The following is a 71,425-nucleotide window of genomic DNA, read 5'->3' as shown; positions in this document are numbered from 1 at the left end:
GATGGGAGCTGTCCTCAGAACGGCTCTTCTTCGCAGTGGGATTTTGGGAAGTAAGGATGGGGGCTTAGGCAAACTCTAGACACTTGACAGCCCATGCCCTGCTGTGCAGGCTCATCGAGTTATGCATCCAGTGCTCACAGTCATTTATAACCCAGACCCAGGCCCAGCAAGCAACATGGGAGGGCTCCTGGCATGGCAAGCACTGGGTCTCATTCTGAAGCTGGTCTCTGCGCCCAGTTTGCGGGCTCTGGAAACCATCGAGCTACTCACTAGGAGTCTCAACTGGAGCCTCTCAACGCATTTCAAAATGTATAAACGAATCGGGGTGTTGACACTCTAAACAGCAAGAGAGAGCTTCAGCGAACGCACTCCTCCTAAAGGACCCTCCCGGTCTGCTGGGAATAGGGCACACTCCAGGTCAAAGGTCATTGGATCAGGCTAACCATCATCCTTCATACAGCCTCCGGTATCCACTCTGACTGATGTAAGAAACAGTTAATGAAACATGGTTAGCAGTTTACAGCATTCCTGAGGGAGATGTGGGTGAAGGTCTGAGTGTCCCAAGTAGGGATCATAAAGATAAAGACAGCTAGTGGAGATGCCCGCCTCACCACGCCAAGGAGAGCCCTGAAGGTTGGGTCCTGACTTCCTGGGAGCATCCCTACTGCTGCTGGTACCTGGACTCAAGAGCTCAGCCAAGAAAGGAACTGGAGGTCCCATTCAGGGCTGCCAGGCAGAACATCCCCATGCATAAAACTTCCACAGTTTTGCCTCATATCTTTCACCAATCTTGGGGGAAGCCAGGTCACACTCTGAGGTCATCTAGGAGATGGGGTCTTAGGATACACAGGTGGCAGTAGTTTGGCAGAGCTGCTCAGAAGAGACTAGAAGGTAAAGAACATGGCTGTGGCACTCTCAAGTTCTCTGTCAGTGAATGAGATGGGAGAGAGGGAAGGGGAAAGGGAGGGAGAGAGGGAGGGAGAGAGGGAGGGGGAGAGGGAGAGAAAGGGAGGGGGAGGAGAGGGGAGAGGAAAGGAGGGGGAGGAGATGGGAGAGAGGGAAGGGGAAAGGAAGGGAGAGGGGGGGGAGAGGGAGCTGCTGCTGCTGCTGCTGCTGCTGCTGCTGGCTTCCCTCTTCTCCTTTCTCCATCCAGGCCCCAGCCTATGGAGTGGTGTTCCCCACATCCAAGCCGGGTCTCCCCACTTAGTACATCTGCTCTGGAAACATTTCAGACACACCCTGATCTGCCCTCTACTAATCTCCTAGACACTGCTCAGTCCAACCACCTTGACAATCCAAATAAACCTTGGGAGACAGCATGTCACGCCAAATAAGAAGCCACGCAATAGAAAAACACTTTTTACATTTTTAGGTAAAATATATGTTGTGTATATTTTTAAACCGTGTCTACTCGGTATAACTGTCAGAGCTCTAATTTGACTATGAATAACTTTCCCCAACAAGGTTTCCAGTGCCAGCATTGCTTGGTGCCAGCTTCCTAGATACATGGAGCGTCTTGGAATAACAGGGCTCAACTCTCTTTGGTTCTCAGCTGACCAGGCTCTGCTTGGATTCACAAGAACATAATGTCTCTTCTGGCTTTTCTGGGCACACTTTCTGAGTGGCCTGAGGCAAGCCTTTCTCTCTCCTCCTTTGTTTGATGGTGGCAACATATGACATGACATCACTCTCTCAGCTGTCTTAAATTAATCCCCCCTCTGCCTCAGCAGAGGAAAAGATGAAGCGTGACTCAGTGAGAAGAAACCCTGTGTGAAGCTCGATTTTTAAAAACACCATTCTGTTATTTTTGAAATGTGTTAGAAACGCACATGAGAGAGAAAGGGCAGAGCCCTTTTAAGAAGCCAAGCTTGAGAGAAGAGGGTGGGGAACAGTGAGGTGTGGGGAGGAAGACCGCAGGGGAAGACCACTGTCAATGGAGCAGAGCTTGGTCACCCGTGGATCGCCGCCACTGGGACTCAGAGGAAACTTCATAAGCAGGGAAAAAGAAACACAGAGTAGTTTTTCCTATGTCCCCAGTCTGACCCAAGAACACAAATAGCTTGCTGTAGAGTAGCCTCCTGGGTAGTAGAGCTTGCACCCTTGTGCCATAGTGATCTCCTGCTGTGCCAACTTTCAGCGGCTGTGGCCCCATGCTGGGATAGCCTGGCAGCTTGCACATCCTTCAGAGGAGCTGGTGTTTTTTATGAGATTGTGGGTACTCCCATAATCCCTTTGTACAGCCAGGGAAGTCAATCAAACAAAATAAAGGAATTAGTCAATTATTTTTAAATCCCCTTTCGTAGATACTGGGGGAAATTTATGAGTTTTTAACACTTGAAGTTGTTTAGCCTTAACACGTGTGACACCTTTCTGAGAATGAGAAAATGGAGGCTGGTGAAATGGCTCAATAGGTAAAACAAAACAAAACAAAACAAAACAAAACAAAACAAAACAAAACAAAACAAACCTTGCCTCAAAGCCTGACAATCTGAGCTCAATCCTCGGAGTCCATATGGCAGAAAGAGAGAAACGACTCCCAAAACTTGTTCTCTAAAGCATACAATAAATTAATAAGTAAAGAATTAAGTAAGTCAATAAATAAATTAATAAAATGTGAGAAGTCTTTTAAAAAAAGAAATGCGGGGCTGGGGAGATTGCTCAGTGGTTAAGAACACCGACTGCTGTTCCAGAGGTCCTGAGTTCAATTTCTCTGATGTGTCTAAAGAGAGTGACAGTGTACTCACTACATGAAATAAATATTTTTTAAAAAGTTGCTTCTCTTCCCTCCCTTCCCCTCCCCCATACATTCCTTCACTTTAAAAGAAAGGAGGAGGAGGAGGAGGGAGAGGAGGAGGAGGAGGAGAAATAGGAGGAAGAGGGGGAGGAGGAGGAGGAGGAATGAAAGAAAATGGAATTTGGTCAAATAGTGGACTGTTGCCCTGTAGGAGGAATGAGTCAGCAAACCCTGACCAGTGGCTCACAGTGGCCCACCCATGGGCAACAGTTGCTTCTGCACATGCTAACTCCTAAAGCCTGCCTGACACTCAGAGACAAATTATGACAGAGCTCATGACCAGAACACCAATCAGATGGTGTCAACTACATGGAGAGTGGTCATGGGGCAATGGATCCTGGGTGGAGATTATAAAGACTTGCCCAGTACCTTTATTAAACAAGTCTGTTTTTGCCACTTGCCTGACTCCTTGAGTCTTTGTTGTTGACTCTGCGCCTTCTTGCCCCTGCCCCTAAGGGTCTTGGTCAGGGTCACAAGCAACATTGCCCCATGGTGTGTGTTGGGGCAACATATAGAACCATGCTATATCTGATTGCAAAATCTATACTGCACATGCAGGGAAGACTGGATAGCATCATACTGTCATTTTATTTAAATCTTGCATCTATTTCTCTCCCTCAAATTGTTGTACAAATGGGTTGCTTTGTTGATGTTTCAATAAAATGCATAAAGTATGAAATGCTCCCCGACCACAGGTTTTGAATAATTACACCCAAGTGGTGGTGCTACTTAGTGAGGCTGTGGAAGATTTAGGTGATACCTACCTAGTAGAAGTAGTTCTTAGTGGTAGGCCTTTAATGAATTAGAACCCCTGATTCCTGTTTCACTTTCTGCTTTCTGATCTGCCAGCATGTGAACTGCCATGCCATATGTTCATTCCTGCTGGCATTGGCTGGAGATGTCTACCAAGGATTCCTCCTCACAGTGGACTGAAATATTATGAAAGCATGATCCAAGATAAATCTTTCCTCCCAGTAATTGCTTCTGACAGATATTCTATTATAAAAATACCTAATGTAAAAGTTAATACCAGGAGTGGGGTTGTTGATGTTACTAAATTAGATTGTGCTATTTTTTAATCTTTTAAGTTTATTTGCTGTAAGAATTTGGAACACTCTGAAGTCATGGGCTAGAGAAATCTTACAATGTTATATGCACAGTTGAATGGCCTGCTCTCTTGAGCATTCAAAAGACCAGAATCCTGAAAGAAATGCAGAAAGTGAAGATCAGATTCACGATGTCTCAGAGTGGGATAGGACTATATTTAGAATTGGATGAGAGTCCTTTCAAGTTACCTTCTGGCAAAGAATTTACTCATAACTGTTTTCTCATATTCTGAAAATACTAGAAAGACTGAATTTGAAATGATGGGACAGTTATTTTGGATGATACATTTTCAGAACAGCTTAAATTCAGGATGTGACATGATTATTAATGTTTGCTTTTAGTAAAATATATAGTGAGAATTGGGCACAAAAGTAAAGCAGAGCAGTGTGAGAATCTGTGCAGTTTGACCAAGAAAAGGAAATGTTAATACTGCAGATAAAACGATTGTGAGTAAAGTGGTTGGGATTGTTAAAAAGATTAAAACTTTTTAAAAAAGAACCCATGCAGTGTGGTGATAGGAAGGTGCTTGAAAGTGAAATCTCATCCATCAAAGGCTCCAGGATATTTTGAAGCTCATTCCCTTAGAAAGAAAGAAGGAAGAGGGAAAGAGAGAGGGAGAGGGAGGGGGAGGGGAGATGGAGGTGGGGAGAGAACAACAGACTACTTTTATAGACTACTTTCTCAGTTCGGGCATACAGAGACTCAAGGGCCACTGACTCCAGGTCAAAGGTCTTTGCTACTTCTCAGGCAAGCAAGTTTTTCACATGGTGCTCATTTGGCAGGCATACAGAACACACAAATAATGGTGTCATGGAGACTTGCACCAAGATTTTAGGAGAAAGCCTGAAAGTCCAGGCAATGAATAAGATTCCCTTCAGAAAGCCTCTGACAGGCTAAAAAAACTGTAAGGACTCATCCTAAGCTGCAAAGGAAACTCCAGAGTGTTGGAGATGCCAGGAATGGAATCTACCAAGAAAAGTTGTAGGCCCCAAATAGAGTCAGCCCAAGAAAGAGGCCATATCTACTTCAGAAGGCAACACCATAAACATGAGGCTACTCAAACCACTTAGAATTCTGAGAATGCCACCATGTGTTCTGGATTTAATGATTGTCAAACTGGGTTTTGGTCTTGCTTTGGTTCATTCTTTCCTTTTATCCTCGCAATGCAGAGTAGCTCCACTATGAGATGGTAGTAAGCCTTTAGGGGCCATGAGAGGAATGCTGTGGTTTGAATCTGTCCCATAGACCCTGAATGCTTCTTCCCCAGGGGTTGGTGATAGTTCAGGTTCTGGAGCCTTTAGGAAGTGAGTCCTTGCTGGTGAAAGTTGATCCACCTTTGAAGGTTCTATCCTGGCCCTACCTTTTCTCTGCTTTCTGGACTGCTGTCATCACAGCTTTCCTCTGTTGTGAACTGAGATGCTCTGTCATGCCTTGACCGTGGTAGACTGAAATCTCCTCCTGAAACCATGATCCAGACTAAGACTTTCCTCACATAAGTTGTTTCTGTCAGGCATTTTGCTACAGAAATGGAGAAGTAAGTTCTATGGAAAATAACCCAACAGGGCATGGTGGCACACACCTTATATCCCAGCGCTTAGGTGGATCTTTGTGAGTTTGAGGCCACCCTGGTCCACATAATGAATTCGAGGACATATAGTGCCACAGAGAATGGAGAGAGAGAGAGAGAGAGAGAGAGAGAGAGAGAGAGAGAGAGAGAGAGAGAGGAGGAAGAGGAGGAGGTGGGGGAGAAGAAGGAGATGGAGATGGAAATGGAGATTGAGAAGGAAAAGGAACCTCCTGTTAAACTTCCTTCGGAATTGATCCCATCTGGAAAGCTATGGTCCAAGGGACCCCTTGCACCACTTTAGGCATTGGTGGGGGCGAGTATGCAAATTAAGATCACAAGGGATCGTAGGTTGTCTTCCAAAGCTTTGTCAGTGTAGCAATGTGGGTTCTGGATCACCTCTATGGGAAGACCTAACAACAGGTAACAAGTCTGGCTCAGGGTAGAGTTAGTTGCCCTGCATCTCCTGTTGTGCCTCACCCAGGGCCTGCACCACCTCATCTTACTTCTAAGAAACACAACCTATGGCTCTCAGTACTTTCTCTCTCTCTCTCTCTCTCTCTCTCTCTCTCTCTCTCTCTCTCTCTCTCTCTGACCTCCTGCTTGTATTATGAGAAAATCAGTGTGAACCTCGGGCCACTGGCAGAATCTGGAATCATCTTTCCTATCAAGACACCCAGCTTAATCCCATCTGTAAGGCTCTTTCTCCGTGTGAGTCTCTGGTAGACTGAGCCTTGTCCGGGATGGCAGACTTGGGGAAATATCTGCTTTGTGGTTGATGCAAGATGAGTGGATGGGTCCAGCTGCCTCTGAGTGGCAATAAAATTTTAGCTACGGAGTTTCTCCAGTCCTAGGACATAGAGATGGCCAGCATATGAGCCTATTTCTCAGGAGCCTGACTTGAATGAAAAGCTCAATAGTGGAGAAGAAGGAGGTAGGATAAGGCCCCAAGAGTAAGCAGCATTCCTCCATGGCTCTGCTTCAGTTCCTGCCTCCACATTCCTGCCCTGACTTCCTGCCCTGACTGACTACGATTAGGACATGAAAGCTAAATAAACCCTTTCCTCCTGAAGTCACTTTTGGTCACGGTGCTTTGTCACAGCAATAGGAAGCAGACCAAGATGCCAGAGGAGGCCAGCATGGGCAGAAAGGAGGTGATGTAAGACCGGAAAGTCAAGCGCAGATTCCCAGTCACCTTTAAGATTCTGGTGCATGAACAGGCATGCGGTCACTATCCATAGTGCAATCCCTCTCTTCGCCTCTCTGCACCTGCTGCTCATGAGAAGTTCAAGGCCAGGGCAGAAGGTGTGAGAACCCAGGCTTCCGCACAGTGCTGTGCAAACAAACCTGCTGGACACATGAACAGGTGGATCCTGACTTCAGAAGCCCGTGGCCAGCCTGGCATTGGCTATCACCCCTCTGACTCAGCCTTGGATCTATCCACTGCCACTACCCAGGCCCAAGTGAGCCTCCGTCTTCAGAGGTTCCTACAACAATCTGCAAGTAGGCTTCATGGATCCAGCTCACCTTTCTGTTGTGCCTGTGATGGAGCCACCCACCTTATTCCACAAAACCAGCAGCCTCCCCCCCCCCCCCCCGTCCACAGGCCTTCAAACCCACCAGCCTAGAGTCTTCAGTCTGTGCACTGATCTTGGCAGATGTCCCAAGATGTCCTCTGTGGCCAAACCTCCTGGCGAGTCCCCCCACCCCAGCCATGTCACCAAGCCCCCGCAGCAACCCTGCAACCTCTGTTTCATACCTCTCTCTCAGAGCCCAGAGTCCCTGTCTAGATGTGGACCTGGCACGGCCTGCCTAGGAACTCTTCCGCACACTTTTGAAGACCTCTCCCTCTTCTGCAGCCAGGTCTGCACTGTGCAGAGTCACACCTTCCCTTCTGTGCACTGTTCACTGTGCATCGTACCCAGGCCTTGGATGCAAGATTCCACCTGCCCCTCCTCCCCCCCAGGGGAGGTCCCTGTTTCTACAAGTTTTGAGATAGTCCTGAACACCCACAGGCCAGAGGGAATGGCTCAGTGTGATGGGCCCACTAAACCTGGCCTGTTCCTAGCTAGATACCTGGCCAATCACTACAGTGAGTCACCTTCCTACGGGAAGCTGCTAGATGACTGCGCTTGCTTGTTTGCTAGCTTGCTTGCCTGCTTGAGCTGATAGCCCTGCTGTGTATTATGAACCAAGCAAGCCTGGATCTGGCTGTCTGTGTCTCATAATAATCTTGGGACAGGGTGCTATTATCCCTGGGCAATCCCATCATCACCATGACATTAAACACTATCCGCACACAGAACCCCTGTCCTTCTTCCCCTGGGTCTCCCCCAGACTCGCCAGCTGATTTCATCCAACCCTTCCTCTAACTGCTGTCTCCAGTCTTCACGGTCTCCAGCTCTGCTCAGTGGGCAGTGCCATACTACTCTGAACTGAACCCGGAGTGTCTTCAGTCCGGGTCTGCTTACATGTCTACGCAGTTTCAGCAACCCTGGGTCTTCCCTAAAAGTATACCCAGGCCCTTCTGCCTGTCTGCCTCATCTCTACCTCTGTTCCCCTCATCCATTCAGCAACACTGACCCTGGTTCAAATCCATCATCCCCTCCACAGAGAGCCTCTCCGAATGTATTCAAAGTAGGCCCCAAAGCCTCACCATGGCCCATGGAACCCAGCATGAACAGGGACACAAGAACCTTCCTGTCTTTACAAGATTCCTGCCTCTGGAACGGACATCTAACCAAGCATCCTTCGTGCAAGCCCTTCCCACATCGAGTTTTAGAGGAGGCAGTATCTACAGATACGCAGGGTACCTTCCACATTGTGTACCTTCTTAGTCCTGCTGAGAGCTCCTCTGGGTAGCAGGCAGGCATCCCTGGGAATTTGTCTTCTACAACAAGCACAAAAGACCTCTGAAAGCCAGGATCTGTGGCACTCACTGCAGTGGCCAATACCTACCTCATCGCAGTTCATAGAGTTGAAGGAAAAGCAAGAATCAATTTCTGTTTGTCAGATGAAGAGAGGAATACAAAAAGACCAATTATTCAAAGTCACACAGCAGATGAGTGGGAGACTCCAGCCCAGCCTGAACCTTGCCTACCTCTGTTAGTAACTTGTCCATTACAGACCACATGGAGTGACCCTCCTGCATGAGTCTATGAAAGCTTTGTCCTTAGGCAGCATGAGATGGATCCAAAAGCCAAGATGTCACTGTGGCTGTGATGTGGACTGTGGGCAAAGAAAGCAGGAAGGCTGTGACAAAGAGGCCTACTAGCTGTGAGGTGTGCACAGGGAGGGGTTCAGCAGGAACACGGGGACAAGCGAACCGTGCAAAGGTATAGATAGGTCAGGAGGACCATAGTTCAGGGGTGAACATGTTCACCTTCGTGTGTATGCATGAGTATGTGTATCTTGCTTGTCTTACGTGTGTATATGCATATTTGTATGTGTATATTGTATATTTCTGTGCACTTACCTAGTTTGTATACATTTCTATATGTTTGCAGATATATGTGTATTATATACATATATTGCTTGTGTGTGGGGGAAGTATGGGCACGTGGTATGTATCTATGTTTGTGTATATCTATGTGACTATAAGTATATAAAGTGCGCATAAATTTGCACATGTATACGCACACAAACATTGGCTGTGCGTATATGTGTCTGATATGTGCATGAGTTTGTGTGAATGCGTATGCATCTATGTATACGTGTTATATGTGCGTGAGTTGTGTGAAAGTGTATATGTTCTTAGGTATGTGTCTGTGCATATGTAGGAAGTGTACGTCTTTCTGCAGCCCGTGGAGGTTAAGGGTGAAGTAAGGTATGTTCAGCCTGCAGAAGCCTACAGTTTTACATGGTCCATGGAACCTGCAGCATACATGACCTCTGGAGAAAGGCCTCTTTAACTAGTGTCTGAGATCCTCCGTGGTCTTGTGTGGATGATGCTGTTAGAGTTTCTAGGATCTGGAAGTGGGGATGCTTTCAAATGTCACAGAAAGGTCAGAGCAGGTAGCAAGAATCAGATCCGAAGATCCATGGCCATCTTGAGTCTGAGGTGAAAATGACAATAATTGCCTGTGAAGAGCACAACTGGGCCCTGGGGGCCCAGTCACAACCTCAGCCTCGCCATCACCCTTCTCAGATTCCTGAGAGCCTGAAGCTCTCAGGCACAGGAGGCAGTTGGCTTTCAGTGACACAGGAGTGATTCATGGAGTCCAAGGGGGTCAGCTTATGCTGAGGGAGCACCACAGATCTCTGCCTCCTCTTCCTCCTCATGATCAGGAAGCGCAGGGAAGTGGGAACAACTTCCTGGGGGCCAGAGGGCAGAGGAGAGATCACCTCAGCTGACATCTGCACCTGAAAGGCAAACTCAGTAGGGACATGCTCTCCTGGACTTCAGGAGCTCAATTAACACAGACACAAAGCAATGCTTATACGTGCTTGGGTGTGTATGCACACATGTACACACATGCACACACACACATACATGCACATATACCAGCAATGCTTTGTCACACTTGTGTCCTTCATGTATTCACACTGTACTCACTCTCACTCTCTCACATACTCACATTTGTATAAACACCTGAGGTCCCTGGCTGATTTCCAGTGAGTCTTCCCAGCCACCCTGCAGAACCACGTCAGAACCCAGGGCATAAATATTACCAACCTCCTTTCTCTACCTCAGAGGGGAAAAGAAGTAAGAAGGTGCCCTTCTGACTGGCCCTGAGGCTGGGAAATCTATTCCTCACAGGGGTAGCGGGGAGACGGGGTCAGTGTTAGCGGAGCTAGGGTGATCAGGATTTCTGCAGACTCAGCTCTGACTGGATTGCCCAGTTAAACCCATAGGTTGTCTTTGTCTCTGTACCTGACATGCACCAGGGAATGCTGAGAATTTAGCTCTCTTCACAAGGCTCTGGGCAGCCTTAAGGCAAACTCAGTAAACCCAGAAATCCCTACTTCCCCTGGAGCAAACAATATGAGGACATGTTAAGGCCCCAGTCAGGCCCAGACATCAGTGTTCCACACAGGCCTGGTTGGGAAATCAAATTCAACATGTTGCCAACCATACAGAGACCCCAAAACTCTTGGGAGGAGACTCAGACTAGAACCAGGAGGCAAATTTCAAATACCTCCAAAGAGAGCGCTAGTGAGGGGTCAAAGCCAGCGTTCTCGAAGACTTGATCTTTTGAAGAGGACGGAGCCAGGTCCCAGGTCGGTGAGCCATGTAGCTGTTACGCTTTGTTCTTAAAGGTGTGATCAATCGCCTGTGGTCACAACAGGTGGATCCTGAGAGGGTGAACTGCAGGAAATGACTGGGGGATGGAGACCTCAGGTGACTTACAGTGCAGTGAGCACTCTAAAAACAGTCTGGGAGACAGGCTTCAAAGAGACAGCTCATTTAATGAGGGGGGGGGGAATAAAGGCTATTTAAACCAATGTGGGGTAAATGCACATCATTGACCGGTGCTAGGAAGCTGGAAATGCCTCATTTGCATAAAGATGAATTCCAGGTGCTGCTGGACATGACCTTATAAGGGGAGAAGAAATTTAACCTGGTTACTGGCTACAGTGACCTCCTCTGGCAGGCAGAGGTGGGGGCACAGAGCTAAAGCCCTGGGATGCACAGGCCAGGGGTAGGAAGAGAGAAGCAATCCTATTCCTGCCAATGTTAGGATGAGAATTCTCAGGTTTGGACACGTCTTGGCCCCACTGTTGCTCCAGGTCATCTCCCCATGGCTCTCTGACTGCTTAGCCTAACATAATCCATGACACAGGGGTGGAGATGTATGCCACATTATATAGTCACCGCAGTGAGAGGGTACCCTATGTAAACTTCCATAGGGAATTCTAGTGAGATGTACCCAGGGTGGGACAGGTAATTCCACAGAGGCAAACATCCAAGCTGTATGGGGTCTTGAGCCTGAGAGTGGTAAGGTATGCCACACAAACCCCCAACCCCATGCTGGCTTGAAGATTTGCTTAGCACAATCTTAAAGGATGAGGTCTCTTCCTGTGTGGCTTGCAAGCTGACTGCACACAATTGGATGGCAAAGAGGATTGGGGCTACAGACTTGCCAGAGATCACCAGGGTACAGGTCTCAGTTCTGTGGCCTGATAAACTACATTTCAGAGAGCGTCAGATGTAGGGTCACCCAGGGCAAAGGAAAGAGGCAAATGTTCCTAATGTTCCCCTAGCCCCTTGCCACTGGTTCTCAGTCAGCCTAGAACACTGCCTGGGGTCTGTCCCAGACTGAAGGCTGTATGTTCCTGCCATAGCACAGACCAGAGAGATGGCATTTGAGGTGCCACCAAGGCCCCCAAAAGAGGCCTGCATGGAGCTGGGAAGGAGGCTTCTCTGCCTTCCAAACAGCACGGTCACATTTTCCCAGGAAGTTTTATAAAGAGTTTGGGAAGATGTGGTTATTTCTTCCTAAAATTGCCCAGAGTCCTAATTATAAGACACAGAGTTCGTCTCAGTTCCCTGAAACGTTATGAAAGAGCTAAATGAATGTCAGGCTTCCTTTTATAAAAAGAAACGAGAAAAGAGTACGCAGATTAAAGAGAAAAAACCCAAGCAGAGGAAATGAGCTAAAGACACTGGCAGGCGCTGGGGGTGCAGACACACCAGGGCGCACAGCTGGCGGAGCGGGTAAGGCGAGAAAATGCAGTCCTGGAAAGAGAGCCCTTCCATGTTGCTTTTCTTGTAACAAAATACCTGACAAAAGCAACTTTAGGAAGAAGTGGTTTGCTTTGGCTCACAGTCGGAGGAGATACGTGCAACAGTGGTCAGAGAGACAGCTGGTCACATTGTAACCAGTCGGGAAGTCAAGAGCAAGGGAGGCCAATGGTGGCCTTCTCTGATTCATGCAGTGCAGGACTCCAGTCTGTGGGTTGGTGCCACCCATATTTATGCTTGATGATCTCCCACCTTAATTAACCTGATCTGGAAAGTCTCTCATAGACATACCCACAAGCTTGTTGCCTATGATTCCTGATCCTAACAAGGTGACAGTTATTGTTGACCACCATACTCCAGTGGTCTGAGATCTGCTAGGTGGTCATTTGCTTTAGAATGTGACCCCTTCCTGTTACTGGGAATATACACGTGCCCAGTCCCACTTTGCCTGAGACATCCTGTGGTTGAACCTGTAGTAGACATGTTCCTGCCTCCTCCTTCACCTATACCCACTTAAACCGACCCTACTTGACATTTTGGACAGATTCCTTGTTCGGTTGACCCTGATTCTGCCTTTGGCTTTTGCTTTCCCCTCCACTCTGCTCTGGGCCAAGTCATCCCTTCTTGGAGTTTAGACAACAGAACTATGCACCAATGTCTAGCACATCTTCCAAGTGCATTGGTGACCTCCCATACCTAGTGTACAGCTACCCATCGATGCTCTACTGAACACACTCCAGACACCTCTCACACCTGCCATCTTGCTTGGGTGTTGTCACAACTATCTGAGGCCAACCTTTGACGGCTCTGACCTACTAGGAACATCGAGACCATAGGTTCACACTCATCACCAGTAGATATGGAGGTTCACGTAAGTCCCTCGGTGGACTCCCCTCTACGTGGCTTTTTTCTCGAGTGCCTTTCTATCTTTCCATCCACTCCATGTTTATGGATAGCATGCTGGCTGTTCCCTGCTGTCTCCCACTGGGCTGAGGCAGAAACTGAGACATTTCTGAACTTCACGGACAGTGTTATTTCTCAAGTACGTTGATGCCTCCACGAAGGTAGACAAGGGCCTTAAGATTCACTCCCTTATTGACAGGATAGGGAGATGGGTAGGTGGAGAACGCTGGCGCTTTCAGAGAGCTGGGGATTCTTGTATTCTACCAAAACATGGCAGAACACAGGTCCAGTCTGGCCACACTACCACCAAGATGTCACAGAAGGACATCCAGACTGACATTGACTTGAGTCATCCAAAAGGACAGGGACAAAACAAGATCTAATCCTTTCCTTCACTGGGGCTGGGAGGTTCTGGCTACTGGGACGGTACTGAAAAGGCTACATACACATGTCCTTCTGGTGTCTGGTATCATGGAGGCACTGAGCTATTAAGAGAACAAAACTACTTCCTGGGGCCACAAGCTTCCAGGTAAGGGAAGAGACTACCCATCGGACATGTCTGTCCCAAGGGGACGGGAGCAGGCATTGCTTCCATAGTGTAGGAGGCTCATTTCAAGGAAGTCAAACTCAAAAGTTTAGGAAGTCCTGAGGCCATCGCCTTTAGTTGAAGGAACTTTGATTTCCTTGGGGTTTTGATTTGTTCTGCTGGACATGTGAAACTCCCCCACCCTCAAAGAGACAAACAAATGCATTTACTTTACAAATGCATTCTTACCTATGTGAGGGTATTTAATTATGTCATTGATAAGATTAAAACTTTAATGTATCCAACCTAAATTAGTACAACAGGTGACATGTCTAGCAGGGCTTCATTTTGTGTCACATTTGTCTACAAGACCGTTTTCGGAAGACAGATTCCTGGATGAATAACTTCATTCTCCAAATCATCCCCTTCCTGGACCCTCTGGGTGCTGAGGATTCTCCCCTCTTTCTACAGCTTTGATTTGTGGTTCTTACCCCCTGCCACTGTGAGTTCTGAAAAGCCTGGGTGTAGAGTGGCACAAAGCAAAAGGACCTGGTTTGGAGAATTCGGGGTATGTAACTGAGGTACTGTGGCCTTGACTCCGTCTAGCCTTCAGTTCTACAGGAAGGCTTATCTGAGCCAAACATGCCTCCATCCCACACACACCCCCATAGGTCCTCACACTCATAGCTCCCCACCCCACACACTCTCACACCAACACCGCCCCCTACAGGCACACTTCAGATATGTTCATACTCAGTCACACATACCCTCCTCAGACAAGCTCATACACGCAAGAGTATGACAGTCACCGTCCCCGGAGCAGCATGCCCAGCGGCCGCATTGGGGAAACTGCTTTAGTGACACATCCACGTGGTTCCGTCATAGATATTGGTAGTTTCATAGCCCTCACATTGCTGGCTCCTGCTCTCCTGTGTTTCCTTAGTACTGATGTCTGGACACTTAAGACTGTTTCTGGGGCACCAGTCCCAGTTGATTGTGGGGGTCTGGTGCTCTCTGATAATGTTTCTCCTGGCTGCCCAGGGGTCTCCATCCCCTCTGCTCTGAGCTACTCAGAGAGATTTCAGAAGGATCAGTCCAGCTCTGCCACTTAACAGACATCTACCACCCTCACACACTCTCTTTGTACCATACTCCTCCCGTTACAGTTCTCTGTTTTCCTAGTCTTAAAATCACTCCCAATGGACCCTTCACAAAACTCAGGGAAGCCTGCAGAAGCTGAAATGTGAAGTTTGTCATACTGCGAGCCTAGTACCATTCACTCTGTCCTAGGAAGTGACATAGGCTGCCAAGGTAAAAGCCTATAGCTATAAAGCCAGTAGCTGACATGTTAGGGTGGGTCTACGGGGATGCTCCAGGGCATTGCCATAGTTAGGTTGATTCACTTGGAATGATCCAGAGCAGAGAAAACCCAACTGCGAAGCCACTAACCAAAATTGTCATTAAAAATTTTTTTGGGGCTGGGGATTTAGCTCAGTGGTAGAGCGCTTACCTAGGAAGCGCAAGGCCCTGGGTTCGGTCCCCAGCTCCAAAAAAAAAGAACCAAAAAAAAATTTTTTTTTTTAAAAAATACTAGGTCCTCGGTGTCCAAGAAGGTGGAAGGGGCCCCGTGGAAGAGCAGTAGAGCCACCAGTCCCCATTCCAGGAGGCAACTCAAAAGGAATGGTTCTGATCCTTGAGTGTGACTGTGCTATCCCACCTCAAGAAGGATTCCACTCTGCAAACCAAACCACACTCCCAGAGATGTGAACAGCAGGAATCGTAACAGAGAGGAGATAAAAATACTGTGGCAAACCCTTCATTTGGAGGATTGTCAAATAAGTGAAGCAGCTGGTGCAGGAACTCAAAAACCCATTTTAAGCAATATTAAAGGGAACGTTTCACCATATGTAGGGGAAGCTGTTGTAGGCACACAGTGCTGTGGCCTGTTTGTCCCTTGCTGGGGAAGAACCTAGGGCTTCACATAAGCTAAGCAAGCACTTTGTCAACAGTGCTGTCTCCCCAGCCCAAGAACAGACTTAGGAATCTAAAAGGTACAAGGAGTGGGGATAGCAACTGAAGGCAGAATGCAGTCAGAACAGGTAGGCAGTCCCAGCTATGGCAAGGTTGTAGGAGAAGGTAAACAGCTCAGACACAGAGGAGCTCTGAGCCTGGGACCCAGCAGGGCTGCTCCCACAGAAGACACCAGGGGACAGTGAGTCTGTGGTCCTACTCTGAGTCCCTAAGGTAAACCAGATCACTGCCTTCCCATCTGCCTGGATCCCACTGAGATTCCTCAAGATCACTCTGGGAGTGCAGCATCAGAGCCTAGCTGATGTGCAGGGCAGTTTTATTAATGCTTCAGGACCTGTCCCTGTCCCTGTCCCTAGGAGACTGACATCATACCTCACTGCAGTCATCCCACTGGCTGCTGCCCATTGTCACAGTGCACAGTAAAGTTCATGGAGGCCTTGTGGCAGTTAAGGAAGGGTGCTGGAATCAAAAGATAGTGATTCTCAGCCGTAACCCAGGGCTGGCCTTGGAGGTCTGGAACAGCACCCTTTATGCAAGAGATCCCAGACTTGATCAATAGGCATTGCCAATGCCACAGGGCCCAAACAAGTTCAGCTGTGGCTGAAGCTTCAATTCTCAGACCGCCACATCAGCCTTAGAGCCCTCAACTTACCACATCCCCTCTTAGAGGATAGTTGCTCTTCTGACTGTGTTCCATCTACAAAAGTCCAGCCAACTGCCCACTTAAGACACATGTACTTTTTTTCTCCATTAAATTACTTCAGTAAAAGGTTTTTTAAAGGCTACATTTCAAGACAATTTTCTCAAGGAAGGCCTTTTAAGCAGCTGCTTTGAGCACTCTTTCCCCGAAGCATCAGGCGTAACAGCCTTGGTCCTCATTAAGATCAGAAAGACATATATAAAGAATAATGTTCCTTTATGGCAATTCATTGGATGGTATTAAAGTGCACATGGAGGTTCTCTAGAACAGATGTAAATACGTTTCCAAGACACCTTGGGAAGGTGCAACCTTAGTGACATAGCAGGGCATTGTGTTGTCCAGGAAAGGAGACACGGGCAGAGAGCCTGTGATAAACATCACAACCAAAACCAACTTGGTAAAGAAAGGGTTTATTTCAGTTCAGAGTTTATAATTCACTATGAAGGGAAGTCAAGAACCTGGAGGCATGAACTGAAGGAGAGACCATGGAGGGGTCACTAAGCTTACCCGCTTAGTCCCCTGGCTAACTCATTTGGTTTTATATAAATCGAGACCACCTTGCCCAGGTGTGGCAGCGCTGACAGTGAGCTGGGCTCTCCTACATCCATCATTAATCAAGAAATGCCTGGCCCAGACCTACCTACAGGCCAATCTGATGGAGACGTCTTCTCTTTTAAGGCTTCCTCTTTGCAAGTGCCTCTGGTTTGCTTTAAGGTGACCAGCACACACCATCAGATGTTGTTAGCTGAACAGCAGGAAAATCCAATTGCCCAGTGTCAGCTGGGAACTAGGGGAAAACCAGGGTCTAGCCTATGCCACCTCTTCTTGCCTTGCTGTATACTCTCCTGCGAGTATCTAACTTTAGAAAGACTCCTAGACCATGAACATCAAAGCCTCTCAGATATGAGGCATTTTCTCATAGACAGATCTGGGTCCCAAGGTGGAGGTGGCCAGTGGCCACTCCCTGACCCAAGCACCCACAGGTGTGGAACAGGGCTATGGTGGTGTCGGGCAGCTCCTTAATACTCTTCTATCTGCAAGCCCTCCCCATGATGCTCTCGGACCTTGTTTAATAGGCTTTCAAGTAACAGCAACTATAAGGCAGGTGGCGAGGGTTTCACACTGCGGTCCCAGCTTTAACACGCTTACACCCAACATGGGGCTTCAACTTAAAAATTTAAAAAGCCAAAGAAATTAAAGTGAAGGAAAATTCCGGCATGAAATTTTCTAATAAACCGCTCACAGCTTGAAACACAGCCGCTGTTAACTTTGGCGGAGGTCCCTGCCAACCCTTCCCAGGCCATCAGTGCATAAACACAGTGTAATATAGTGATTCAATTTTCTAAAGAATTGGTTAGCAATTAAACAGGATAGTTGAGAACAGATATTAAATTCCAGAGAGAATTGCCATCTCAACTTCAACTTTTTCGGAGTAACAAAGGGGGAATAAGAGAACAGCAAGGAAGTTTCTCTTGCATTTCAGTGAGAAAATTATAAAAATTGAGGTCAAGTGCCCTTTGGGATTCTTTAGATGAATCGGTGACCTTGATTTGGTGCTAGACAGCATCAAGGGTATGAGAACCGTCTTGCGTGGAGTTCAGCTCTTTTTGCTTCCCTTTACTCCGGTTACCAGTTCTGAGATAGCCAAGGAATTCTTGGTCCATTGCTTATAGGTCATTGGGAGGATCGATTGCTCTAAACAGATGGCTCTAGTAATTCAGTTCATCGACTGTGGGGCAAATGCACTACTCAGGAGAATCATCCCATTCCCGCTCTATGGCTTGCTTCACCTAACAACAGTCAGTGAGTGCCTTTGCTTTCAATGGCCACATGCAGAGTGGACATGAGACGCTGAAGGGAGAGGGGACCTTGGCAGGGCTCTGGCTTCTGGTAATTCACCTTCCAAGTCTAGAAGCCAGAAAATTTTAGGGGAGCTCTGGGGAACCACAGGTGGGAGCCCTAGAACTATTGGTAGGGCCTAAGTAAACCCTAGATAAGACCTCAGAGGTGGTAGGAGGGACCCCAAGAACTGCAGGTAGATCTTGGGATCTACGGGTGTGACTCCTAAAAGCTCCAGGTGCGATGTCAGGAAGCCATAGCTGGGACCTGAGGGATCCCTGTGGGAACTCAGGAACCACCATGTATGGGGAACATCTGTGAGGAGTTACAGAGAGTTGTTAGCCCTGGGCATTCCTGTAAGGAGGAGTTATTTATTAACAGGCTGGGTTCATTGGCACGACAAAACCTACCTTAACTGTAGCAGCAGCTTTCTATGATCTGGAGTTATGAATGGAATACAAAGGAAAGAGCAAGCTAAGTACAAGCATCTGCCACTCTGCTTCTTCCCTGCAGGTGCAGTGTGATCAGGTGTCTCCTTCTCTGCAGGTGCAGTGTGATCAGGTGATTCCTTTCCTGCAGGTGCAGTGTGATCAGGTGTCTCCTTTTCTGCAGGTGCACCGTGATCAGGTGTCTCTTTCCCTGCAGCTGCAGTGTGATCAGGTGTCTCCTTTCCTGCAGCTGCAGTGTGATTAGGTGTCTCCTTTCCTGCAGCTGCAGTGTGATCAGGTGTCTCCTTTCCTGCAGCTGCAGTGTGATCAGGTGTCTCCTTCTCTGCAGGTGCAGTGTGATCAGGTGTCTCATTCCCTGCAGGTGCAGTGTGATCAGGTGTCTCCTTCTCTGCAGGTGCAGTGTGATCAGGTGATTCCTTTCCTGCAGGTGCAGTGTGATCAGGTGTCTCCTTTTCTGCAGGTGCACCGTGATCAGGTGTCTCCTTTCCTGCAGCTGCAGTGTGATCAGGTGTCTCCTTTCCTGCAGCTGCAGTGTGATCAGGTGTCTCCTTTCCTGCAGCTGCAGTGTGATCAGGTGTCTCCTTCTCTGCAGGTGCAGTGTGATCAGGTGTCTCATTCCCTGCAGCTGCAGTGTGATCAGGTGTCTCCTTCTCTGCAGGTGCAGTGTGATCAGGTGTCTCCTTTCCTGCAGCTGCAGTGTGATCAGGTGTCTCCTTCTCTGCAGGTGCAGTGTGATCAGGTGTCTCATTCCCTGCAGCTGCAGTGTGATCAGGTGTCTCCTTCTCTGCAGGTGCACCGTGATCAGGTGTCTCTTTCCCTGCAGGTGCAGTGTGATCAGGTGTCTCCTTCTCTGCAGGTGCAGTGTGATCAGGTGTCTCTTTCCCTGCAGGTGCAGTATGATCAGGTGTCTCCTTTCCTGCAGCTGCAGTGTGATCAGGTGTCTCCTTCTCTGCAGGTGCACCGTGATCAGGTGTCTCTTTCCCTGCAGGTGCAGTGTGATCAGGTGTCTCCTTCTCTGCAGGTGCACCGTGATCAGGTGTCTCTTTCCCTGCAGGTGCAGTGTGATCAGGTGTCTCTTTCCCTGCAGGTGCAGTGTGATCAGGTGTCTCCTTTCCTGCAGCTGCAGTGTGATCAGGTGTCTCCTTCCCTGCAGGTGCAGTGTGATCAGGTATTTCCAGTTTCTGCCACCAAGTCTTGCCTGCTTGCCAGACTGTACCCTTAAACTGAGAATCAAAATAAACCTCTGAAGTTGCTTTTTATGTACTTATTTATTTATTTTTGTTTTTTGTTTGTGACAGGGACTCACCATGTAGTCTTGGATGACCTGGAACTTGCCATGTAGACCAGGTTGACCTCAAACTCTCAGATCCACATGCCAATGCTTCCTGCATGTTGGGATTAAAAGCAAGTGCCATCAAATTTGGATTTAAGTTGCTTTGAAATATTTATTGCTGTTTATTTGTATTAATTTACATCTGTGTGTGTGTGTGTGTGTGTGTGTGTGTGTGTGTACATGCACACGCCTGTGTGTCTTTGCTTGAAAACCCCAGAAGAGAACACCCTGGAGCTAGAGTTCTAGGTGGTTATGAACTTGCTGGTATGGGAGCTGGGAATTGAACTTGGATCCTCTAAGGAAGAGTGGCAAATACACTTAACCACTGAGCCATTTCCCTAGGCCCCTAAAATTGCTTTGTGTCTGGGTATTTTATTATCAAAACAGGAGACATAACTCACTCCTCCAGAGACTAGATAAGTGTCCCGGGGAAACCCATCTTCTGGGCAGCGAACAGGACAGGCTTTGCTTTTCCTACTGTGGAGGTCACAGAAGTAAAATGAGCAGGGACACTGCTATTCAACTCCCCACCCCCTTAGGCTGGGCAGTTCCTATGCTCCAAAAGTAACAGTACCAAGAGACAGGGAGCAGAGATGCCTTTGCCTCCATTGTTACCCAGGCCCATCTTTACATCACCACCAACACTAGAGGAGAGGTGCAGAGCAGCAGGTCCCTCTGGGACCAGGAAGGACAGGAAGGCTGTGTTACAGGATGCAGGCTCTTAGCAAGCAAGCCCCAGGGCCTTCATAGCCCAATGGCCCCTAGTGCATGCAGCAATTCTTTCTTCTTCCAACCCAAGGCCCTGCCTGGAGATGGAGTGATGCGGGGAGAAGGATAGCATGTTCCTGTCACCATCACATTACCTGCTCAGCCCCATTCTCTGCCCTTACTGGCTCTAGCACCAGCATCTGCACACCATTCACCAACAAGCACAGGTTAAAGAGCACGTGCTGAAGTCAAACTAATTAACTACAAGAGAGTGCATGGCATCGGAAGCAGCTCGGCAAAGCCCACCATGTCATAGAGTCTGTACAGCTCAGCCCACCACAGCTGGGAGTCTGGGAGTCACCGATATCGTATATGAGGAAGGACAGACTTGCCTGCTAAGACACCCTGATTCTCACCAGTTCCCAGAATGTGGAGGATGCAGGAATCACGACGCCTTCATGGACAACTATGATGCTTTAAAAGAAAAGTATTTTAGAGGCTAATGGAGCTGCAACTTTAAAGACGAATCAGTGGACTGCAGGTCAGCCTTAGACATAGTATGCATCTAGAATCTGCCAGATGCTTTAAGGAAAGGGTCTCCTACAAGCAGCGTGAGCACTGCTGAAGAAGCATTTATGTCACTGCTGCAAAAACCAACAGATGGTAATGCTGGAGTGAAAAGCATTGAAGAGCTGGCGGCCACGGCCAATGGAGAGAGAGTGCAGAGCTGAGACTTCCAGGCAGGATGTGCCATTGGCGGATGTCCTGGTGTCTTAGTGTTTTACTGCTGTGAACAGACACCATGACCAAGGTAACTCTAAGGACAACATTTAATCAGGGCTGGCTTACAGGTTCAGGTTCAGTCCATCATCATCAAGGCAGGAGCATGGCAGCATCCAGACAGGCATGGTGCAGGAGGAGCTGAGAGTTCTACATCTTCATCTGAAGGCTGCTAAGCAGAATGCTGGCTTCCAGGCAGTTAAGAGGAGGGCCTTAAAGCCCACGCCCACAGTGACACACCTACTCCAAGAAGGCCACACCTACTCTAACAGGGCCACACCTAAGAGTGCCACTCCCTGGGTCAAGCGGATACAAACCATCACACCTGGGGTCTGGATCCTCTCTTCTAGGGACAGGCACCATTTGAATTTCTACTCAGTTCACGCTCACTTCAGCGATACTGCGATCGCTCAGAAACGCCAACTTGTTCTTGGGAACCTATCCCATCGTGCTCTGGCTGCAGTCTCTCTTTAGCCTCATTTATAACGTTTTTGAAAATACATTTTCCTTAGCAGGCGTGTTTGCTAGTCAGTTTCCTACTGCTGGGACAAAATACCAGAGAAAATCCACTTAAAAGGAGTAAATGACTATATTGACGGCTGATTTCAGAAGCCTCGGCCCAACACTACCTGACCTCATTACATTTGACCTGGGGTAGTCACCATATTAACCTGCTGTTCACACACCGTTAAGCAGAGCCATTGAGAGGGCTCCATCCAGCCTGTCCTAGGCCGAGCTGTGCCCGCTAAAATCTCTGTGTTGAGACTCGAAGAGTCAGGGTGTCAGAATGTGTCTATGTTTGTAGACAGGGCTCTTGAAGAAGTGAATAACATTAAATAAGGTTATTGCTGAGAACTATAGTCCAACACAACTGGCAGATTTTTACAAAAACGAGACTATAGACCATGTCGTACACAACACATGGTGCCGCGCAAGTAAGCCCTGAGCCAAGCATTCAGCGCGTACAGGGGCAAAGCTCTCCACAAACAGTGCACGATGTTACAAAGAGGTTTGACTTAACTTGGAGAAAAAAACAAACCCTGGAAACACATGTAGTGAGAGGCAGGAATTGTCTAAATATAGAAAAATCATGAAAGTCTCTCAGGCAATACACGGAGACGGGGTCAGTTTAAACAGAGACACATTTTGTTTGTGGGTGCGAGAGTTGAATAGGTAAAGAGACATGAAATCCCCACCAGGCTGTACGCTACATTCAGTCAGCTCAAAGAGAGTAAGAGGGTTCCACTTGGAAAGCTGGCTCCAGTGCTGGCAGAATCATAAATAGAGAGATGTTGCCAAGAAAATGCAGAAAATCATGGGGAATTCGCTACTGTGCATAAATCAAAGTGTACAGCGATATTCATCAAAACAATTAGACACTGGCTGAGAGCGCAGAGTACAGTGATAAGATAGGGCAGTCGATTGCGTGCAGTGCAGAACATCTAGCTATGAATGGGGGCTTCAAGTAGATATGGAGGACTCTCAAGAACACGCCAGGAAACGAGTAAAGCTTAGATTTGCATCCAAAGCAGGCTCAAAAACAAACCCCCTATATGGAAAATATCCACCTTTTAAATTATAAGACTAGCAGAAGAAAATAAAAGAAGTCGGTTTTTAGCTGCTTGACTAGGACAGGCCTCCTAACCAGCAGATGAAATCCAAAACTCATGTAAGAGAAATAATGGCTGACTTAAACCGAGCACCGTCTAAACTTCAAAGGAACTGATAAAATTAAGAGAAGATGACAGACTAAGAAAAACTTGTGTCGGGATTACAGCCGGGTGTCCCAAAGAAGGTTTGTAACTTAAGAACTCCATTTTAAATTTTCAATGCAAGCATACATACAAAAAGTCATAAAAGTATTACACAGCAATTTTTATTAGAATTTTTTTTTAGTGCAAAAAACAGAGAACTATATGAGACACTGCAACTGTTTGGCTCCAGCCGGCATTTACCCCGGTGTAGAAGTGTGTTAAGTCTAAAAATAAAAATGGCTTCGAATTATGAGACGAACATCCCCAGATGCAAAGAAAGGTCTTAATTTACCACGTCCTGCTCCTGTGTCCCACAATCCTTTAAAATGGCGGATCAATCCCAAGGCTGTATGACTCCTCTGTAAGACCTCCCTCTGGCTCTAACTTATGGATTCTCCAAAATATTATCAGAAGAAGAAGCGTCATGTCTGTCCATCCTGGGTTTCTTCCTGGACTCATGGATGGCACCAGCCAGCACCCCTGGCAAGCACGCTCAGCACAAGTGTTAGGCAACCCTTGGTTGAACCAGAGACCAGACTCCGTCATCTCAGCCTTCCATCCCAACCCTTCCCACACCGGCCTCCTACAGAGGCACTGACAGTTGCAGTCTGGACTCTGGAATTTCCAGCCTCAGAATCTGGAGCTACCTTAAAATGTGGCTTTTGTGTTCTGGTGACATGTTAGAGAAACCAGGGGAACTGGGGGACACAGAGATGTCATACAGAGAAGGCATACAACTCTAGGAATGATTTCTTAGAGGATATGGGACACAGGAGCCGGAGGTGGTCAGATGTTGACCCTCCCTTCTTTGGGTCATAATTTGAAGCCTTACAGCTGCAGGCCTGACTGAGGAATGAAGAAAAGTACACCACCTCCCCTCCTCAGTACTCTTCTCCTGACAGTACACCACCTCCCCTCCTCAGTACTCTTCTCCTGACAGTACACCACCTCCCCTCCTCAGTATTCTCCTGACAGTACACCACCTCCCCTCCTCAGTATTCTCCTGACAGTACACCACTTCCCCTCCTCAGTACTCTTCTCCTGACAGTACACCACCTCCCCTCCTCAGTATTCTCCTGACAGTACACCACCTCCCTTCCTCAGTACTCTCCTGACAGTCACAGGACAAGCAACGCTTCCCCACAGCATCAAAGCAAATCCTCATAGTATACACACATACACACAATCACCACAGTGTACACACATACGGTTCCCATGATGCACATACATACACTGTTCACAGTTCACAAAAACAGAATTTGTACAGCACACACACACACACACACACACAGGTACACACACGTATAATCCCCACAGTGTGCATGCAGACACCACCCCCACCACACACATGCGCAGCACACATGTACATAGCACACACACATGCAGCACACACACTCATAATCCCCACAGTGCACATGCACACACACACTTCCACCCTGGACACACACACACATCCCACAGTGCACTCACACGCACGCGCACGCATACACACACACACACACACACACACACACACACATTCTGCACAAGTCTGTTGCATGTCATCTCATGAATGTTCTGTGAGGTGGATTTAGTACAGAAATCCTCAATATAGCAAAACTATGGGCCTGAACATTATATCCTCTCATCTAAGACCACACAGTGCATGAATGACTTGAAAATATTCCATAGCACATGCAGTTTACTCCTCTAGGGACACCATCAAGGTCTCTGGCCTCAGAGACTTATGGGGCATGGGGCAGAGACACGGTTCAAAGGAATTCAGAGGCAGCACAACAGACGGTGTTGATATCCTCAGAATCAGGACACAACTGGGGTGTCCTTGGCCTCCCTGAGTCCAGAGTAGTGGCTCTGAACAATTACACTTCCAGGGTCCAAATGGGGTGTCTATGTGTGACTCAAGACAACTTTTTTCATCCCAGGACACACAGTGCTGCCCCCTGTCAAGAGGCAGAACATGAGGTTGTGTGTACAACAAGAGTATGTTCATGTCTCTGCTCCATGCTCAGCCCAAGGACAGCAGAACTGCTCAAGTCCCCAGAGATGTCACTCCCCCTGAAGTGCAGCGTCTCCTGGAGACGCTCTGGAGTGGATTTCCATGTTTATAAAAGCATGAATTATTGAAGACCACTCAAGAATCCCTGCTTCCATTTATACAAATCAATGAGCAGCGAGGGCTACCGTCAACTTTCCTGCTTTATGGCTCATAAAGACAGGGCAGCCATACGAAGCACACGATCGGAACAATCCTATCCACAGTGGCGGCGAGCAGAGACAGGCCTTTCGCGGCGACTCAGGGTCCACGGGGAAAGGCGAGGGCAGCTGTAGACCGAGTCTTTTAAGTTCCACGTGGGAGATTTTCAAAGGCAGAGCTGAGTGAGCGGACAGAGTGATGAGCCCCAGGAGCCCCTCTCTGGAGTCGATACGGACCGGCATCTGCTTGCCTTGTTTTGTCTAACTGCTCTACTTCTTCAAAAACCACATGTTAAGATAAATGAACTGAAGACCACAGTAAAGGCAAAACACGCACGGACGGTAAATGCGAACGGTATGAAACTGACAGCAACGCTTAAATAAAATTTACTGCGGTGCTAATAGAGATTCCAGGAGGATTTTTTACACTGTCAAAATAAGTCATTTATTTAGGCAGAAAAGTGAACACATTAAAACTGTACGAAACCCTTTGAAAAAGAGGGCAGGCTTTATGAACTTGCATATTATATTATAAAGCCATAAAAGGCTCCATTAGGAAAAGAGAGACTTCTTTTTAAATAATCTCGGTGTAAGGAAGGGCTTTTTAAGCCCATTATGAAAGCCAGAAACCATTAAGAGAAATATGAACCCATGTGGTCTGCGGAAAATTAAAAACGTACATACTTATAAACCTAAAATAATTTCAAGATAACTGTTGTAACAGGTGAGTTTGGTAAATTTACTGAGGATAAGGTTGATGTGCCAAAAATCAACTCCAGGTCTATTAAATCCCTATTCATCTCCAAGTGTCATTCAAGAACAGTCTGCCTGCGTCACCAAATGACAACAGCCCTTGTCCTGGCTGAGGAGGCCAGAGAGAGGTTCCATCTCCTTCTTTAGGCTCCACCCAGCCTCTCCCTTCACGGACGCCTGTTCCCACCTGTTGCTCATATTGTATAAGATGGATACTCCATTTCTCAGGTGGATTCATCATATCTGTTTTTAATAATGCCATCTATCAAAAGTTTATTTCTTTACCTGGTGCATCTTGGGGGAGCCACCCCCAGCTTTTCTGCAGTCTTCTGACACTGAACTCAGTCAGTGTTGGTGGCGGATGCTCCCCTGAGGCCCATCTGAGCTGAAGGACCCTGGCAGGGAGCCACTTGCCTTCAGTTCTTGGCAGGAACCACTCCAATCGCTTCCTCAGGGCCTCGAATGCTTCCTAATTCGTCTGATGACCGGTGTGGTGGAGGGACTTGAATCTGGGCCCTGCTCAAATCTAGGACACTCGTGAGGAGCTTTGCTCAGTTCCCGTGTGTATTCTCCTCTCGCAAAGTGGGCTCCAGCCACTCTCCGCCCCCGCGCTCTAGCCCATTACCCCACCAGAGGCTGCTTCTCCAGAGCCCACCCGCCGGGGACGCTGTCTGTGAAGACCTTCATGTTGTCAGCTCTACAGCTCTTCCTTTTTGTGGTTGTTGCATCAGTTAAATTCTCACAAGTTTCTCTGTGCTCTCGTGATTATGTGGACATTAAATATTTATAGCTGGAGCATTAACCCATCAGGTATGAGATGTAAACCACGACTCTAACTTCATTTTTCTTTCCAAAGCCTGAGGTAAACGTCACAGAGACGCTTATTGAACAATCCATCTTTGGGCTGCTGATTTGAAATATCACCTTAATAATGGACTAAATTATTAAGGTTACTGGATTTCTTATGGACCACCCTATCTATTAATCTCACCTGTTGGTCTAGTAATGGGCTGGTCCACAGTATTTTAATTCTGAAATCTGCCGCCCCACTCTCTGAAGGGGTGGGCCCCCACCCCCCCCCCATTGCTCACTTTTTTAATAAGAGGGCTCATTGTGCTGTTTGCAGCCTCCGAAAGGGCATTAACTCTTGCTATTTTAACTCTGATATTTTTATAGTCCTTGCTGAGCTTGTGCATCTGGGTCTGAGCAAACAGAAGCTATGGACAACTGCTACGAAGAGCAGGGCTGTGCATCTTGGGATGCTAGCACCACACCAGCGGCCGAGAGCTAACACCTGCTTCCAAGCAGGTGCATCCACTGCTGACTTCTTGAAAGTCAACCTATTGCCCTGACTCCCAACATGACTCTCTGTCTCCATCTTCTCTCTCTCCCACTCCCAGGTCTTCTAGAATCCATGTCGTACCAGGGAATGGTTCCTGCTCCTCTGCCACCACAGCCCCTGTGATCTCTCTCACAGATTCAAGCACGAATCTTAGAACGTTCCGAATGTGTCAGCCCTTTGCACAGTGTCCTGGTGCAGTACCCAATAGACCCTCCTGTTCCCAGAGCTTTCTTCAATCCTTGGCTTGCAGCAAAGGAACACAGGGGTGCACTTCTTGCAGAAAGGAGGCTCCAGGAGGAGGGCAGTGGGGACACCTGTCCAATCACAGATGCATGGACCCCACCTTTCTGTTCAGCTCCCAGCCTGGTCATCTGCCTTGAGGATTACAGGAGTCACAGTCTACCTGTTACTAAGTTGTTTCCATGTCTCTTCCCAACCGTCTGCTCCTAATGCAGGGGAACAGCAAGAAGATGGGAAATAATCCTGCACCTCAGAATCCAGACAGGACTGGATTCACCACAGCATGCCTGTGAAGCAGCTGTAGGAAGTGGCAGGCCGCTCCAGCCTCACTGCCTTGTCAAGGTCAACGGCCGTGTTATCTGTTTCCCTAAGTTAGAATGCCAGTGTCACACATGTCTATTTCTTGTCTTCGACCCCCAGCCCTCTGGGTAAGGTGAAGAGGGAGGACAACAACGGCACCTGTCTTCTTCCAGTGTGCACCTACCAGAACCTACTAGATTTAGCTAAGAGCATGGAGACAGCCAGCAACAGCCAGAGCTTAGTTGCTGTGGTCTATTTCATGACAGGTACCACCAAAGGCAGGAGAGGACAGAGATCTGTCCACAGGAAAGGCCAAATAGCAGCGGGAGCTCGGGCCCCATGCCTTGCGGTGGAGGCAGGACAAGGGAATAGCAAGAAAACCTCACATCTCTGAGTCTGGGGACTCGAAGGCTTTAGTTCTCGACCTTCCTATCACAGCGAGCCCTTAATGTTCCTTAGGTGGTGGTGAACCCAACCATAAAATTACTTTTGTTGCTACTTCTTAAGTGTAATTTTTGCTACTGTTATGAATCATAATGTAAATGTCTGATAAGCAGATGGTCTTAGGTGACCCCTGGGAAAGGGTCATTTGACATCCAACCCCAAAGGAGTCACGACCACTGATCTAGATGGCGCTCCATTCACCCTGCTCCAAATTTTGTCTATATGGTCAGCAAATGCCATGCGCACCCAATAAATCCCCTGGCATATCGTAGCCTGCCTCCTGAAGCCACCTGGCAGGCCCAAGCGTCACCCTCATTACTTAATCGTGTACCATGAGAGACTGACCTCACGATTTGTAGAGGCACATAAGTGAAAGCAGGTGGGAGGCTTATCCCACGCATAGACTGATACCAGCTCCCTCCTGCTCACCTGTCTGTCTGTCCCTCGGGCACCTCTGTCCATCCTGCACCAATTCATATCCAAATGTGTGTGTGTGTGTGTGTGTGTGTGTGTGCGCGCGCGCATGTGTGTGAGGGGGGCGGGGGCATTTAACATACAAATACTGAGGAAAACAAAACACAGAGGCCATAGCAATAGGAACTAGAAGTAGGGCAAATCCTACAGCATGAAGATGAAGTCTCACACTTAGCCTGACACCCCTTCCTTGCAATGCGCTCCGAGGCCTGGGTGCTTCTTGCTCTGTGTTCATGACTCTCCATCCCTAATCATGGCTTCTGGCTCCTTCGTTGGCCATGTATGTGGTTAAGAGTAACTGAGGAAGATTGTGAGATCTTCCAGCCTGGGACAGGTGCACAGGAGCCACTGGGGATCCTGGAGATGTTGGTGACTACAAAACTTCCCTAGAGGTGACTCAGTCCTGCGTTTCTGACCATGGATAGCATCATCTTGCAGATCCAATGTAACGGAGGAAGATAACAATCATATAGATGCGTAGCTTTCCACCCCTTCCCCTGGCTCTTAGAGATGCAGGAGACTGGGAGCAGAAGCTCACAATGGCTATCAAGACAGCAGAGGGGAGAGTGGGGCTGAGTTGATGCCAGCATCCACTTCACAGGGACTTGGCCTATTGCATGGTGAGGCAAGACTATGTAGGGTCTTCTCCCTTGGGTTGTCCTTTTTGCTTCTGGCAAGGTTTGCTAACATTTTGTGTCTGGGGACGCGTTTGGGAAGTCCCAGGGAAGCAGGAATGTTGTATTCTAAAGAGTGAGAAGGGAGGAGGCAGAAAGGAGTCTCTTCACGAGCAGACAAACACAAGTGCTGGAAGCCCAGTAGCCAGGACTCCCCCCCCCCAGCACCTCCCAGGACATTGGATATCAGCAAGGATAAGCTTCAACTTACTGCTATGGGTTGGATTTGAAGAGTCACCCAAAATCCTTGTGGATGAAAGGTGTGATTCCCTAGCTCATGGCACTACTGAGAAATGATAGGTTCACAAGGACTCTGATCGACAATTAGCCTATCACAGGTGAGCACGCTATTAGGAAGTGGGGCCAGACAGAGGAAGCAGATCACTAGAAGTGTACCTTTGGTGAGTCACTACATAATGTCCCAGGCACTTCCTCTCTGCTCTCTCTGCTTCCTGGCCACTACAACATGAGTGTCTTTCCTTCACTATCCCTTGTCTCTGGATGACTCTGGAGCCAGCTGACTGAGACGCTGAGCCAGAATCAGTGTGTTTTGCTGAGTATAAGTTGAGAACTGAAATTGTGAAGGAAAAGAAGCCCTCCCTGGTCTCATAGATTTCACCCTGATGGGGAGGGGTGGAAGTGGGTAGAGGGACCTGGAAGCTATGTAACTCAAATTACCCAAGACTGAGCCGGAGACAGCATAAAACACCAAAGGGATGTAGAACACAAGATGGTTCTCTGCCACTGGACTAAAGTAGACACCCTAGTCATCACAGATTGGATCTGTAACCTTTACCTCCTTGTCCCTTGTCGCTCATCCTGACCCTGGCACAGTGGACTTCCTGAAGACCTCTCCCTGCGTGAAGCATTTGGTTTGAATGCTGTCAACTATAAGTTCCTTGTGTCTTTGAATACTTGTGGTCCCACTGTTCTGGAAGGTTGTAGAATATTTAAGAGGGTAAGCATTGCTGGAAGTGAGCTTCTAGGTTTAAAGCTTCCCCCCCTTTCTCCCCCCCACCTCTGCTTCTCGGCTACAAGAACTCAGGCTACTAAACTGTACCTGTGACCCAAGAGGATTCCTGAAGCTATGACATCCCAGGATATGACTCCATGGGATTTGATGTCATAGAGCATCCACTCCACCGAGATGGGCAGGGTTTGGCTCTCTGCAGCCTTGTCCTTCTCCAACATGCATTCCCTTTCTTCAAATTCACTAGGACAAAGTGACTCACATGCATGGAGGGACATGACTTGCATGTCATTGATGTGAACAGAGATGGTTTGGGCTCCTGGAATGAGGTAGAAAAGTTGACATCTCATTTTGAAATTCAACCTCTTAAACATGTAACAGTGGAAACATGTAATAATGCAAACATGTAACAGTGGAAACATGTAACAATGTAAACATGTAATATTATAAACATGTAACAATTAAGCAATGACGAAGTTTTAAATTTGCTTAAAAGACAGCAAGTCCTATAATGCAGTCCCTAAAATTTATCTTGTGTAAGTGTGTAAGGTGTTGCCCCTCTGCCTCCCCTATCCTTGAAACTGCAGGGATTAGGGTCAGAGTGATGCTAGTGTCTATTCTGTCTGGGTTCTCATTGCTAAAAGGCCGTTCAGAAGCCCATGATGTTGCTTCCAATACACTCAGAGAAGCTAATCTCTAAACATGCGCTTGGATTCTGATTTCACCATTTTAAAGTTCTGGGCATGTGTTCTCGGTAACGGTTTCCCCAAACATGCTAATTCCTGACGTATTTTATTTCTACTGTAACTACAGGCCTGTACTTTGACAGAAAAAAATTAGCCTATAGAATACTGACAGAAACTGTTCTCTCCAAGTGAATGGCACCATGACAGTAGATGGGCACACCTGAGGACACTAGGATCAGGGGAACATAACCCAACATGCAACTATGCCACACTGGCTGCTCACTGATTGCCTGGGACCGGGTACCATGTTTTGAATAAAGATTTATTGGCACATACCTATGCCCTTCTTTGTATTGATCATTTATATCATTGCTCAGTGCCATAGCAGCAAACCTCTGCCAGCCACCATTGACTGCCATGTAGGATGCAACTTCCCACATGAAGATGCTTAGTCCTTGTGGGACAGCTTCTGTCCAGACACAAGAGTCACCTCATTCACCAGTCTTCACTGCAGGTCCAGATGGGGGCTCCTAGCATCAGAACCTGAGATGGGGTCCTTTATGTGATGGGTCACAGAGGGAAAACTTCAAAAGAGGCCAGCAGGACAGGATGATAAAGAGTCAAGAGGATGCATTTGCGAATAGCCAGCCTGAGCTTGCCCTACTCAAGGGGAGCGCCACAGTGCATCTAGACCAGGGACAGGGAAACTGGACTATAAAATACAATCTTGATGAATAGTAAGCAGCAGGTCTCTGGGAGAGGGAGGTGGGAGGCGTGGAGCCCAGCATCCCCTGTGGCCCTCGTGTAGACCTAAGACCATGACCTATGACCTATGACCTCATGTAGGACCATCTCGGACATGTTAGCAGCAGTATAGCAGTGAATAGGCAAACTTGTCATAGGATCAAGACAACCCAGCAAGCAGTAGTTATAAAACCTGCCGCTGTAGTCAACAGGGTTCATAGCTTCAGGAAACCACAAACTGTTCACAGATGCAGTATCTCTGGTTGTCTTTATCAAAATCTCAACAGATCAGGAGACAAAGCCAGTCTTCAGGCTGCTGACGTGGAACAGAATGGACAGACTCAGCACATCCCTCCCCACCATTTTCCTGTCTTCCCACCCAACAAGCCCACTCAGGGCAGAGTTTTGACAAGGAAGAGTTAGAGAGTATCCTTCTCATGAAAGCAAAAATCTGTCCTTCTCAAGGTAGGGAAGAGAGCTTCCAGACAGGGCAGGAGCTGGGAGAAAGGGTTTAGGCCCTGCCTGAGCCTTGGTGTACTCTCCAGGAGTACCTTACTCAGTGCTCTATTGCTGTCAAGAGACAGTGTGGCCTCTGCAACTCTTATAAAGGAAAGCATTTGATTGGGGCTGGCTTACAGGGTCAGAGGTTTAGTCCATTGTCATCATGGTGGGAAGCATGGCATGGTGCTGGAGAGATAGCTAGGAATTCTGCATCTTGATCCACAGACAATAGGAAAAGAGACACTAGGCCTGGCTTGGGGTTCTGAAATTTCAAAGCCGGTAACACACTCCCTCCAACAAGGCCACACCTTCTAATCCTTCTAAGTGGTGCCACTCCCTGATAACTAAGAATTCAAATCTATAAGCCTATGGGGGGGCCATTCTTATTCAAACCACCACAGGAACACAATGTTGTCCCTGAAGCCAAGTGGAGGTTTCTTACAAGGACAAGCCATGGGCTGACTTTGTCTCCTGTCTGAGCAGACCCATTTCCATGGGATATTAGAACAGGAGCCATATTGAGAATTAGCACTTGTAATGGGGAGTAAAGGCAGTTAGAGGGTCCCCCTCCAGAATGAGGGGAAGAGGAGCGGATGCCCTACAAAGTATTGGCTGTTCACAGGACACCCAATGCAGCTAGAGAAAGATGCTGGTCAAGATAGGAGACTGAGTGGCTTGAGACCCTCCAGGGAACTGGGAAGGACAACCAAACTACTCGATGGCTTGAAAGCAAAGCATCTGTGCATACAACAAGAGTCTGGGCTCCAAGAACTCTTGTCTGTCAAAATTGACGCCAGCATCAACAGGTGCCTTTGTAAGAGAGAAAGTTGAAAAGCAAGCCTTGTCACCAAAAGAAATTGAGTCCCACACATAGCATCATAGGGACCCTCAGTTATGGGTATGAGCCTTTCCACCTTCTGTCACACGGCACCAGGCTACTTTGGAGGTGAACCACCCTCTGGCCAGTCCTGCCAGCTGCTGCCAGTCCCCCGGGAGCTCAGCTAAGGAGAAGAAGTGGCAAAGTGCATCTCACTCGCCTTGTACAAGGGACTCCCGGAGATCAAGAATGGCGGTCCTGCAAGAACCTTCAGGGAGGCCCTTCTGCTTCCTCAGGAAAGGATACTGTGCTGGGACAGGGTGATGCCAGGCCAGAGCAGACAAAACAGTATAGCCGAACAAAACACCAGCACACTGCAAGGAGCCACCAACGACCAGCTCTGCACTGATTGGTAATGGTGTGTTTAATTGAAATTTCAAGGTTCATTACGGGATGTGGATTAATTAAATTGAGAGGGAAGATAATGAAAAATATTCCCGCTGGATGCATTAAGAGCAGGCCTGCTGTGGCAAGAGGAGGGAGAGTTAAAACGTATGGACCTGCCAGGACTCCCAGGCTTGCCCCCTGGAAAGGAGTTGAGGCTGCTGCTACACCCTACAGAACAAAGATGTGCCACAAGCTTCATGTAGGCTCCACACAGGCTCCTAGAGGCTCCACACAGGCTCCACACACTCATCTATAGGTTCCACACGGACGCCACACACGTATCCATAGGTTTCACACAGGCTCTCACAGGCTCAACACGGGCTTCGCACAGGCATCCACACACTCTCTACAGGCTTCAAATAGGTTCCTCCCACACATCCACGGGTTCCACAATGGCGTTCATTAGATCCACATAGATATCCCCACAGATATCTAAAGGTGCCATATAGGCTTTGCACAGGCTCCATACAGGCAGTGTGGGGGCATGCACAAGTCTCCACACATGCACTGCACAGGTGAGGCTCCATACAGACATTCCCAAAGGTTCCACAGAGGAATCTCAGAGTCTCCATAGGCTACACACAGAACTTCGTGGCTTCTGCCCAGGCTCTATTTTGTCTCCACACAATGTCCATGGGCTCTACACAAGAATTCACAGGCTCCAGACAGGCACCGACAAGGTCTGCTTACTGGATTCACACAGACATGCACAGGCATCCACAGGTCCCAGACTCCGTGACCTCCTGAGTAAGAAGTAGAACCCAGAACTTCCCAGACTTCCTCTTGACAGTAAGCCTTCAGGATATCCTTGGTCAACACAACATTAAAAATCTGCTTTAGGCTCCTAGACTTGTCACATGTGAAGCACTGAAACTTGTCTGGCAGAGAATTTGTTGTGTCTGAAACTGAAGGATCAGGTTTGGACAATGCAGGATGAAGAGGGAGCTTGTTGAAGTGCGACATATCTAGCCAAGCACCAAGGCAGGGATGCGAGGAAGCCACGGTGCAGAAAAGCCAAGCCAAAGTTTCTGCACATTCCTAGCAGGGTGACACTTGGCCCAAGTGTCCTCTGTGCTATCCTCTGAGGCATAATGAGGACATCCGAGAGGAAGGATTCTATCTCTGTTGAAAACTTCTATGGTGTATTTGATGACTCAGTGTCCCCAGCATGATAGCCTTTAGGAGTGCTGTTCCCCAGCGCTTGTCCAGGATGCATTGAGCAGACCACAAGTCCTGAGCATGCGAGTTTTAGAGCAAGCCATGACAGCTTCCACCAAAGACTCACTGGAAGAGATCGTAAAGGAAGAGGTTTGTTTAAAGTGGAAGACAACTTCTGATTAGAGAGATGGCACAGTCAGCGATGTTGAGACCTGAGTCTAGACCCTCAGAACTCATATTTTAAACATTGGGTGTGGTGGTGTGCACTTGTAATCCCAACTCTGGGGAAATAGTGCTAGGAAGACCACTGGGCCTCATGGGCAAATTTGGGGCAAAGGAAGACCTGGTTTCAAAAACTTAGTGGACTGTACCCAAAGAACAGCATCCATGCAGTGCACTTGCAGCTGCTCATATAAAACCTACATACATAAGAATCTGAAAACACACATACACATAGACAGACAGACTGACTGACTGGCTGACTGACTGACAATTACAAAGAAAGGTTCTGAGTAGCCAGAAAACGCCAAGGAGCAGCTTTGAAACCATCGTACTAAGTCCCAGCAGAGTGAAGGACAGGAAGAAGATGCTGAGTACCATGGTCACCACTGAAGTTCAGTTAAGCTTAAGGAAGTGCCACACCCTGGGAACCACGAGAGGCATTCAGGTGTTTAAGTGAAGTTTAGCTTCTGAGTCAGGTTCACGGTGAAATCCTGAGGATTCTTTCCAGAGGAAGTGGACTGTGTATTTCTATAACTCAAAAACGTAGAGAAGGAGACACCCGTGTCAGACATACAGTCAAACTGGAGCATAAAAAGAAATTTCAGAACAAAAATATAAAACGAATTTGGCAAAAATAAGTTAACATATCTGCAAACACAAAAAAAATATAAATGGATGAGATTTAATAATTTAAAACTTCCAGAATGCATTTGAATTCAGCTGTATGCTGTATAAAATGTTGAAAATTTATATAAATGAAACATTGTAAAGGCTGTGGCCCAAATTATCATACATATCTATTTTACTCATTAATGTTTAACTTTCGGTTTTATTTTTCCATATCTTTGAAAGTTACGGTTTTATGAGAAATAAAAGGGGTCGGTGGTAAAATTCGAGTTCCCCACTCAAAAGATCCTCACTGCTTGATCCAGGATCTGTCCTCTGTGCAAACTAAACAGGCGCCCTGGCAAGCACATCCTACACGCCCTTCCTTGCTCGGGTCATGGATTAAAATTTGATCCATCCACTGTGTGAACTGCTTACAACAAAACCAGAGGCTCATATATTTGATTGTTTGGTCCCTAAACTTTTTATAAAGGACGAGGAGGTATGGCCTTGCTGGAGGAGGTAGCAGTGAGCTTTCAAAAGCCCATGCCAGACCTAGTATCTGTCTGTCCATCCATCCATCCATCCATCCATCCATCCATCCAGTCTATGTCTCTATCTCCTTCACTCCATCTCTTTCCATTTCACTCCCACCACCTCCAGTGCCATGCCTGCCTGCCACCAGGCTCCCCACCCCGGTGGTCACGAATGAATCCTCTGAAACTGTACACAAGCCCCCAGTCAAATGATTTCTTTTATGTAGTGTTGGTCACTTGTCTCTTCACAGCACTAGAAAAGTGTCTAAGACAAGAAAGAAAACTTGGACACTGTGGAATGGGAAGCGTAAGCTAGAAGGTGTGCGGCATCTTTGAAACAGCCATGGTGGACATACAAGGGAGTGATTCTAGGAAGTTCAGGAGAGAAGGTGGGGCTTTGCCTTGAAGAACACCAGAGGAGACCTATGGATGAGCTCCTTCTCTGTGGAGCAGACTCTACCAGGAGCCAGCAGTGAGAAGTAGACATGAGATGGCAGGTATGCAGTATTAAGTTAGGACAGTGCTCTGTGCTACAGGCAAGCCTTTGGAGAACCCGAGGCAGAATGGGATCTCACATCATTTTGAAGCTTTGTGGAAACCTATAATTATTGTGATTTTTTTTTACTGTGAAGAAAAGGGTGCACAACACCTTCTAAGGGAGGGCACGTCCCAGTCAGTCTGCACCCATAAAGCAACACTGCCCAGGGATCCAGTTCTGCTCCTGGTGCTCTTGCCTCCTGAAGCTGCTTGACCATTTCAAACAACTGGAAGGTGGGAAGGTAGCTCAGTGAGTAAGGGTGCTTGCTACCAAAGGATGAAATACCTCAGATGAAAAGAAAAAACAGACTCCCACAAGTTGTCCTCTGGCCATCGCACATGTGCTGTGGCATGTCCTTCACCCACTAAATCAATCAGTCAATCAATCAGCCTACCAATGTAAAAAACACTAGGAAGATATCATCATTCCAGAGGCCAGAGCTAATGATCTGGCAAGGCCAGAACTCCAGGGATTCTGGGGGAGAATCTCTCTCTCTCTCTCTCTCTCTCTCTCTCTCTCTCTCTCTCTCTCTCTCACTCTCTCTCTCTCTCTCTTTCTCTCTCTCTTTCAATATCTTTCTCTCATGCACATGCTCACATGTACACACACATATCATGACATTTTGCCTCCCTCTCTCCCCTCTCTTCTTAGGGGAGAAAGAGACCGATTCAGGTCACAGTTCCAGGTATGGTGATCATTGTGGGAAATTAAGGTAGTAAGAACTTCACATCCTGGCCATATCACATCCCCCATCAGAACAGAGAGAAATGGATGCACGCATGATTACTTGTTCGCCTGTGCTTAACTTGATTTCTCTATTCCTATACAGTCTAGGACCTCCTGCCTAGGGAATGATGCCACCCACAGATGGCTAGGCTTCCCACATCAACTAACAATTGAGACAATTCCCAATGGACACACCTATAGGCCAACCTTATCTAGATATGCAAAGATGACCTTCACACTCTCCACCCTCCTCTATTCCACTCTTCTCCCTCCTTCCCTTTTCCTCTCATATCCCTCATCTCTGTCCTATGTCCCTTCCTCCCCTTCTTCTCCCCATCTTTCTCATTTGTCCTCTCCATTCTCCTCCTCTTCTGCCCCCTTCCTACTTCTTGCCTTTCTTACTTCAATCCCTCCTCACTCTCCTCTCCCTCCTTTTCCTTTCTCCCTTCATCTTCTCCCATGAGCCCAGTGCTAAGAGCTTTTCCCAAGTTCCCTTGCTACAAGGAAAGTCTGGCCAAAGGAAAGGGACTAGGTTCTAGTGCCATTGTTCTCAACCTGTGGCTCTCAACCCCTGGGACACATAGCAGATATTCTGCATATCAGATATTAACATTGCAATTCATATGGGTGTGAGTGCATGTACACACACACACACACACACAAGCACACTCACACACACGCACGCACACATGCACGCACACACACTGTTATTGGTATCTGGGCTGCCAAGTGTCCCCTCTTCTGTCACCTAAGGCCATTTTCCAGTCAGCAGGCCACAGTACTCCACACGATGAAGGAAAGTCCAGAGAGGCTAAGCAAGGTCAATAGAAATGCATAATTCAGGGAACCTGCTTGCCCCAGGGACCTCTGATGGAGGCTTCAGTGCCAACAGGGAGGCAGGAGTTCATGGTGCGGGAAGAGGCATTAACCCAGCCTGCAGCCTCTCATACTTGGCTCCGGGCCAAGGACATGGCACACTCAGTCACACAGGTCAGTGACTGTGAAAGGGAGGGATGAGCAAGGCTGCATCAGCAAAGAGACCACTACTGCCTCCTGCCTGGGGTTGGGGGTTGGGGGGTAATATGCACCCAGCTGTTGCCTGGCAACAGCAATGCTTTCTGCCAATGATGCAAGAAACAGAATAAGGTGGACGTTTGCTTTTTTCCAGGTAATCAAACCAGCTTAAAAGTTATCAGTGTTGCCTGGTTACAAGGACAGTTCTGGGCCCCCGGCACCCTGAAGCTGCACCCCAGAGAGTACTGATTCCCTGTCTGAGCTAGAGGAGAATTAGGCATGAGGCAGGTGCAGTGAACAGAAACAGAGAAAGGTTGCTTCTATGTTCTTCAAGCCTATGTGAAGCCTGGGGAGCTAGACATCCAGCCTTCTCTGCAAATGAACAGAGCTTCGGCAAACATTTCTTACCTACTTGCCAGACAGCTGTTGAATATCAAATGAGGTGACACAGCTACCAAGAGCTGGGTCACCTCATTTGCTCACAGGGAATCTACTCCTCTGCCCAGGGACCACCTCAAGGAAGCTGGTCAAGGCCTGTCTATCAGGAGACACCAGAACCAAGGCTTTTTCAAACAGAGTCACACTCTGAACCTGAACCTTGTCCCTAACCAGTTTTGTTCCATTAACAGCAGCGTGAAGTCACTCCAACCCACCACTTGCATGTATTTTCATTGTTAGCAACTATGTAGTCTGGGTATATCTGAGTCAATTTCTCTCTCTCTCTCTCTCTCTCTCTCTCTCTCTCTCTCTCTCTCTCTCAATTCAATTCATAACCAGTGTTGCTATTCTCCACTAATGATTGCTTATCTGGGCTTTCCGCAGCCTGGCAATTTTCTTCTGTTATATCTTCTGCCTTTGTTTCTCCATATTAACATCTGACATGTGTCTCTGTTTTCTATCTGCTGGGGACTGCTTTTGGTCCCTTAGTGCTGGGATTTTATTTACTCCTAGCAACAACAACAACAAAAAATATTCTTATACCTTCTACAGATGGTATATGTGAGGTCCAGAGGGGCTAAATAACTCTTTTCAGCTCACACAGCACACTGAGTGATAGAAATTAGAAGTCCATGAAATGGTCCCATACTCACATTCTGTTCCCATAGCTTGTGCGTTCTTTCCCTCTGTGTTAATACTGATTACTCCCTGGACTGTGTCTTATTGGTGGATTCCGTATACCCCATTCTCCTCTCTATTACCAATACGCTCATTCCTCTTTAGTGAGTTTATCTCCAGTTTCAACATCTACCCCCCCATCTATTCCATCTATGAGCGTTTCAGCCTATGCAGCAGCCTCTGCCTGGCATCAGGGAGTATGATCTGCTGGATGGAACCATGTTCTAAGCACAGTATCTCTCCGCCCACCCCAGACTCCTCAATGTCCACCCCTTGCCTTCCTGCTGGATCCCTGCTGTATTCCTGACCTGAGGCTGCTGGGTAACAATTTACCACGAACTAAACAGCAGCTATTTTTAGATTCTGGAAACAGGTCATGGCAAATCAATGTTCCATCTCAAGACTCCAGGGCGAGTGTCTTCCAACCTCCCGGGTCCAGGCCTCTCTGAGCACTTCAGAGACCACGGCTTCCATTTTATCTCTGTGTCTGTGTCCTCTCCTCTCCCTGTAAGGACATGAGTCACTGGGGCTCTGGAGGACAAGAACCTGAAATATCATCTTTCTGTCCTCAGGTGGCAGAAGCTGGCCGGGAGGACAGCCGGTATCTCCATCCTCAGGGACAGCCTGCCCTCAGTTGATAGTCTGGGGAAAGGAGCTAGACAGTAGCACTCTCTGTGACAACCTGGTTTTCTCATCTGCGTTCCCTGGGGATCAGCACCCAAGCTACAAGTGAAGAAAAAGATCTGAAAGGAACCCACTGCACTACCTTCCAAGGTCCCAGGCTGTGGAATGTCACTCCATTGAGAGCTATGATAGTTCCCCTAGCCAGGCTTACAACCGTTCCTTGCTGACTTCCACCTATGCAGCTTGCAGAGCCCCTGGTCTCCTTGTACCCCAACCTCCCCTGTTCATTGTGAATTTGGAGTTACAGAGCAAACCTTCCAAAATTCCCCAGTTGGCTCCTGTATCTCTACTCTGCTGGCCATTTCTCCTCTCTTACTCGCTTTGCAGCTTTCAAAGCATCACCTCTCTCTCCGTTTCCCTACTCACTTTTGTCAATGTGTTTTTTTCTTTAATTTACCACTATTCAATGCACCAAGTCCTTATTTCAACCCAGAATTCTTTATAGCAACTTAAATGTCAAGAGATGCATAAAGAAAACTGGTCTGATTCATTCCTCTTCTTCGTTGCCTGCTAATAATGTCTACTGCCCACCACATGCCACCTATGGCCACCGTAAAAGGCACTTTGTGCGTGGGGTGCCGCTTGTCAGCACTGGCCTCAGTGCCAAGAGGTGGAAAATGCTGCACTCCGCTTCACGGATGATGAGTCTGAAGACCAGAATGGTGAGAGATTTTCCCAGGATGTGGCAGCTAGTCAGCATCAGAGCTGGCGGCCAGCCTCACAATGATACTTTCTTTCACACGATTGCAAATGTGCCACAGCGGAGACCATTCTGAACCATGCAGCCGCAATGGAAGGCTGAGTGTGAGCTGCACATGGGATGTGGAGACCCTGCTGTCCTGGCATCAAGGCAAAGCCACGGATTGCTTTATAGTTATTGTAAGTGGTCCTGTAGGAGATGCCCTGCCCTCTGCTCTAGGAGGTGTCCACTTGGAAGAGGAAAGCCAGTCACAAAAGCTTTGTACATTGAGGGAACTCATACCTCAGCCTCTCATCCAAAATGTATCAACTAGCTACTCTTCAGTGTGTTGCAAAACACAGTGTTCCATCCCTCAGTTGCTTAAACCCAAGGTCATGTTGTATTCTTGCTTTCCAGTCTGCAGACTATGGACATAGCTCTATTCAATGTCACAGGACTGGATCAGGTCTGGATCTCCCTCATGTCTGCCCCATATACTGTGGATCTGGGACCAGGTGACCACTAGGAAGGTTCTCCCTGTGATGCAGATGAACAGAAGGGTGACTTCTTAAACATTTACTGTAGCAAAATTCCTGAGACCAAGCAGTGTATGAAGAACAGAAGAATATTTGGCTTGCTGTACTGGAGAACAGCAAGCCCAAGGAGATAATGTTGGTATGATCACGCCATCTGGAGAGGCTTCTGGGCCAATCATAATAGAACAGACACCACATGAAGAGCCGGCGAGTCCCTTCTCATAAGACCACAGGGGCATCATGGGGCTCCGCTCTGCACCTAATTCTCAAAGCTCTACCTCCAAAATGAGTTTGAGGACTGTTTCTAGCACCTGAAATTTGGGGAACACACTCAATCTTCAGCATCCTAAGGTTTACATTTGTAACTGGTCCCATGACAGGGGTTGGGTCTTCAGGGTACAGCACAACTGAGCATGTCTGTGCTGAAACCCGCCCACCCACCCTGGGCATTGCAGCCAGTGATGGGCATTCTGGGGACAGAATCCAGTCACACCCATCCAAGGCAGAACTCTCCTGACAGTGCTCTGGCTTCTGAACACCCCAGTCTATCCATACTTTCTCCTTGCTGTGGTGTGGGTCCCGGCTCTTCCTTCCATCTCTCTGAGCAGGTGTCCTACCACGCTGCTGTCCACTGTCCCTCCAGTTCCTGCTCACTTCTATTCTTCTGTAGGAAGCTGTCACTCTGTCTTGCTATGACAAAATGTCAGCTATAACTTAAAAGAGGGAATGTTGTTTGGTCCCGTGGTTCCCATCAATGGACAGCTGGCTCCATTGCTCTGGGCCTGTAGGTCTTCATGGCGGAAGGGTGTGGTGTGTGTGTAGTGAGCAGGGGAGGTCTTCTCACACCATGGCAGCCACGAAGCAAAGAGATAGAGAGAAAGGGTCTAGGGACAATGTAACCTTCACAGGTACACACCCTTTCCACACTTTCTCCACTGAGCCCTCACTCAACCCGCTGTGCCACGAGTTGAGGACCAAGCCTTCAGCGTACACTTTGAGGCATAGTCCTTGTCTAAGCCATAACACCACCTGGGCTTCGAAGAATCATGTCCACCTCACAAAGCAAAATGTACTTGAACCACCCCAGAGAGTCCCTGAAGACTCACTAGTTCCAGCATTTCTCGAAAATCCAAGCTCAAGGTCTCCCTTGAGACTCAAGATAAACTAACTCCTAACCATTAAGTCTCTGAGTGCCTGGGCTGCTGAGCTCGAAGAAATGGATCCTGGAAAACAAGTTCCTAGGTGACCCTGGGCAAACAGAGTGCTGTACACTTGCCTCTCAAAGCAAGGAGTGTCCACATTTACACTCTGCACACTACAGCACGTACTGTCTGACAAACTCCTGACATACATACCCGCAAGGCAGGTTTCAGGCCAAACTGCTCATTTCTTTTTTCAGATCTTTCTGATCTGTTTTTTTCTCCCTGTTTTCTCAGAGCTGTGACTAGAAGCACCCAGCAATGCCTACACCACTGTCTAAATGCCATGCTGCCTTGAAATTTCCCCCAAAGATTCAGTTAGTTCATCATGTTTACTTATGGCTTTCCATGGAGTCTTAACATATGGCCAAAATGCAGGCACAGTCTTTGCCAGAATGTACCATGAATGGCTTCAGTTCAGACTCGTGTCAGAGTCCTTGTTCCCATGTGAAACTTCTTGAATGGACTTCTGTTGAGGTTTGGTCTGTTGATACATTATTGTAATGCCCTACACTGGCCCTGGTTACCTCGGGGATATCAAGTGATGCTATGTGACCTTGCTCCTTAATTTAAAAGTACTGGTTGATGGGGTTAGGGATTTAGTTCAGTGGTAGAGCGCTTGCCTAGCAAGTGCAAGGCCCTGGGTTCGATCCCCAGCTCCGAAAAAAAGAAAGAAAAAAAAAGTACTGGTTGAATAAAGATGCCAGTACCCTATAGCTGGGTAGAAGAGAGGGAGGTGGGGTTTCAGTTCCCAAGCTTGGGGTCTGAGAGGAAAGAGGAGAAGAGAAGAAGGTGGAGAGAGGAGAAGATGCCATAGGGTAGGGATCTTGAAAACATAGCCTTCTTATAATAGCATAGAAGGTAGATAACTGCCCAGCTTGAGTGCCTTAAAGGTTTATCATAAACATAAAAGTTCTGTGTCCTTTATCTTGGAACTAAGTGACCAAAGGGGGCTAGAAACCTCTGACTAACTGAGATTAACTGTTACTACAACAGCCTTCACTATCCACAGTCTGGGCTTCTGAGCTCCTATCAGAATCACCCATGAAGCCCCGCCTACAACACACATGTGAGACGTGTTGATTATCAGTCCAACATGATCTAGAGTTGGCTGGGAAGAGCAGCTCAGGGAGGAATTAGCTATCTCAGGTTGGACTGTGCGCATGTTGTAGGGGGTGGAACATATCTGAGGGGGATTGTCTTGATTTTGTTAATTGAGGTAGAAAAAACTGCTCACTCTGGGTGGCACCATTCCCTAGGCAGGGATCCTGGAATATAGAGGAGTGCAGAAAGTGAACTGAGAGTAGCATAGAAGCATTAATTCATTGTTCTCAGTTTCTGACTATGGATGTGGTGTGACCAATTACTTCAAATTCCTGCTGATGTATTTCCCCTCAGTGATGGACTGTACCCTGGACGTGTGAGCCCAATAAACCTTTTCTCTGTTAAGTTGCTTTCGCTGGGGTTTTTATCACAACAATGGGAAATGAAACTATAACACCTCATCTCCAAACTCCTCTCAGAAAGTATCTCCAAGGGGTCTCTGTGACACATTGTTAGGAACTGTCACAGACCTGACCTCTGACCCCACTTCTCTGTATCAGTTTTAATTAGTTGCTTTGTGTTCCTATAACAAAATGCCTGAGTGAAGGAGGAAGAGTCTCTTTGGGCTCATTTTCAGTTGTCTCTGTCCACAGTCAGTCAGATGCATTGTTTTTTGACCTGTGGTAAAAATAGAAATATCGTAGAAAGGGAGAGACAGAGACAAGTTGGAGGCAAGGTCTGCTTTCCAAAGTCATGACCTTAGGACCCATTTCCTCTTCATAGCCAACCCGTAATGGGAAGAGGACTGGCCCCCCAAATTAGTCAATATTAAACCACAAAACCTGCCGATGTCAGCTTATCTGAGAAGAAGCCTTTGCAGATGTGAATAAGTGAGGCGCTTGACCCTGTCCCCGTGTAATCCCAGGTACCCTCCTATCTCTATCAACTTCATGGCTGTATACTGTAAGTGGCTCTGCTCCACACCTCAGGCCCCAAGCCATAGCACTAGACAAGAGCCGAACCCTCTGGAATCAAGAGGAGAAATTCCCCCCCCTCTAAGTTTTCCCTTGGGGATGAACAGCAAAGACAGACAGACACACACACACACACATACACACACACACACACAATTACTGCTAGAAAAGTTTCCTGACTGGCAACCTGACTGTGTGCTTCAGAAATTGTTGGAGCTTGGCTGAGGGAGGAATTCAGAAAGTTTGGAGGTCAAGCTAGAAAGCCTCAGGGTTCGTATGCAAAGCTTGGGGGTGAGTCTGTCAGAAAACCAGTACAGCAACAAGCCAGGAGTTCTCACCCTCTGAGTTACATTAACACAGCCAGTGTCGGTCAGCTGTCCTTTTAGCCTGTGTCTAACCCTGTGTTATCTACATTCGATGACTGTTCCACTGTCTCTCTTCTCCGGGCTCTGACAGAGCTGAGGCATCCCAGGACATCTAGAAGGAAGGGCATTAGGGTTCCTGGCAGGAAAGGTTTCTGAAACACCCAAATCTCAGACACATGGCACTCTGCAACACTAAGAGGGGACAGCATTCTTGGAAGCTTCCATTCTTACCGAACACTGGAAGTGACCCAAAAGAACCCCTGCTACCTGCATCAGGTACTGGCTACCTGATGGTCAGTTGCCAGCATCTACAGATGGACAGAGCAGTGGGTGAGGCCCACTTCTGCCTCATCAACCCTGGAGCAAGTGCCTGTCCTTGATGATAAGAGTAGCCTGTGGTGTGAGGCGAAGGGTCTGGCCAGCTTCCCACAGGCAGCCACCTGCTGGGAATGCTGAGCTCGCCTCTGTGCGCACATGGAAACCGAGAAGACATCTGGTCTCTTGTCTCATGACTGACTACACATCCCCTTCCACAATGGTGGCCCCTGCAGCAGAGACAGGAGGAAGCCTGGGCTCCGGGCCTTGCTTCAGAGATGTTTGCAGAGTGGTAGAGAGCACACGGGGCAGGAGTAAGGGAGAACTGAGTCTGTGATGCTCCGAGAAACAAGGGCTTCATGCCTCCCAGATGCCTCTCATAACCACAGTAATGACTGGTGAGGCTCGACTCCACAATGCTGTTTCACCTCAAAAAAGCCAGCTCCCACCTGGCCTTTGGTATCAGAACACAGATTCCTTCTGGTTCCCACCTGGTCACAGGTTCACTGTAGCTCCCACCATCCCTACATTTCCAATAATCCACACCATGATGAAATTGTTCATGGCCTGAATGGTCACAGAATAGATAGCTGGGAGTGACCATGACATCAAACAGCAGTAGAGTGGCCAAGTTGAGCTGCTGACCTGAGAGACATATCTCTGAAGCTTTCTGTGAGGCTCTCCATGGCCCGACCAGGGTTGGGCATCATTGTGGGTCTGTGAGATCTGCTTCTCTATGGGTCACCATGTCCAGCATTAGCTGAAGGAATGTGTTTGTCTCTTGTCACACAAGGCTTTCCAAAGACAATGGGGCATTCAGTATGTTTCCCTCAAGGATTTGTGAGATGTCTCCCATGTTCCAGGCAGCAAGCCAGCATAGGGAGGGACACAGCATGCAGAACGGGGACATGGCTGCAGCCCTCTGGGAGCCAACAGACAGATTGGGTAAACAGATTCAGTGACAGGTTACAAGAGCATGCAAGATACCAGGCACTGTAAGGACCACATTCATCAGACTCAGTCTTGGGTGTCTATTAGCCATAGAGATTAAAGCAATGACTTTAGGTGTCAGGGTCAGAGGACTGAGAGAAAGGATGTGTGCGTGTGTGAACATGCATCCACGTGCACACACACATACACACATACACACACACACACACACACACACACACACACCACCACCACCACCACCACCACCACCGCCACACCACACAGACACATGCACACATGCAGGTACACATGCACACGCATGCATGGACACATGCTCATAACTGGAAAGACAAGCTGGTGAGTCTGCTGTGCTAAGTGGGATATATGTTGGACAAGAAGGCCAGACACTATCACCATGCAGCCAGGTAAAATGTGGGGTCCTACCTGTAACTTTACCCTGGCTAAAGTCGGAACTCTTTCTGCACCATGCTGGTGACAGCCAGTTCCAGCCAGGGATCCTTGGAGTCCTTGGTACAGGACACCTTCTAATCAAACATTGCCATGGCAAAAGTTGCTTCATGAAAACTGCAAACTCTGCCTTCTTCTGGAAGAGTCTTTGGTGTATATCCCCCTTTCTAATGCAATGAAAAGTCCTATCCAACTCTCTCCAGTGCTCATGGGCTCCTTTGAACATTGACTTCCACAGTATGTGGGAGCTCGGGTACTTCTAGGATGTTGCCTGTTTAGTGGCAACAGTGGTCTGTGTTTATACATAACCAGGCCTTTTGTATTTAGAGTGGTCATGTTGGCTATTAGCATCCGAGACTGATGAAGGAGGAGTCCAAAGAAGGAGCTGGAACCAGTGGACAGAATGGCCCTCAATAGAGCCCATGATGGCATTCACCTCAGAGCATCTTAGTAATGTTGACTGAAGCTCCCAGAAAAGAGCCACACATTGTGGTTGTGGCCGAATTACCAAAGATTGTGCAGTTTTACAGGTGGGCAGCCCACAAACCTTGAGATATCTTTAGTCCCCCTAACAGGCTTGTATTGGCCACCTCTGTGACGATTGGCTAAGTCCTTTGGGAATGTATTAGAGACTCCTAGTTCCCACAAACCCAAAGTTAAGACCATCATCAAATGCCACCCAGGCCCCACTTCCGGCCACCCACCCACCCACTGCAGCATGAATGGCCCACAATCACAACCAGTGGATTCTGTGGGGAAATGAAGCAGACCAAATCAGGGCAGAAGAGACCTCAGGCAGAGATGAGGACAAAAACAAACTCTCAGGAGGCAGCTTCTGCTACCCAGCTCATTTAGTGGGGGAACAAAGGCTACTTGAACCTTTGGAGGGTGGGTAGGGGCTTTGGAGTGAATGTGCATCATTGGCCAGGGCCAGGGTGATGGGGATGCTTCATTTGCATAAGGAGGAATTCCAGGTGCTGCTGGACAAGACCTTATGAAGGGAGAACTTTAATTTGGCTATGAGACCTCCTTCAGGGAAAGAGGTAAGAACACAGGGCCATGTGTGCTGGAACTCGCAGACCTAGGGCAGTGGAGGAGCAACCCTGATGCCAAACTTGGGATGAGATTTCCAGGGTTTTGACAAACCTCAACCCTATTCTTGCTCCAGGTCAGCTCCCTACAGCTCTAGGGCTCCACGGCTCCTCCTCCCCACAATCTAAGAGCGTCCGACACCCATGGCAGAAATCTGCTAGCTTCCTGTGATGGGTCCAGTGATATATTTAAAAAGTACCAACACTTGATCAAACTGCCACCATGCTGGAGCAACCTGAACCCTGCCCCCTGGCCATGGTCACTCGGGTTTGCTTCTATTATAAACTCTCGCTTATCCCTTTGATGTAAAAGCTGTGTTGGAGTCCACAGTCCACAGGCATCACAGTATCCATAGCCTCTAAGATTCTGGGTCACCGCTGCCTAAGAGAGTGGGAACCACTATTGTTCATCTGCAAGGCAAACCCTGTGTCTAGGGAGGCTCTGGAGTCCCATCCCTGCTTGGACCCAAACAGTCACCTTCATGGTGGATCTAGTGAGTCCTCCAAGGGAGCCTGGTGCCACATGTGACTCAGTGGGCAACTCCAAACTTCTGGTCAGAAGGACTAAAGAGGCAAAGAAAGGGAGGGCAAGGCTTCATGGAGGTTGGGACTCACCCTGATAGGGATCTCAGTGCCTTTGACAAAGGCATGAAGGTTCTAAGAGGCAGCAGCAGATGTCTAGCTAAGTCAGAGCCAGCCTGACAAAGAAGCGAAAGGTCACTCTGGTGGACCTTGCAGTCTGTGCATATCCTTCCAGCCCTGCTTCAGTATAGGAGCCATGAGGCAGTTCTAAGAGTGGCCGAATATTTATCTAGCCCGTGGCTCCCCACAGGACACTAAGTCACATCCCTAAGGTGGAGTGAATGGAGATGAAGCAACTTAGAGCTGAACTCTGAGGGCCAGAGAAGATGGAGAAGGAAGTATCTTTCTTTCCTGTTACTATAATGAAGTGTTCTGACAAAAGCAGTTTAAGGGAGGAAGGATTTTTTCTGGCTCACAGTTTGAGGGTAGAGTCACGTGTGACAGGAAAGTCACAGAAACAAAATAGGTAGGCAGCATGTTGCACTGTATTCACACCAAGAGGCAGAGAGCAATGAATGTTTGGGCTCAGCTCACTTCTCCATGAATTCAGTTCAAGAACATAGCCTAGGGAATGATGCCGCCCACGGTGGGCAGATATTCTCATCTCAGTTAACCTAATCGAGATGAGGAAGGAATGATGTTTAGTACAGCAGACCTGGCATCTCAGAAATGTCTACCCATAGGAGGATTCATATCCACTATCTCTTCACCAGTGTTCTGGCATGTAAGGTCTCCTGAGACGGCTTTTCCAAGGTATGAGAGTCCTAAGCTAGCTCTTCCCCTCACAGTCTGTGGCTCTTAAAAAACTGTCTTTTCTCTTCAGAGGTGGTGTTATACCTTCACACACATTCCATGAGCAGAGAGGGACAGCAACAAAACCATTCCAAGTGGCTGCAAGAGAAGCACCAGGCAGATGTGTGACTCTCTCTCTCTCTCTCTCTCTCTCTCTCTCTCTCTCTCTCTCTCTCTCTCTCTCTCTTGGTTGCTGGGGGACCATGAAAAAAAGGGACTCAAATTGAACATGTTCCCCCAAGAAGGAAAGTTAGAAGCATAAATGTCTAGTGAAATGGAGTATGCCAAAGTGACACTTGCATCTCTCCATGAACTAGGCTCTGTTACAATCATCCCTCCACATGGGGTATAGGGATATAGAAGGAAGCCATTTCCAAGGCTCCTGGACAGCATCTTGAGCTGTGAGAACTGTACTTCCACTCTGTCTTGGTTACCCAATCTGTGATGTTGTGAAAGAGTTCTAGAAACAAGACTTAAAGAGAGTGTCTTAGTGGATCTTTTTTTATTGCTGAGATAAAACACCATAACCAAGGCAACTTATAAAAGAAAGCATTTAATTTGGGACTCACAGGTCTAGGTCCAGAGGATTAGAGTCTATGACTCATGACAGTGAGCATGGTAGCAGGCAAGCAGGCATGGCACTGAAGCAATAGCTGAGGGTTTACATCCTGATCTAAAAGCGTGAGTCAGAGTTAGTAGGGAACCTCAAAGCCCACCCCTCCTCCAACAAGGCCACACCCTTTTAATCCTTCTTAAACAGTGCCACCAACTGGAGACCACAAGTATTCAGATATTTGAATCTATGGGAGCCATTCTCATTCAAACTACCACAGAGGGCTCACACTCAGGCACCACACAGGGTCAAGACTCATTGCTTTCACAGCTATAGTCATAAAGATTTTTCTTCTAAAATAAACTATATTTGAACAAAGTGGCAGTTCCGGGAAGTGTGAGGAGATGGTGTCAGGGAATAGTGGTACCTGTGTAAGGGTGGGCATCCAGTTCTGCACTTCATACTGCCAAATCAAACCAGACACAAATCCAAGAAGCAGAAGGTAGGAAAAAGCTAGAGGCAACATGATAGGTGTGCCTTAGAGCTTTCAAATGACAGTTTTATAAAACATACTCAGAAAACCTTCTCAAACTGCCCGGTAATTAAACCTCCTTGAAAAATGCAACAGAGCTGTTCCCCATCAGCTCTCAGCATCCCCATCAGTAGTGTGGAGCTGTGGCTAGAAAGCAACAGGGCTGATCTTGAAGAGATTATGCTGAGAGGAATCAAAACCAAGGAAGCGGAGCTGAGGTAGAAAAAGGCAGAGGGAAGGTGCTGGAGAACAAGGGAAGGAGGATGACAGCCACTCAGCTGTTTTGACTTTTACAGTCTGTGGCCACAACTGAACTCAGGCCAGTGGGAAAGCAAAGGAACCCTGTGTAGTTCTGGAGGTACCCTGAGGTTCTCCCCACCACCTCTGCTGGGGGCAGCATCCTTTGTCTCCCCTCCTTCTCTACCACCCAGAAAGAAGCTGAAAGATGAGACTTGCTGTCCAAGTCAGGCTCCTTCCACAGTCTCCCACATGAATCAAGTATCTGAAACTTGAGCTTTGAGCTGAGAGCTCTGTTCTACACACACCGGAGTCCTGGGTGCTCAGTGAGCCTGCTCTAGACCTTAGAGAGCAAGTCCCATGCTGGTGAGTGAGGGCTGCACGGTGTGAATGGTAGCTAAGGAAGTGTGCTGACGATGACAGGCAGAGGCCCAGGTGGAGGCTGCTGAGCAAGGACCTGGATGACAGAACTGGCCTAGTAGCTCTCCTGGGACATCACATGTGTCCAAGTCACAGCAGGTAATGCCCAGTATGGTGAGATGGAGCCCGGAGAAAAAGCATTCTCTTCAATGCATTTGATGGCTAAGATGGCTACCGGCCTTGGTTCTCTCCCCAGAAGTTGAGGGTAGAAGACTAGATGACCCAGAATTCCTCTGGCTCGTGACTATGATGACCTCACTGCCTGAGCCCTGAGTGTCCACTGAGCCATGTTCCAGAGCTAGCCCTCCTAGGCAGGAATGGAAGTGGCCAGAAACCATTGATTCGAGGTACATCATTGAGCTGACAGGAAAAGGAACCTGGGCATTGGAAGCTCTATCAACCCAAGTGCACCGGGCTCTTTTCTCATCTCAGATGGGCCCAGAGCCCTCCCACAGCTCTGGTGACAGCATGGCCCTTTGCGTGTGGTTGGCCCACCTCACTGAAAAGGGACTCCATACAGAGCCTAGATCTTGTTTCATGTCCAGAATCTCAAGGTCGTGCATTGGGGGGTGGGGAGGGCACGGGGGGGGGGAGCAGGAGGTGGGGAGAGCTTGAAACTCACTGTTCGGAGACTGTATCCCATCTGAGTTGTTTCCATAGCACCCAATCCCATCTCCCTTGCTGCCAAGTCTAGCATCGTAAATACCGATAGAGCAGTCACTTTCACCTCTCACCTTTGACCTTCCCCGATAACAGCAGAGTACCTGCAGCCTTGCCAGATCACTCTGCCAGATGCGTTTCCTCGCAGCATATATTACAGTCAAAAGCTATTAAAGATTTAGCATAACACAGACGAGAGGTGCCTCTCCAGGGGCCAGCGCGGAAGCAGCGTCTTAAATAAAACCATCATATATCTCTCATCCTGACAACAAGACAGGCGGCGCGGGCTGAGATCAATCCCTCCACCTGCCTAGATGGGTTCTGGGTTTTGTTTTTTCTTTTTGTTTTTTTCTTAGCAGCATCACACAGGCTCCTGACACTGTCTCACGAGGCTCCCTCGTGACTCTTGCAAATAGGAAGCAGGAAAATAGACAGTGTTTGCATGCACTTCATGGACCGAGGTCTTGTGCTGCCACCAGCACCTGTGTGGTCGTACCTTCTGTGTTAGGACTCCTGGAGAACTGTGCGATACAGGAAAAGCACACTGTCTAGCCATATCCCGTGCGAAGTCTAGACACTTCCCAGAACATTGCCTATCCTTTTCCTGTGTGTTGAAACACAGGGTGTGGCTAGAAGTCTTTGCAAAGTAGAATTCAAAGTGAAAGTCCCTTGCACCAGCCAGCTGTGCGCCAGCCAGCTGTGCACCAATGAACACACACAACCAATGGGGTAACGCAATGGATCATGGGGCACACGTCAACCCCCGAGATAAATCTGTGGCCTGCTCTATCAGAGACAGCATTCTGAGGACTCCTTCTACTTGAGGTGCCATCTCAGCCTGTGTGTTCCAGCCCTCTGGTCCTCACTGGAGAAGAGTCACCAGGAAAGGCCAAATTCCATGCCTGCAGCAAGAGAATGCAACCTTCAGATGCACTTTTGGCAGACTCTAGCCCCTGCATCCAGTGGACATCCCCCTGCCTCTGCCTTTCTTGCTGGGAAAAAAAAAAGCTATTCCCTGTCTGGTTAGCCTGCAGGAGATGCAGATGCTCCAGCATGCTGAAGGTTCTTCTATGTTCTATGGGAATTTAAAAAGCCAAATGCCCCTTTCCTATACATTATACCAACCTAGATACCCATCCAGGAACAAACAGTGACCAGAGCTCACATGGGCAGCACAGGAAAGTGAATAACAAACAGGCCCTGGGCACAATACAAGGCTCCTGTCAAGCACATCATCAGCTTTCAAAGTCCATCCTGGGTTTCACCCAGCACCCTCATTGTACATTGCTAGCATCCTTAAAGTCCCGAGTGTCTGAGAAGCAGGCCAATCATAGGGTTCAGAGACAGGTACGGTGGCCTCTTCTGGGCTGAGACTGTGGCTGTGACTGTGACATGTACCACCTGAGCATTTTTACCCAGGGTAGGGTGGGGTAATCTGGCTGTGGATTCACAGCTTCTCACAGAGAGGGGGGTGGACTCATGGCTTCAGGGACTGAGGAGGCCACGTTGAGGTACAAGGCTCTACAACTGCCCCATGTGGACAGCACCTTGTGCTGGTTCTGGGAGTTTATGAGGGTGCTAGCCCTGTCACCCCTCCCTGTGCCCACAACATCCATCAAGACTGCACTGTGGCTCCCATAGCACCAGGTCACGCAGAGGGATAGCAGTTGGCTTTCAATGCAGAGAGTCCTGGCACAGTCCTAGCTGCCACAGGCCCACCTCCCCCTGGAACTCTAACAACCCCCTCAGAAATCAAGCAGTATCACTAACAGTGTGCAAATTGGTCAAGAAAGCAAGAGGTGCCAGGAGAGGGAACACCAGGGGCACAGGCCTGGGCCATCTGCTTGTTGGATAAATCTGAAAAAGCATCAGAAAGCATATGAGACATCAGAATGATGGGGAGATGGAAAGAACTGAGCTCTTCCACCCCAGGAAGCTCCAACCTCTGTTTGTTAGGAGAACCAGGCTAGCATACCAGTCTATACAACATACCTAGTTCCCATGTGACCACTCTGCTTGTAGTGCTCAGAGGTCCAAAGACAGAGTACACAAGCAGTGTAAGCAGCTTTTGCTTCCTCTTGGAGAGAAGTCTCAGCAAGTGGCTGCATAAGTGAATTTCTGAACACAGACGCCCCAGCTTAAGGACAGTGTTCTCCAGCAGACTGGAAGTTGGGCTGACTTAGCCAAGTGTCTATGCTCCTGCTGCAAAGTAGTTTTCTCCCTTAACCTCTGTCTGTCTTTGAACAATTTCTCAAGATGGGATGTTTACATGGAGGTAAAACAATAGTGTTCTAAGAAGAAAGGAAATACTGTAGTGAGTAAGACAGGAAGCAGGCAACTCATAGTAGCTTCAGGAAGTTCCTGAAACTGACTGGATTCACTAGGCCCCTCCTTCCCCAAGAGTATATGAATAGTAAAGACTGCTGAGAATCACTTTCAGATAAGCCAAACATCCTAGAAGAAGCAGAGAGTATCCAAACTTAAAAGAAACAAAGACCAGCCGAGCTGCCTAAAAAGGACTCCCTCCTACTTGTTGAGCTGCCAAAAGGCAGTGCAGTGTGTTGTGGTTCCCATACATATAACTGTCGTTTATGCTATGGTGGGCCTTGGTGTGCTGTCTTTGATCATTTCTGCTCCTATAAGTAACCCTAATAAAACTAATTGGTTCACCAGTTGGATGCTGGTGTTAGAAGCTGTACTTTGGTCTGTCGTTTGGTCCTTATCTGAGGTAATTAGACATCTAGTCACAGCTCCCCAGGAATAGTATCACACAACCCCAGCATAAGAACTGTTCAGAGTTAAGCCTTGTTTTCTGAAAAGTCTGGAGCCCAGCACAGGGCTTGAGCCACGTAGAGGGATCCTCAAACTGACACTACCCTCCATGGGAAAACATAGAGTCCCCTCCCTATAACCTGCCCCTTTCCAGTGCCAGATTAATGGAATGGAAAATCTGAAATAGGAACCCAAGGCCCAGGTAAATTCCACTTGCTGACTGACTTCCAGGCTGGGCAGAGCATCTGCCCCTCACCAGCTGCTCTCAGAACAGAAGGGTCCTTCTGCACACACTTACAAGTTCATGTATGTGCCCATGCACACGTCTGTGTGCGCACACATTTTCATACACTCACAATGAGCTCATTCACTTTAAAGGGAGCACAGAGGTCTCAGGTCAGGAGAGAGGCCTGCCTGCTTCTACATGATGCTCCCAAAGATTTGTCTGTGCATTTAGCCCAGATCACACTGGCTCCTGGGAGGAATCTCTCCTGGCGAAGACATCATATTCTGAGGCACACGAACTCACATGATGCAGGAACAAAGAGTGGTATTTGTTGCCCCAGGAAACAAATCCACAAAAGCTTGGACCCTTGCTGCTGTGTACGGCTACTGAGGTCTCAAGCCAAGAGGCTCTCCCCATCATGTCAGGGCGGAAAGATTTTCAGATGCTGCAAGCCTCTCGTGGGAGTCAGGACTTGCCACTGAGGGAGAAGACGAAAGAGGAGCCAGGTTGGCAAGGCAAAGCTCGGTGTGTAGGGAAAAGTTCATGGCCATTTCTGAGGCTCTGAGAAGTAGGATGGGTAGACAGAGCTCTGCCAGTCCACGTAAGCCTGGCAGTGTCAGCGACAGATGTGTCTGTATGAAGAGATGTGCCACCTGGGTTCCTAGTATCGCTGCTTGACACAGTATCCTGGGACAGAGAAAATAAATCATTTCACACCACATTTCAAGAGAAATGCCCAAATTAGAAAGAGCAATAAATTGCTAATTAAATCCTACTTGGATGTAACAAGATAAATAGCTCACTGAAACCCGCAAGTCAACAGATAGTGAAGTCCTTGAAGAAGCCGCTGGTGATGACATGGAGTTTTGGGGCCGGAACACCGGGGGTTTGCATGCCCTGCTCTTCTGATCTGAACACACTCCAGAACCTGACTGAGGAAGCCCAAAATGTGAGTTTTATTCCGGAAAGATGGTTGCTGGGCCCAGGAGGTAGTCAAAGCACATGGCTCCGGGTCCTTCACACCAAGTCCAGACACCAGAAGCAAGTCCAGAGAATAAGTCAGAAAGTACATGGCGGAGAGCAGGAGGCGGGAGCAGCCACTGGGCAACAGAAGGAGGTGAGGCGCCAGTGTCTCCCCCTCAGGGTCCCGGAGTGGATCCAAGGGAAGTGGAAGGAATAGACCATGAACAGGACACAGGAGGGTGAGGCCCACACCTCTCCTACCTAGAGGAGATTTTAGCCGAAGCACTTCCTACACCCAGCCACCCTGTGCTCCAAAGCTGCTCTCCATGGAGTCCCATCTCTCCAGCTCCACTCCCAGCTCTGTCAGGCTCAGTCTAGGTCTCTGCCTTTCAGGGCCTGGCCATCCCTCAGCTCACTCCTCAGTAAGTGCTGCCTGCAGCTCTCCAGCTCAAGAGCAGCTGTGCTCGCCCAGGTGGTGTGGGTTTGTGAGTGCAGATGTGTGTCAGTGGGTGCACATGGGTGCAGATGTGAGTCTTTAGGTGCATAGGGGTGCCCGTGTGAGCAGGTAGGTGCACACAGGTACATGTGTGCGCTAGTTGTTCACAGGGTGCCTGTTGAGTCAGTGGATACATGTATGAGTTCACAAGTACATGTATGTGGACATGGGGGTTAACAGGTGCACATGTTCATATATTTGAGTCATTGAGTGGATATGCGTACATGTGTGAGTCTATGAGCACATTCACATACACGTGTAAGTTGAGGCATGCACATGTGCACAGCTATGAGCTGGTGGGTGCACATTTGTGCACATGTAAATCATTGGGTTCATATGTATCCACATGTGAGTCGATAGGCACAGGTGTGGGTTGGTGGGTGCACGTGTGTGCACACTTGAATTGGTGGGTGGGGTGCATGTGTATGCACCATGCCTCCGACATGTACACATAGGCACACAGTGTTGTGTGTGTGTATGTGGTACACACGCGTGTGTGAGTGGGAACATGTAATGAGCATGAATGTAGAGATCAGACAGGGGATTTCATCTTGTCGTCCTGAGACTGGTTCTCTCACTGATCTCGAAGCTAGCTATTTCAGGTAGGCTGGCCAGCTAGCAACCTTCCTGGGATCTTTCTGTTTCTGTCTACTAATGCTGGGCTTACATGCACATACAGTCATGGCGAGCTCTTATGTGAGTGCTGAGGAGTTGAATTTAGGTCCTTGTGATGCCAAACCAAGAGTTACTCACTAAGCCATCTCCTCAATCCCCACACAGTGTCTTTAATCAATTGTTTTTCTCATATATATATATACACATATATATGTATATATGTATGTATATATATATATATATATATATATATATATATATATATATATATAACATAGAGGTAAATACCAACCCATGCATACTTCACCAATGTGTATTTCATATCAAACAAAATATTTACTAACGTTAGCTGTCATTGCTGAGTTACTATTGCTATGGTGAAACATCATGACCAAAAGCAAGTTATAGAGGCTCACATTTCCACAGTACAGTCCATCACTGAACCAAGCCAGGACCGGAACTCAAGCAGGGCAGGAACCTGGAGTCAGGAGCTGATGCAGAGGCCATGGAGGATGGTGCTTACTGGCTTCCTCCTCATGGCCTGCTTTATTATAGAACCCAGGACCACTGGCTCAGGAATGGCCCTGCCCATAATTTGCTGGGCCCTTCCCTATAGGTGAGTAATTAAGGAAATACCCTCCAGGCTTGTCTACAGCCCGATCTTCTGGAGGCATTTTCTTATTTGAGGTTTCTTCCTCTCGCATGACTATAGCTCGTATCAAGTGACCACATAGCTAGCCATGGAAAAAATAAAACCGACAATAAATATTAAACTTTTGAGGGGTCTTCGCTTCAGTTTGCCTTCTCACTTTCTGTTTCTGAAAATGAAATCACGGCTGGAAGTGATGCTGCGCTTCTCAGAATCGCTTCAGCGCCAGATGGCTGGTCATCTTATCTACTCACCTAAGCATTTAGGTCACCGTATCCTAGATCCCCAAGTGCATCCCTGTACTTTGTATGTGTGTGGGGGAAGGGGAGAGGAGTGGCACACAGCATCCTGGAAATAATGCCAGGTGCAGGGCAGGTTCCTGATGGTTCGTGGTACATGCACACATGATGAGGTATTCACATGAGTATATGTGCGCTATGTGGGTATGCACGGCTGCACTGTGGGCTGTGCATGGGGTATGTGTGCCCAGTGTACATATATGGTGCGTGACATATTGGTGTGCCGGACTAGGACTACGGGCTGTGTACACACATAGTGTATGTACCTGGTATGCATGCCTAGTGTGTGACATGTGAGTGTGCCTGGGTGCGTGTACAGAGTGTGTACATGTAAAAGTGATTTTCATGCATGGCATTGCATATAGGTGGAGATGCTGTTGGGCGCACATGTGTGTGCATAGGGGAGCATGAGTGCAGACTAAAAAGAGGGGTCAACAATGAAGATGCCATCACCTGCCCTTAATCCAGCTTGCCCTCCATTGTGTGAAGCAATTGCTATTTATATATTAGTTCTGGTCCCACAGTTGGGCACATACACCTTGTTGAGCCCCTAAGGGGACACTAAGCCCTGAAGATCCTTACCTTTCCCTCAGGAAAGCCCAGTTCCAGGGTAAGTGAGGCCCCGTCCATGCCCTCCAGGGGCAGTGGCCCATCTGAACCCCTTTCACCTCTAGGCAGTGTTGTGCTTTGTGTTCGCCTTGGTTTTCAGCTTTTGGTAGTAGTTATTAATGTTTCTCATTTCCTCAAAAATTACAGCTGTGGTGACGTTAATTGTTACTGTTCCGCAGCTGGAGGGCCAATTTAGCACCTGCTAAGAAAGACATAGAGGCTGAGGTTTGGGGAGAATGACCCAATTACCAGTGTTAGCATGTCATTCTGTGGCAAGGGGGAATTACCCAGGCAGAGCAGCGGGGAGCGTCTGAGAGTCTCATGGAGGAGCCTTCACAATGCCAACCTGAGGCGGTCTGCTGTGTGGACAGGAGGACAGGTCTGTCCACTTGGCATTTGCTCTTAAGATTTCTGAGCAGACACAGGCTGAGGACAGAAAACTGATCTCAGAGAGCTAAGCATGGCCTGCCCGGCTGTGGGTGGTCCAGGGTGAGGAGGGATGATCACAGAGCAAAGCTGGGATGCTCTAAAGGGCCCGCTCTTCACAACAGAAGCATCCAGCTTGTGAGATCCGGCTAACAGCACCAGACAGTCCTGGGTCCAAGAGGCTCAACCCTCAAATGCCAGCTAGATTCTGTGGAGTGTTAAGAGCTGAGGGAGAAGCCAGGCTCTATGGGACAAGAGGGTCCTGTCTGTCAGCTCATCTCTTGCATAAAATGAAGACAAAAGTCTCCACTTGATAGCTGTAGTGAGACGTGCTCCTGTTGGGATAGTCTTTACTTCAGACCACATCGTAATCAATTTGCATACATTAACTTATTTAATGAGGTAGTATATTTGCTAAACTTGGGAGATTTTAAATTGTATTAACAATTAATACTATTAACAGCTCTCAGAGGCCTGGTAGTGTGAGCTCAAGGAATCGCATTAGATTCTTCAGCATGGGTGCATTCTGCAGTGTAAGTACATTCCTGTGACTGCGCTCCGCTGTGTGGGTGCCTTCTGGGGCATGAGCGCATTCCCATGGGTGCGCTCTGCAGCCTGGGTACATGCTGCAGTGTGGCTGCTCAGAGATGTCTCTGACGATGGCCTGGCCCTCAGACCCCCACCTCAGGGTCTGAGAGGCCCCAGAGCCTCTAATTGCTCCTTTACCATTTCCTGAAGTCACAGCGCCTCCTCTGACCCACAGACTCCCCACTGTCTCCTGCTTTCTCTTCCTTGGAGACTTAGGAACTCGCTGGGACCAGGAAGGCGGTCCAGCCCTATGTGTCTATCAGCTCATCCCTTGCATAGAGATTAATGTTAGGGAACCTGCTGCAGTGTGTACAGCCAGTCTGTGAGTCAGCTAAGCTCATCCCTCCCCATCCCTCCCCATCCCTCCCCATCCCTCCCCATCCCTCCCCATCCCTCCCCATCCCTCCCCATCCCTCCCCATCCCTCCCCATCCCTCCCCATCCCTCCCCATCCCTCCCCATCCCTCCCCATCCCTCCCCATCCCTCCCCATCCCTCTGATTCTTGCCTCTAGAACAAACTCAATACCCTGAGTGCACAGGGAGAAAACAGGTACACCCTGGTCCCCTGCCTCTCCTAGCTGGATAGCACCAGTCCCTTTGTGATGTTTCTCTAATTCTGGACAGGGTGACGTGTATTTACCACACCCAATCTCAAAGCAGAAATACCTGGGAAAGGAGAGGGAATGGGAGAGAAAACAGCTCCAGATAATCTCTCAAATAAAAAACATGTGGCACACAGGCGACAACCTGCCAGCACTGAGAGAGGTCAGCTCCTAACTTGGGTCCTTGGAAGGAAGCTGTGTCTTTGAAGGCTCACTGAGGCCAGGGATCATGACAGCAGTTATGACCATCCACTCTCTTACTATGGGGTGCACATCAGAACGGACCAGAGTCATTTCTCAAAGTTGAACAGAGTCTGTCAGGAGGGTTGGTCTATCTGGGGAGACATGGGGTGACAGATTCCTGGGGTGGGAGATCAGGAATCTCATCAGGACAAACGAATATAGCATAGGTGTTAGACACTCTCTTCATGGGAAATAACAGGGCAGTGTGACACCAAAGTCCTGTTCAACTGGCCCACCCATAAGTTCAAGGGCATCTGAGGAGAAGAGAGACCTTCAACCTAGGTACCACACAACAGCCATCAGCATTAAGTTTGAGATGGCTCCCCATCCCAGTCCCGAGTGCCTTCGCATATGTTCACACTCCTCCATATCTTGAAAACACAGTTTGGGGGAGGGGCTCCTGTGGGAGAAGAAAGGGCTGTGTGGCTGGGTGGGGAGTGCCTAGATAGCTAAGAAGGCATTGTTTCTGAGTATGTGTGTCTGGGATGGGTGTTGGAGGAGATGGATGAGTAAGAAGAATGGGTGGGGAAGACCTGTCCTGTGGCACAGGCACACACACCCACAAAGAGCCCACGAAATTCTCCCTCACTCTCTCTTCCTCTTTCTCCACTCCTCCATGCCCTCTCCTCTCCTCTCTCCCCATCTCTCCTCTGTTCCTACCGTCTCTCCACTCTCCTCCCTCTGTCTCTTCTCTTCTATCTCTTCTCATTCACTCCTCTCTCCCTCTTCTATCTCCTCATCCTCCTCCTCTTCCTCCTCTTCTTCCTCCTCTTCCTCTTCTTCCTCCTCCTCCTCCTCTCTCCTTGGACATCAGAACTGTTTAAGTTCTTGGCCTTTGAACTCCAGGATATTGGCCAACTCTCGGTCATGGGCTGTGGGGTCTTGAGTAGCTGCCTGGTTCTCTGCAATGTGGACCACGGGTGCTTGGAAACTTATCTAGCAAGAAAGTGGTGGATCTGCCATTGCTGCCTTCCTCTGGCTGAGCCAGACACAGCCAGAGACATGCAGCAGGGGTCCCAGTGCCCAGCAGCCACAGTCCACCAACCAACTGTCCCCAGCCTTCACACATTTCTAGGAGCAGACCATCCCACCTAGGCAACAGAGTGACTCTGTTCTGAGGCTGGGACTCAGCATGAGGGCTGTACTGCTGCTAGGCCTCCTGCCCTGCTCCTGCCATCCGGGTAGACACCTGCATCTGACCCTTCCCCTCCTGATGCTTTCTGCTGATGTGGCAGTCAACTGTGTGAATGCTGAACCTAACACCCCACCCCTTTCCTCCAACACTGCCAACGCCCTGTGAGTAAGCCAGGGTACCTAGAGAGGCCAGCTCCTGCCTCAGGACCCTGGAGGAAAGCCTCTGATGTTCCCTCAGTCCACACTTCTGTCCCACTGTGAGCCAGGCAGATGGTCTATGCGGTCAAGGGCTAGAATTGGGGAGAGAGACAGAGAGACTCTTTCTCATACAGGAGGAGGACCATCACGACGGCAGCTTGACCTGTTCTTTTGTATGCTGATCTTGGTCCCTCCTGCACCACAGCCTAAACCAATTCGTCTCAATGCATGATTTTGAGTTGACCTTAATGGGGTCATATCCTGTAGGATGTTGCCAGTACACCAACTCTAGGTGTCTTCTAGCAGAGGCTGGTCTCCCAGGTGTCTCTGTGAGTAGCAGGTATACCTTAATGAAAGCCTGTCTTTCCTCAGAAGAGAAAAGGCAAAATGGTGGCTGTTGCCTCTCAGAGGCTATTCTAGCAGTCAGATCCCTCAGTGTCTTAGCTAGTGGACTGACTTCTTGGGCTCCATGCGGCACATGGCCAGGAAAGTGCCAGAATGATCAGAGAAGAATGAGCTGCTAACGTCCAGGGCCTCAGGTGGAGAGAGGCCACTTCCAAGCGCTTGAAGACAAGGGAAGGCAGACACCAGGAGAATCCTCTGGGCTTGGGGAATGGGAAGGACACACTAAAAGTGTGGATGAGTAAGTCCATTTTGTGCAGCCCATGACGGGAAGACATCAGAGGGCCTCAACCGTGAGCCTGTCCCACAGGCTGTGAGGTGTAGGCATCGATCCCACCCCATGCCTGCTTCAAGCCACTTGGACAGTACAGGTTGATCCTTTGCTAGACCTGTGTTTATCTTTCCCTGAATCATCTCCTCTTCCTGTCATCTCAGTTCCAATCCAGAAGCAGCCGTGAGAATCTGACACACCTGTCCTTCCCTCCTCTCGCTCACTCCAAGGACTGTGGTAACTGAAGCTGAGTGGATTAAACGGCCTTCCTCAAGGGTTGACCCACCCACAGAGCAGCAGGTATTCAGAGCTAAACTGCTACACTTCTGCCAGTCAGGCTCAGGGGCCTCAAAAGAACCTCAGGCTGGGAGATGCCCTGCATGATAAAAGTGAACCAGGCCAATCCCCAAGGCATGGAAGGTTGCTATGGCTGCTCCTAGGGTCAGCCCTAGAGAACCAAGAGAGCCTTCTCTGTTAAACACAGCACCCCTCACCTTCCAGTCCAGATGAACAGTCTAGAAGCCATGTTGCCATGTCCAAAAGAGGTCCTAAGCTCACAGGAGATGCTGTGGACAGGGACTCCAGTAGGACGACACTATATTGCAGTCAGCCAGAGTCAGAACCACTTAAGTGACTGGGGGGCCTGCAACATCTTAAGAGCTGTCCCTATCCTCCTCATGAGCACCTCTGTGGTCCCCACCAAGGCTTACAAATTAGTGGAAGCTGGACTCCTAAAGAGTCAAAACAACAGAAGAAGCCCTGGGTTACTCATCCACACTGCAAAGATTGTCATGTACCTCTCTGGTGGAAGGGTGGAAGGTGGCGGCTGGTGGCAACGGTGGTTGGGTATTTCAAGCAGGCACCCTGGGTTCCCCTCGGAGCTGGAACAAGGATGGCATCTCTGTGGAGAGCCTGTGTTTGCTCCCTGCCCACCGTCAAGGGATCCTTCTTCATTCTGTGGCTCTGAAAGGTGGGGAGGAAGTTAAACATGGTTTCCTGTCAAATGGTTGTGGGTTTTGGTGGGGCTGATGAAACCTTTCTGAACAAGCCAGAGGTGGTGGTTGCACAGTGCAGCAGATGTCACTGGGTGCTCTTGAAACTGTGTGTGATGGTCGGTGTTTATAGTGTGCATTTTCATCTCGGTTGTTGACTTGTTAGAGGTGGTTTTGTGTGAAAATCACCACGGGTCACAGACTGTTTAGCAAAAGCATGAGTGAACTTGTGTACTTCACCTGCCATGCTCATGGTGGGCCAAGTGACACCCAAGCTATCTTGGGAGTGAGCGATTGGAGTGATTCACTCTCACAGGGCAGACAGTGTGCCCAGCTTCCTCAGAGATGATTCTCATGTCTGACATTAGTCTCTGAGCACAGGGCTCAATCCAAGGCACTCCAGAGACAGAGGGAGGAATATATCAGGGATCTTAAGAGTTGTCCTCTGGTGTCAAGATCTGTCATTTGCAGACAGTCCCTAAAACATGGCCCCTTGGTATTACTAAAAGCTACCTTGGGACAGGAAATAGACAGCAGGGACATCCACGGACATCCCCAGTGACTGCCCTGAACTCACCTAGACCTCCTCCTGCTTATCATGCAGCTGTCTTACTGGATGACACACCTACCCTCAGCACCAAGGTCACCCACAGGTCCAAGGAGACCCTCTCCTGCCAGGTTCCTAAAGTCATGGCATTCCCTACAAGGCCTTTCATATAACCTTGCCTCCGGGACACATTGGATCTATTCAGCCAGAGACTACTGTCAACATTTCCCAAAACATCAGGGAAGACAGAAAAGGCTTCATGCATCTAGACACTGGGCAGGTGAAGAGGAAGGGTCAAGTCCCCGTGGGTCCAGGTCTTGGCTATCGATGTGACTCATCAGTACCTCAAATCCGGCAGAGTCGGGTGAGGAGCCACATTCTTCAGGGGGCTCCTGCCTAGTTCGTGATGGGTGCGGTACGCACAGGGTGTTTAGTGGAACAGTTGAAGTGTGGAAGAGAGCTTTCTGGCATAGATAAAGCTGAGAAGGGCATTTGCTGACTTCTGCTCAGCATCTGTCATCCTCCCCCTCTTCTTCACCAGGCTGCGTCCAGCAACTTGATGTATCCGACAGCTCGCCCTGTGCAGAGTGCTACTGGAAAGGTTAAGTTAAGGCTCGCAAAGGCGGACTGAAACCAAAAGGTCTGAGGAGGGCAGTCCTGCCCACAGGACAGCGGACGGTGGGGATGAGCCATGCTGGGTCTGCTTCCACTTCACTCACAGATGCCCACACCCAAATGCTCCCCAGGAATGCTGTACAAAGCATGTCCAGACCCCTCCTGTATCACCTTCATCAGGATCTTGGCTCCAAACCGCCCACTTCATTGGTCAAAATGAATGGATACTCTAAACATTAGGACTGCACTTGTCTGGTCCCATGCCAAGGGTCTCATGTCACGGATGGGGAACTGAGGACAGGGAACGCCATTAGAAGTACAGAGCTGCACATCCCAGGCTTCCTCCCTGACACCTTGACCTTGAACCAACTCCATCAGCTTCCCGGGGGCAAAGCTGGACAGCTCTGCTTCCAACATTGTTTCTTCTCACTGGAATTAACCCTGATTTCTCTCAACTTCTAAAACGCACAATCACAAGAGGGCAAGATGTGTCAGCCAGGTAAGGGGCTTGCGGACAAACATGACAACCTGAGTTTGTCCCCAGGCCCCACATGGTGGAAAGGTGGATCCAACTCTTTTGATCTCTACGCATGCACCATAGCGTATGAGCATCCACACATCCATCCAAGGTAAACTAAATGTAACAAGAGAACAAAATTAGCTACAGGAGTGAGAATGGGGCGCCAGGCCAGGCCTCATTCTCCTAAAACTCTAAGTCCTCTGAAGAGCCCAAGATTCAAGACCCTTCCTCTTGAATCCAGAAACAGAATGGTTAACCTTCATGCATGGCCAAGGTGGAGAAAGTGTCTAAGTGTTGGAGCCACTGACTGCCAGCATTCAGGGCTCAGCCACAGCTCGAGGCTACAGGAGACAAGGGCAGGCCATGGGTAGACGTGGCTGGACCCTGTCTCTCTTCACACATCTGTACTCCCATACAGGTAGCCACAGCAGTGAGGGGGAAAGAGGGGACTCCCTCCCTGCTTGCTTGGAGCCCAGCAGAACATGCCTCCTCGGCCACCATTGTGTCCCTCAGCCAGAGCTCCCTGTGGCACAGCTGCCTGACCCTTAGAGTTCCCTCCACACTGTCCGAGTGGTCCTTCTCAAATGGAGACATGCTCATGAGGAGGACTCAGTTCCTCCCACTCTTTCTCTCCCGCTTTTCAAGTCTTGCTAAGTTGTTTCTATGAACCACAGTGACACCTCATGTGCCAGGTGTTCCACAAACATACACGTAGTAGGACTTCACCTTGATGCATTGATAACCACCGTTTAAACTTCATCCGCCCTTGTAATTCCTGATTGGTTGTAATACCAACCAATCAGTAGCAAGTGTACTGCTACCCTCCAAGTGGACCTGTGCTGAGCCAAACAGGTCATCTCGGCCTACTTCCTGGATGCCCCACCACTGTCTACCTTTACACAGCATGAAAATCAGCTATCTAAGAAGACAGATGTAGCCAAGTGGGAAGCTTGGGGTCTGTCTGGGCCCTAGCAGCATCTCAAGGCCTTGGCCATACCTGCCTCCTCCTTTACACAGAACACAGTATGTGTATGTGCTACCACCCTGTCGACTGAGCTGCAGTATCGACACTCATGAGGCTAGCTGCCACCACGGGGCTGGACCCTCACATGGATTTGGGGTGCAGAACAGTGTTATCCTAATGGAATGGTGCCGGGAAACAGGAGCAAGGCCCAGGCTAGGATACAAGGATGATAGTAGAATGATGGGCTCAGCCATCAGAGAGCAGCAGCCATGGTGGTGTGCTACTCCGTGGCTGTGGGCCTCAACAAGGGCCACAAGGTGACAAAGAATGTCAGGAAGTTGAGATGCAGTCGGTGCAGTGGGCGCCTTACTAAGCACACCAAGTTCATGCAGGACATGATCCGGGAGGTATGGACCTACAAGCAGCGCACCATGGAGTTGCTCAAAGTGTCCAAGGACAAGCTTGCACTCAAGTTCACCAAGATGAGTATGGGTGCGCACATCTGTGCCATGATAAAGCGGGAGGGACTGAGCAACGTGCTGGCAGCCATGAGGAAGGCGGTGGCCAAGAAGGGTTGATGAACCTTCCCCCAGTAAAAGATGGTTCCTAAAAGAAAAAGAAAGGTGGGCTCAGTCAGTATCAGGTGGCCCTGCACAGACCTGCCCAGGGCCACAGAGGGGCTTGGACTGTGGCTGCTGTGGAAACTTCAGGAAGGCTGAAGGTGATGCCAAAGCTTCCAGACTTCACTCCTAGTCACGTGACTTCCAGGGCTGCATGCCCCTGACAGAGCCAGGACCTACTCTTGCCTAAGTTTCCCTTGGGGCTCTGTGCTTGCTGCACTCTCAGGAGTCACTGACTCACCTTTGGATATTGGCAAAGAATCAAAAGGAGGGTAGGAAGGCAAGCCAGCATACCTGCATGCCAATAGGACAAGGCTTCAGCTCTCTTGGGCTATGAGGAAAGATTTGTGCCATCTCTGTCATTTACCCATACCTGATAAAATTAAGTGATCTGCCTGAGCATCTCAAGAAATTGGTGTTCAAACAGATTCCTGGGCTCTCTGGGGATCTGTCCCTGCTGTCCTGGAGCCATCGTCAGCCTAAAGTGCAGCCCTTGCCTCTGCCAACACCAACAATAGGCAGGGTCAGGCAGCACTGGGCTCATCCTGTGTCAGGGTTAGGACTTAGCCTCTACCCTCTTTCTTCCTGGCCAGTGACACTGCAGGAACCACCGTGTCATCACAGCACTGACTGCCTATACCAGAGAGCTCTCTCCTTGCTTCTTGTCACAGGTTCAAGTTCTGGGAAGAATTCTCAGCATGGAACAGAACTGCCCAGGGAAAGATCACCGCTGTCAGAAGCAGGCTTCTGAAGTTACCTGTAACTGGCCTTATCACAGGGGGTTGGGTTCCAGAGGCTGAACTGTCACAGTCTGACTCACTGGCATTAATACCAGCAGAAGTCTGCCTTCCCCTGAGCTGGACCTGGCCGTTAATGTTCAGTACGATCAGTCAGCCACCAGTATTTTCCCGGAAAGATGGCCTGCTGTCACTCAGGTTTCCGAGAAGGAGCTTATAACTTGGTTATGTAGCACCTGGAGCCCACAGTCCTCATTTCAGGGACTGACCATGATGGAGGACCACCACTTCAGCAAGGCCTAGTGCAGCTCGTATGCATGGATATGGAAGAGAGGAGAACGGGGGACATCTCTGACTCCTACATTTGACGCCCAGGAATGCTACTACTCACTTGAAGTCATTAGACTCTCTCTCTCTCTCTCTCTCTCTCTCTCTCTCTCTCTCTCTCTGGAACTCACTCTCTCTCTCTCTCTCTCTCTCTCTCTCTCTGGAACTCTCTCTCTCTCTCTCTCTCTCTCTGGAACTCACTCTCTCTCTGGAACTCTCTCTCTCTCTGGAACTCTCTCTCTCTCTCTCTGGAACTCTCTCTCTCTCTCTAGAACTCAGAAAGATCACTCGAGACCCAGAGGGCTTAGTCTAGGAAGCCTTCAAACTGATGTGGTCCTGGCACCTGTGCTGACAGATACCAGCACAGAGGAAGCGGAAGTCTCACCCGGCTGGCCAGCCCCAGGCACCGTTGAGTCGTGTTTGTGTTGAAGAAGAATTAAGGCTGATCACGTCTTGTGCCTAACATGGAGCGACATCTTCTGAGTCTCCCCATATTGCTGTTTTCACTGAGCCACATGTAACACTTCAGAGTGCCAAATGCTTTATAAAAAAAAATAGACCTGGCTCCGAGCGGGCACTACAGAATAGCATGAGTGGAATATGGCTTTTATGAAAACACAAAATGCTAACCACTCCCCACTCCCAACCCACCCTCCAAAAGAAGGAGAGAGGAAAGAGAGAGAAAGAGAGAGAAAGAGAGAGAATTACAGAAACTCGGAAAAGATGCTTTTCAAAGACGAGCTTCTTCTAGACGGAAAGTGACGCCTGAGTTCTGCTTCTTCATGCAGAACTTGTGTTCAGCTCCTAGTGGGGAAAAAGAGAGGTGACGCTTGATTTCTGCAAAGAGGCACTGCTGCCTGGCTGTATGTGTTGCTCAGGTGTCGTCGGGATTGGCAATGTGACCACGGCACGGGGGATTTCAGAAGTAGAAGCCATGCTCTGGTCATTCTGCACAAAATGTGCCTCCCGCCCACCACCTATACCTCCTAGACACCTGTCACCACCCTGGTGTGCAGCAGGTCCAGCTCTTGCAAACTATGGCCTTCAGCCTCAGAAAGCTGCCACACACGACTGTAGGATAACCATCCATCTTCATGCTCTACCTTCTTCCTCAAAGACAATCCCCATCCCTGTATCTGTCAGAGCCACTGAAGGGTACCATTAAATAACCAAAGCACCAGTCAAGAACTTCTCCAGCTCACTGTGCTCCCATCCACCTCATGTAACCTATGCTGAGCTGGGAAGCTCTAGGACAAGGCCACCCCTTCTCTGGAGTATGACCACATCTGCTGGCTTCCAGGGCCACCTGCTCCCTCCATACCTCCTCCCTCTCCTTGCCTCCTCAGTCTCTGCTTTGTTTAACTACTTATCCGCACCGTATGTTTACATTCCGTTCTCTTTCATCTTGGAAAACAAAACAAAATATAGAGAGTGTGAAAAGATCAGAGGGTTCCAAAGGCTTGGGGAATCCTTAGGAGAGGGAGTGAAGACAGAGCCAGGCTGCAGGGAGGAAACTGAATCTGACCTGTGTATGCTACTACCTTGTCAATAGTCGGGGCGAGGGGCGAGAAGACAGCTCTGACAGCAAAGGACTTTGTTACACAAACTTGAGGACTGAAACTCCACCTCCAGCACCCACATAGAAAAGGCAAGAGTTGAGCTGGACTTGGCAGCCCATGCCTTCAGTCCCAGCACACAAGAGACAGTGGTGGGAAGATTCGGAGTTTGAGGCCAGCCTGATCCACAGAGACAATTCAAGGAGAGTCGGGCTACACAGAGAAACCTTGTCTTGAAAAACAAATAAAACCAAACATCAAGAAAGAAAGAAAGGGGGGGGTTGGGGATTTGACTCAGTGGTAGAGTGCTTGCCTAGCAAGCACAAGGCCCTGGGTTCAGTCCCAAGCTCCGAAAAAAAGAAAAGAAAAAAAAGAAAGAGGGAGGGGGAGGGAGGGAGGGAGGGAGGGAGGGAGGGAGGGAGGGAGGGACCAAGAGTGGTGGAACACACTTGTAGCCAGCAGTGACAGGATGGAAATTGGAAGATCTCTCAGGCTCACCAGAAGGTGGGCCCAGCCAAATCATGCGCTTCAGGTCCCAGTGAGAGACCCTGTTCTAGAACAGCAGAGTGGATGATGACTGAGGAATGACCAAGGTTGACCCCTGGCATCCACACTCATGAATACACATGTAGGCACTCAACTGTACACTCGTAAATATGTACACACGCAAAGCCACAGTAAACTCATGAAGCAATGTCCAACTTCGGCCGGTGCATGCCCAGTGGATCCTCAGTTGTCAGACATGCTCCACAGTGACACAGGATGCTGATGAAAGCAGATTACAACAGTGGGATTGGAGAAGAAAGATAGAAATTTGGGACTTTCTACCTAACCTTTCTATTAATCGAAAAACATTCTAGAATGTTTGACAGGCAATCCTTGACACCAAGCGAAGTCTCAGAGATGAGGACAGACAATGCCTTTTGCAGTGGCTGGAACTCTTCACTCGCACTCCTGAAGGGAGCCTGTGCCTTAGAGTTCTCCCAGAAGATAGGAAACAGAAGAACATTGACCCGTGTTGGTACTGTGTACAAATACACACATGCGCACGCACGCACACGCACACACACACACACAGAGAGAGAGAGAGAGAGAGAGAGAGAGAGAGAGAGAGAGAGGTAATATTTCATGTGGTTTACTTTAATCTTTAAAAATTCCTGTAAGCCACATTCTTAAAAGTAAGTAGATTTTAATGGTAGACTGTTTTTATGACGAAATAAATACTATCTTTGTTGAAAGATGGGCACATGAGTGGATATATGGTGAGTAAGTGACTGAATGGATAAATGAATGGGTGGGTGAGTAGATGAATGGGTGATGATTGAATGGAGAAATAAGGATTGATGGGTGGGCAGACAATGAATATGTATGTATGTATGTATGTATAGATAGATAGATAGATAGATAGATAGATAGATAGATAGATAGATAGATAGATGGATGGATGGATGGATGGATGGATGGATAGATAGATAGATAGATAGATAGATAGATAGAGATAGATAGATAGATAGATAGATAGATAGATAGATAGATAGATAGATAGATACGTAAATAGATACATAGCTGGACTGAAAGAAAAATCAATTCATCAAAAGACTATAAAGTATCTTCTTTGTTCCCAGCACTAGGGGTGAAACCCAGGGCCACACATGCTAAGAAAATATTCTGTCACTTAGTTGTATCCCAATCCCCTTTCTTTACTTTTTATTTTAAGACAGACCCCTCTAAGTTTCTCAGGCTAGTCCTTAACTCACCCTATGGACCAGGCAGGCCTTGAATATAAAATCCTCCTACACAAACTTGCATAGAAACCAGAATCAGAAGCGTGCAGCATCAAGCCAGGCTACAGTGAGTCTCAGGACTTTCTGAGAACAAATGGGCCAATAAAATTGTAGGGCTAGCCTGCTAGAGTCAGTCTGCTGGAGGGGTAGAGACACCTTGGAAAAGACAGGATGAGGCATATAATTTTGTGCAAAGGCACAGAGAGAAAGTAGATCTGCTGAAAGCTGTTTCCAACACACATGGTCTGACATGGGAGAGACACCACGACGGGAACTGTAAACGGTAGGACAGCCCCAGGAAGCAGCGATTGGCAACCCCACACCAAGCCCTGCGGCATAGGGCTCCTGACTCTCCCAAGAACCATAGGAATGTGTCCAAGGCCTAGAAGCCAAAGAACCTTGGAATTCAGCCCTTTAGGTAAGCAAAAGGGAGCTTTCTGGCCATGAATAAGGGTAGGATACCAGAACAAAGGCAAAGCAGGCTATCCTGTCACGTCCAGGAAGAATTCAATCTTAATGTAAGACATGGGGACTG

The 71,425-nt window shown here is 48.5% G+C and overlaps 1 protein-coding gene, 1 long non-coding RNA gene and 1 pseudogene across 17 annotated transcripts in view; 1 reads left to right on the top strand and 2 right to left on the bottom strand.

Moving 5' to 3' along the window:
- Nucleotides 1-16,704: 16,704 nt before the first annotated feature.
- LOC108351974 (uncharacterized) lies at nt 16,705-63,232 on the bottom strand. 16 transcript variants are annotated; one of them, XM_087568188.1, is made up of 5 exons: nt 63,026-63,193; nt 58,338-58,563; nt 19,905-19,983; nt 19,684-19,821; nt 16,705-19,157 (listed from the first exon to the last, which is right to left on the bottom strand). In XM_087568188.1, the coding sequence occupies exons 3-5, from the start codon at nt 19,905-19,907 to the stop codon at nt 18,624-18,626; spliced, it is 675 nt and encodes a 224-aa protein (XP_087424314.1). In that variant the 5' UTR covers nt 19,908-19,983; nt 58,338-58,563; nt 63,026-63,193; the 3' UTR covers nt 16,705-18,623. The 16 variants fall into 16 exon arrangements, 14 of the variants coding, with proteins under 14 accessions (XP_087424314.1, XP_087424305.1, XP_087424306.1 ...); XM_087568179.1 differs by adding an exon at nt 21,032-21,113 and having other exon boundaries at nt 16,705-19,821; nt 58,338-58,566; nt 63,026-63,187; XM_087568180.1 differs by adding an exon at nt 21,032-21,113 and having other exon boundaries at nt 16,705-19,821; nt 63,026-63,187.
- Nucleotides 63,233-66,135: 2,903 nt separating this feature from the next.
- Nucleotides 66,136-66,444, top strand: LOC148003851 (large ribosomal subunit protein eL36 pseudogene; annotated as a pseudogene).
- Nucleotides 66,445-68,098: 1,654 nt separating this feature from the next.
- The window catches only part of LOC134480416 (uncharacterized), a 3,954-nt gene continuing 627 nt past the window's right edge, over nt 68,099-71,425 (bottom strand). The window contains exon 3 of the long non-coding RNA XR_015629987.1: nt 68,099-68,354. This is a non-coding gene — a long non-coding RNA (uncharacterized LOC134480416). The remainder of the gene's footprint in view (nt 68,355-71,425) is intronic.

This window comes from Rattus norvegicus, chromosome 9 (assembly GCF_021556685.1).
Source record: "Rattus norvegicus strain SHRSP/BbbUtx chromosome 9, alternate assembly SHRSP_T2T, whole genome shotgun sequence".
Taxonomy (NCBI): Eukaryota; Metazoa; Chordata; class Mammalia; order Rodentia; family Muridae; genus Rattus; species Rattus norvegicus.
Note: the sequence above shows the minus strand (reverse complement) of the source record. Positions and strands in the feature narration are given on the sequence as shown.

What these genes read in the sequence shown, in the direction of transcription:
- LOC108351974 (XM_087568176.1), bottom strand. Translation starts at nt 19,936, where the DNA reads ATGGCAAGTTCCAGGTCATCCAAGACTACATG. An exon ending in AGGTCATCCAAGACTACATG is followed by an intron (nt 19,822 to 19,904) that starts GTGAGTCCCTGT and finishes TTTGATTCTCAG; the next exon opens with TTTAAGGGTACAGTCTGGCA.